Here is a 71,799-nt window from a genome sequence, read left to right as displayed (position 1 = left end):
CGAGCAGCAACAAACTGGACGTAGAGATATTCAGCTCGAACTAGTATAAATCTTGTGTCCTTTAGCGCACCATCTGAGCCTAACGCGCATTACTATAAATTTACTTGCCGGTGCTTCTATGAAACACCGACAGTTGGCGCACCAGGTAGGGGAGCTTGCGCGTTCCAAACCAGGCCTCGGATGGCCACCCACGCAATTAGCTAGGCCCCAGGTGTACATGTGCATTTTGGCGACCTAGATTTCATCGTCACACTAGGAGGAGAACTGGCGCTGATCCACACGGCTGCCCAGTCTCTCCCTTCCATCAACCTCAGCCGTCTAAGGCTTGAGGGCCCACCGGACAACTCCCTTAGACCCTAGTTATCTAGGGAGGCCTCGTGCAACGTCGCCCTGTTTCTAGAAGGCCCCGTATGGAGCGCCCCAATAGCATTTCCGTTCGGTCTTCGCAACGCTGCGGTGACCGTTGGCCACCTTTTAGCACTACGTATGGTTCAGCCGCCCATGGACAGTGAGTTCATGGGGATGATTGAGCATGATACGGAGACTCTCTATGGGCTCCTCAACGAGGAGCTAGGATCGTTCTCCAGCTTAGACTCCAGTAGGGAGAGCCACCACCCTTCCCGGGAATGCTTCATGGCGCAAACCCCTGAGGGGCACGTCGAAAGTGTCTTCGGGGAAGAGGTCACCCCGACAAACAACCCTGACGGCAGATCCAAGGAAGAGACGGCAGCCCCATCTCACCTAAGGATGGAGCAGCTGAGGGCCTGTCAGCTAGAGATCGATGAGGGCGGGCAAGGGCTCATCTGGGAGTACGTGGACATCAATCGCGAGATTGAACGCCACAAAGACGGGGGGGGGGGGGCACGGCCCGCACCATACACCAAAGGATCCTCACCGACGATGGGACCCTTCCTCACTTTGCTCGGGCGAGCCAAAACATCGCCGCAGCAACCGCCTTGCTACATGGCCTACCGGAGGCCGTGACATCCGAGGATCACCGCGCCCGTCGAGAAATCCGCATGTTGCTCGAGCGTGCGGCTGCGCAGCAAGCAGAAAGTTTGTTGTCCCGACGACACGAGCCCGACGCCAGCTAGCGAACGCCCTCGATGTGCCCCACCAAGGATGCATTCATTCACCAAACACCGCCAGGCGACAGGCCACCCTCCGCCATCCCGGTGCATCAACGTCTCAGCCACAACCATGATGTGCGCAGCACCATCGACGCCCGTAGGCGCGTCCACGGCGATGCAGGAGAGGCGGCCCGTCGCGGCTACCATCCCTGGCGTGGTGGACGCTACGATAGCGGTGAGGACCGAAGCCCGAGCCCTGGCCTGCTAGGCCCTCAGGCCTTTGGCCGACATATCCTCAACGTTGCGTTCCCCCTAAGGTATCGACCGCCTACCAACATCCCTAAATATTCTGGCGAAACAAATCCTAGGCTTTGGCTCGAAGACTATCGACTTGCATGTCAGGCCGGTGGTGCGAGTGATGACGATTTCATTATTCACAATCTCCCGCTGTTCTTGGTGAAAGGATCTAACAATGCCTAGAGGGGGGGTGAATAGGCGTATCTAAAAATTTACTGCAAATGCTAAGTTCAAATCTGTCAGCCACTGTCGGAAGTCCCGACGTTTGGGTCAGAACTCCCGACGTTGTCAGAAGTTCCGGCGCAAACGTCAGCAGTTCCGACGCCTACGTGAACTACAAAAGCAGTGCCAAATTTAACTTTGCGGATAAATAAACTTACAACCTCACTTCCTAGTGGTTTGGTGAAGATGTTGGGTCACTCCCTTGACGCCGTAAAGCCTCCAAACCGTAGATCGAGTCCAAACCCTAAAATGGAGATTTTGGAGACAAGGAGACAAACACATACAAGTAATCTCAAGCAATCACAACAACAACAAGCACGCGGGACATAAGGATTTATCCCGAGGTTCGGCAACCCCACAAAGGAGCTCCTACGTCCTCGTTGTCGAGGTGACCACTAAGGTCGGAGTCTTTTCCACCTCCTTGCCTCTCTCAAAGCGACCACAAAGGTCACTTGAGCTTTCCACTAAGAAATCAAAGGGTGATACAAACTTCCCAAGGCTCTTCCACAAGATGGAAGCTCTAGGGCAACGCCTAGCCGGCTAGGGGCAAAGCCCCAAGAGTAATAGACGCAAAATCAACCGGCTTAACGAAGAAATCAAGTGCTCAAGCTTTCCAAAGTGATGCTCTCACTTAATCCACTCTCCTTTCACTCAAAACCCAAAGGAATCGAAGATTAGAGCAAGGGAGGAAGGGGAGGGGTGCTTCAGTTGCTTGGGAGCTGTTCAGCACGAAGTGAGTCAACTGTGAAATGAGTCCGTAACGGTTAGAAGTGAAGAGAGGAGTATTTATACTCCAAGTGAAAATCCAACCATTCAGATCTACGTCGGAAGTCCCGACGCAGATCCCGGGAGTTCCGACTATAACAGAAAACACTGTTCACAACGAGTCAGAAGTCCACGGGTGAAAGTCAGTGTCGGAACTCCCGGCAAACGTCGGGACTTCCGACGATCGGAACTCCCGACGATCGTCGGGACTTCCGACGTGCACAGTTAATCAAACAGCCAGCACTGCTGAGGCCGGGACTCCCGGCTTGGGTCAGGTCAGTGTCGAAACTCCCGGCGAACGTCAGGACTTCCGACGGTTGGAACTCCCGGTGAACATCGGGACTTCCGACGTGCACAGACAGCGAGCAGTCAGAAGCACAGGTGCCGGGACTCCTGGCTTAGGTCGGGACTTCTGACTGTCGGGAGTTCCGACACCGAAAGTCACAGAAAAAATATTCTCTGTGCTCATGAAGTGCTAGAGTGACACACTTTTGATTTTATTTAAATGCTTGAGCACTCTATCTTCCTCAGACCAACTAAACTTGCATCCCTCTTTATAGTGCGACGGATCCTAAACTCAAAAACAAAATTAAAACCTTTGGAGATCGTTTTGAATTTGTCCGCCTTTACAACTTCAAGAATTGAGGGATACCATTTCATTTTTATCAACTCTTTGAATCTTTCATGGGACTAATAGCTGCAACATATCTCATTAAGATCACATTAGTCCCTAATTTGGATGTCATCAATACACCAAAACCCACATAGGGGGCAAATGCACTTTTAATCTCCCCCTTTTTGGTAATTGATGACAACCAACTTAGGCCTTTATAGGAATGAAAGAATTTAAAGCTTTTTGAACCCCAAAATTTATGGAGAGCTCCCCCTTGATGTATGCATGAATTTGAATTTCAATTAGGATCATCTATACATGATTTGCATACACCGAGACGAAAGCTCCCCCTAAATTTTGCAATCCGTGGGGTGCAACAAGTGTGTGTGAACAAATAAGTATCGGTGAAAGGAGATGCAATATGACATGTTATTTCGCACAAGTAAAAAGAAGTATGATGGCCAAGATTTCAAAGTAGAAACTTGAAGTAACATATGGCCATACAAAAAAACATTCATCATGACAAGTAGAGATAAGCACAAGCAAATAAGATAGATTAAAACATAACTTATCCTACAATCATCCATCACACACATATAAATAGATAGTTGTCCATCACACGGTTGCCACCACACGACATAGTTCATACACGCTAAAGGTTTTAAAGTTCCAAAACATAAAGACCAACTAACTTATTACAATAAAAATCAAAGCCTAACACTCCCCCTTTGTCAACAAGTGCCAAAAGGGGTAGGCCGCATGAGAAGGCAACTACTCATCATCGTAGTCATCATCATCGCCTTCGTCACCTTCCTCACCATCGTCGTCGTCTTCATCATCTTCGTCCTCTTGATATTCCTCATCGTCTTCAGTTGCTTTCCCCTTGCCATGTGGGCGAGAAGAAGCATCATCGTCGTACGCCGCACAAGCCTCATCATATAAAGCCAACGGATCACGAGGAGGCACAAATGGCGGCGGAGGAGAAGATACAATTCCTGCTTGCTGTTCCAATCGATATAGCCTCTCTTGCATGTCGTGCTCACGCTGAGCACTAGCACAACACTGTCCAAACATGTAGGTCATTAGAAACTTGAACTTGCTGGGCTTCTTTCCGGAGGAGGACGAAGAGAGGGGCTCGTCACTGGATGACCGAGCAGCAGCAGCAGCAGTGGTGGTGGCAGCACCACGGCGAGAGCGAGAACCCGAAGGACCTTTCCCTAGGGCACGGGCTGCCTCAGCTTTTTCTTTTAGTTCTCTAGCAGCAATGATGGAGGTCTTGTTGGATATCTTGAGGACCTTATGCTCAGAGTCATAGGGAAAACGGATGCCAGACACATGCTCTATGATATGCATGATGTACGGTGCATAGGGCAGGTGCTTCACCGGATCCTCAGAAGCATCATGAATCTTATACCATATATAGCGGCTGATGGAGAACTTCTCAAACTCATCTCCAAATCGCTGAAGCACCTTCTGTGAATCATCACGAAGAAAGGTGGAGTCACCTACCTTCGGATACAATATCTGTCTCAGGATGTTGTTCAGAACATAGTAATATGGCTTCAGAAAAGCAGTCTATCCATCAGCCCTGTGGCCCTCAAGATACATATGTTGATATTCCTCCAAAGCAAGATCCTCATACTCAGTTAACTGATTTGCCGTCCGATCGCTGTCACCCAAACCTAGAAGGCGAGAGAAATTGACAAAGTCCACCTTATAGTGCTTGCCTTCCGTGGTCCAGTGAATAATGTCCACAGCACCGGTCTGGTCTCTCTCATGATGATAAGAGGCATAAAACTGACAAATCAGCTCATTGTTCCAATTCTTCCGAAACGCTAGTAGATAAGACAGCCCCATTGATTGTATATCTCGAACCATCTGCTCCAGCTCGGGTTCCTTGTACTTGCCAAGATAATATGCATCAATGCACTTCATCTGAAGGACCGGTGGCTCCTTCTTCTTCAAAAACTTCCGATAAAGAATGGAATCATAGAAATCATAATGAAAGGGGTGCCAGAAACGATACTCAAGGCGGAGATCTTTCTCATCCTCTGCATATAGGTTCCTTGCCCTGTTGTACCGGATGTCCTTGACTCGGTGACGATAATCCACTGGAAGGGGAGGCGTCCATCCATCAGCCGGATTCGGAGCCATGGAGGGCTCCCTCATGACCGGCGACACATCGGTGAATGGAACAAGCTGAAATGTCCCCGGCGGACCACGAGTCGGGGTGCGAATCGGTGGAACAGCAATGGTGCGTCCGGCACGATCCAGCGCTTCCTCTTCTTCATCAACCATCGGCTCAGCCCCAACAGGAGCAGGAGCAGGAGGAGGGGCAGCAACAGGAGGAGGAGCGGCAGCCGATGACCCCTGGTCACCACGGCCACGGCCACGGCCACGGGAAACACCAGCACCACCACGCGAGTAAGACGCCTTGGTGTGGCCAGGTGGCTTGGGAACAGCGGCACGATCTTGAGTCTTCTTTGAACGCTTTTCCCGATGGCGCGAGGGACTGCTACCGCCTTCCATGACTGCGTAGAACACAAAATGGAACTAAGAAACAATACAAGGAGAGGTGAACGAACATCGAGAAGTGAAGAAACAGGAATGGAGTGGTCACCATAGGGTCGGTAGTCCCGGCCAAAGTCGGGACTTCCGACAGCCGAGAGTTCCGGCGAACGTCGGGACTTCCGACGGTCGGAACTCCCGACGGTCACCGGGACTTCCGGCGCACATGGTGACCATCCCATTCATGGGGCTTCAAATCACGACCCACAACCAAACAAGGGAGATAGAGGAGTAGAGAGGAAGAAAGAATAGAGGCAAAACAAAAGGTACATTGGATTTAGGGTTAGAACACCATGGTAGTACCTTGAAACGAGAACGGAGGAGATGAAAAGAATCGCAGTCGACGACGAACAAATCCACGGGCACAATCTCCTCCACCAAAGGAATCTCCTCCACACCAACGACAAGAACACCCCAATCCGAAGAAAACGAGAGCACGGGCGGTGGAACTGTGGAAGGAAGGGAGGGAGGGCGGTCGGCACTACCGGCAAGACCTCCGGCGGCGGTGGAAGAAAGAAGGAGGCCGGAGGACGAGGAGGGGCGGCGGTGGGAGGGGAGGGCGCTTAGGGGCGGCGTCGGCGTCGGTAGAGGAAGAGAAACCGTAGTGAAACAAATAGGACAGGGCCGGTTAAAAGGGAGTTGGGTAACGGATCGGCGTAGTTAGATTTGCGTCGGAACTCCCGGCGTACGCCGGGACTTCCGGCAGTCGGGACTTCCGGCGCGAGCCGGGACTCCCGGCCGTCGGGACTTCCGACGAATGTCGGGACTTCCGACGTGGGGAAACAGAAAAACACCTTAACCTGCACGCGCTCTGCTATGTGGGGCAAAAATATGATGGACACTAATATTTTCACGGGTGACTAGATTTCATTCATCCAATACAAAACAATAGTCACTCATGAAAATTACAAAGTAGTTTTTGAAAGTGGCACACAATGTTTTCACAATCCTTTTCTCCTAACTAGATCAAACAAAATTTGTGTGCAAGGGATCAAGCCACGTTACGAGAATCAATGATATTTAGTTCACTCCTCAAAGCACAAAATCTTGACTCATCTAGGGGCTTTGTGAAGATATCGGCTAATTGTTTTTCGGTGCTCACATGATGAATGGCGATATCTCCTTTGGCTTCGTGGTCTCTCAAAAAATGATGCCGGATGTCTATGTGCTTTGTTCGAGAGTGGTTTACGGGGTTGTTTGCCAACTTAATGGCACTCTCATTGTCACACAAAAGTGGAATCTTGGTTAACTCACATCCAAAGTCCTTTAGTGTTTGCTTCATCCAAAGTAGTTGGGCACAGCAAGCACCGGCCGCCACATACTCGGCTTCGGCGGTGGACAAAGCAACGGAATTTTGCTTCTTAGAGCTCCAAGACACCAAGGAACGACCAATAAATTGGCAAGTTCCGGTAGTACTCTTTTGGGTTACTTTGCAACCGGCATAATCCAAATCGGAATAGCCAAGTAACTCAAAAGTGGAGCCCTTAGGATACCACAAGCCAAGATTAGGAGTGTGCACTAAATACCGAAAAATTCTCTTAACGGCCATCAAATGACATTCTTTCGGATTAGCTTGAAATCTTGCACACATGCACACGCTAAGCATAATATCGGGCCTAGATGCACAAAGGTAAAGGAGTGATCCAATCATGGAGCGATATACCTTTTGATCGACGTCCTTTCCTCCTAGATCAAGATCAAGATGTCCATTGGTTGGCATGGGTGTCTTGATGGGCTTGGCCTTGTCCAAGTTAAACTTGTTCAACATGTCATTGGTGTACTTGGTTTGACTTATGAACGTGCCATCCTTGAGTTGCTTGATTTGAAATCCAAGAAAGAACTTCAACTCTCCCATCATGGACATCTCGAACCTATTTGTCATAATCCTACTAAATTCCTCACAAAAAGCCACATTAGTACTACCAAATATTATGTCATCGACATATATTTGGCAAACAAAGATATCATTATTGACTTTGCGAGTAAACAAAGTAGCATCGGCCTTTCCTATCTCAAAACCTTGTTTGAGTAGGAAATCCTTTAAACAATCATACCAAGCTCTAGGGGCTTGTTTGAGCCCATAGAGCGCCTTGTCGAGCTTGTAGACGTGGTTTGGATACTTGGGGTCTTCAAAGCCCGGTGGTTGCTCCACATACACCAACTCGGATAGGGGGCCATTGAGAAATGCACTCTTCACGTCCATTTGATATAACTTGAAATCATGATGGGCGGCATAGGCAAGTAGAATACGAATTGATTCTAGCCTAGCCACCGGTGCATAGGTCTCCCCAAAATCCAAGCCTTCAATTTGAGTGAATCCTTGAGCCACCAACCTTGCCTTGTTCCTTGTTACCACGCCATGCTCATCTTGCTTGTTGCGGAAAACCCACTTGGTTCCAATTACATTTTGCTTGGGTCTTTCCACCAAGGACCAGACTTCATTCCGAGTGAAGTTATTTAACTCCTCTTGCATGGCTATCATCCAATCCGGATCATCAAGTGCCTCTTCCACCCTACGAGGTTCCAAAGGAGAAACAAACGAGTAATATTCACAAAAACTTGCTAAACGGGAACGCGTAGTTACCCCTCGTCGAATGCTCCCCAATATGTTATCAACGGGATGATCCCGTTGAATGGATTGATGCACTCTAGGATGTGGCACTTGAGTTGATCTTTGGATAGGGCCATCATCACCATCATCATCACAGTCATGATTGATTGGAAGATCACAATCATGAGCTTGCGGAGGGTTGACTTCACTTCTTTCTTCATTGTTGAGTTGTGGTTGAGCTCGCTCATTGTTGACACCATCTTCATGAGATTGACTTTGTGCTTCATTTGATCTCCCATCTTGATTGTTTCTTGTTGCGGAGGCTTCTCCATGTTCATTTGATGAAACATGATGAATGGTTGGATCAAGATCATTACGCACAACATGGTCTTCATCTTCGTCTTCAACGGGCTTCACTTCACCAATAGCAAGCTTCTTGATTGCTTCATGTGGGGCTTCTTCATTACCTACATTCTCAACATTGACTTGCTCTTTTTGAGAGCCGTCGGTTTCATCAAAAGTCACGTCTACCGCAATTTCAATCAAACCGGTGGTTTTATTGAAAACACGATATCCATGTTCATTAGTACCATAACCAAGCATGAAACCTTCATCAACCTTTGGTGCAAACTTAGAACTTTTGGATTTCTTGTTAAGTATGAAACACTTGGATCCAAAAACTCTAAAGTATTGCACCTTAGGCTTTTTACCGGTTAGAAGTTCGTAGGCGGTCTTCTCTCTTATCTTGTGAAGATATAAGCGGTTGATGGCATGACATGCCGTGTTGACCGCTTCCGCCCAATAATTAGTTGGGGTCTTGTACTCATCCAACATTGCTCTTGCGGCTTCTATGAGCGTTCGGTTCTTCCTCTCCACAACACCATTTTGTTGTGGAGTGTATGGAACCGAAAACTCATGCTTGACTCCTTCATCAAGAAACTCTTCAATGTTGGTGTTCTTGAACTCCGTCCCGTTGTCACTTCTAACTCTCTTGATTTTGACATCAAACTCATTTTGGGCTCTTTTAGCAAACTTCTTGAAGATTCCTTGGACTTCACTCTTTTCACGCAAAAAGAATACCCAAGTGAAACGAGAATAATCATCAACAATTACAAAGCCATATTTGTTACCACCAATGCTTATATAAGCGACGGGTCCAAATATGTCCATGTGAAGCAACTCCAATGGCCTTTCGGTTGTCACAACATTCTTGATGGGATGTTTAGCTCCAACTTGTTTTCCCGCTTGGCATGCGCTACAAATCCTATCTTTCTCAAAAGAAATATTTGTTAGTCCAAGGATGTGTTCGCCTTTTTGAAGTTTGGCCAAGTTCCTCATCCCAACATGGGCAAGTCGGTGATGCCATAACCAACCCATGCTAGATTTTGCCATTAAATAAGTCTCGGGATTTACTCTATTTGATGTGAAATCAACTAGATAGAGTTTCCCCTTCAAATGACCCGTAAATGCAATAGAGGAATCCTCCCTTCTATAGACTTCCACACCCTTATCCGTAAAGAGACAATTGTAACCCATCTCACAAAGTTGTGAAACGGACAACAAATTGTATCTCAACGAATTCACAAGTAAGACATTGGAAATGGAATTATCATTTGATATTGCAATTTTACCCAAACCGAGTACTTCACCTTTTCCATTGTCACCAAACACAATATTTCCACTTTGATCATGACTTGGTTGAAATGATGTGAACATGTCCTTCTCTCCGGTCATATGATTGGTGCAACCACTATCCAACACCCAACTTGTTCCACCGGAGGAATATTCCTACAAAAACAAATTATGCTTTTGTTTTAGGTACCCAAAAAGATTTGGGTCCTAAGGGGTTAGTCATATAAAACTTGGGCACCCAAACACTCCTCATAATTTCCTTTCTCTTTTGGGCACCAACATACTTAACCACAATCTTGCCATCCTTGCCCCAACAACACATATAGTCACTAGCATAGCACCGTGGAAGTGGTGCTTGTGGCTTGAGGACATCGGATTGCTTTGTCTTGGTATTTGTAGGTTGGATCTTTGGAATGTATACCTTGTTGTTGGCCTTGCATATAAGCTCGTCAAGAGCAACGCCCTTGTTGAACTTCACACAAGGCACACCATTTATTATATTCCTTCCATTTGCCTTTCCATCATACCTATTGTAGCCAATGCCTTCCTTGATTGATGGGTGCCTTGATGACTTGTATATAGTCTTGTTAGATTGCTCTTGACACTTACACCCATTCTTCAATATCATCTCCAACCTATGAATCTCCTTGTTTTTCTTCTCTAACTCAACAAGGTTAGTTGCATATGCATTTACATCAATTTTATAGCATCTTTTACAACCATCACTAGTGGAGACATTAGAGACTTCGGTTGCCTTAGGAGAAGTTGAAGTGCTAGCCCAAAGAGTACTATAGTTTAGCTCAAGATTTTGATATTTTTCTTTCAAGCTTGTGAGGCTTTCTTGAGCTATACTCTTTTCATTCTTAAGGCTAGCTATTTGATCATTAACCGTAGAATGTTCCTTAGTCAATTTCCCAATTGAGTCATTGGCTAAAGACAATTCAACGATTAACTTCTCAACCTTCATCTTTTCCTCGGCGATAGATGCTTCAAGTGCAAGGTTTTTCTCTCTCTCTTGAGTAATTATATCTCCTTGCAACTCTAAGCATCTATCCCTCTTCTCTAATTTCTTCATTAGCATTTTTATTTTAGTGAATGCCTTTTTTCCAAATTTCTTTATCATGGTTGCTTCAATTTCTTCTATGTTATCATCACAACTATCATACTCATCACTAGAGGAAGCGGGTGTAGTATGTACCTTCTCCCCTTTTGCCATGAGACAAGTTGGAGTGTAGTAGTCGTTGTCGATGAGGTTGGAGAAGAGCCTCGGTGATGAAGATAGGTTGGCGAAGAGCTTTGGTGGTGAAGTTGAGTAGGGGAGGATCATGGTCGGTGAAGAACAGTGGTGGATGGCGATGTTTGTGGCACCCTTCTTCTTCTTCTCATCATCACTTGAGTTACTATCACTTGACTCCCATTCTTCCCCAATATGAGCTTCACCTCTCTTCTTGCTTTTGTTCTTCTTATCTTCATCCTTGTCATGCTTGTGCTTCTTTTTCTCATTAGGACAATCGGCTATGAAGTGACCAACTTGACCACATCCATAGCAAAATCTCTTTTTGAACCTTCTCTTACCATCACCATAGGTCTTGCGATTGCTTTTCTTCTTCATAAACTTTCTAAGATTTCTAATCACAAATGCAACCTCCGCATCGGAATCTTCTTCTCCACTTGAGGAATCATCCTTCACTTTCTTCTTCTTTTCTTGACTTGAAACTTGACCTTCATGTTGTTGAGTTGCTTTAAGGGCAACACTCTTGTTGAATCCCATTGCATTAGGATTTTGATTATGAGCATTGATTGCATCTTCATCTAGACACTCATGATGCTTGAGCTTTGAAAGAACTTCTTGAGGTGTCATCTCATCATAACCGGGCCTTTCCATGATCACAGACGCTAGCATGTTGTTCTTGGCTCTATAGGTTCTCAACATCTTTCTAGCAACTTTGTTGTCATCCCATTCGTTGCTACCAAGAGCTCTTATGCGGTTGACCAATGCCATGAGCCTATCAAACATGGATTGTGTTGTTTCATTTTGCAAGAATACAAATCTTTCCAATTCACCATGAAGTAACTCTATGTTGCCTTTCCTCACACTTATATCTCCTTCAAATGATACTTTCAAAGTATCCCAAATTTGCTTTGCACTTTCCATTCCATTTACTTTTCTAAACTCATCCGGAGCTAAGCTTGACACAAGCAATGCTACGGCTTGTGCATTTTGATGAAGGTTGTGCACTTCTTCTAGAGTTATCTCTCTATCTTCATCGGTAGGAATCATCACACCAACATCCACAACTTCCCAAAGTCTTGCGGCTATTAGATGCATCTTCATCTTGTAAGACCAATCGGTGTATCTTGTTCCATCAAAGTGAGGTGGCTTGCCAATATTGACGGACGGAGTATGGAGTGTTGAACTTTTCATGATTTGTCCATAGTCAAAACTCATGTGTGAATATATTCCTTTTCCATGAGCATGCTCACCGGCTCCAATATCACTAGCGGCATCTTTGTTTGCTTCATTCTTGTCACTAATATTATTCTTGCCACTTATTGCATCATCAACCTTCTTGCTCAATTCTTCCTTCAACTTGCTCATCTCATCTTGCATCTTTTTCATTTCATCTTGAAAGAGCTTGACTTGAGTACTCATCAACTCTTCAGCTATCTTCTTGGCCATTTCGACGGCAACGGCTTGCATCTTGTCAGTCTCCGACATTGTTTCTTCTCACGTGGTGAAACGCAAAGAGAAGACCTTGCTCTGATACCAATTGAAAGGATCTAACAATGCCTAGAGGGGAGGTGAATAGGCGTATCTAAAAATTTACTGCAAATGCTAAGTTCAAATCTGTCAGCCACTATTAGAAGTCCCAACGTTTGGGTCGGAACTCCCGACGTTGTCAGAAGTTCCGGCGCAAACGTCAGCAGTTCCGACGCCTACGTGAACTACAAAAGTAGTGCCAAATTTAACTTTGCGGATAAATAAACTTACAACCTCACTTCCTAGTGGTTTGGTGAAGATGTTGGGTCACTCCCTTGACGCCGTAAAGCCTCCAAACCGTAGATCGAGTCCAAACCCTAAAATGGAGATTTTGGAGACAAGGAGACAAACACATACAAGTAATCTCAAGCAATCACAACAACAACAAGCATGTGGGACACAAGGATTTATCCCGAGGTTCGGCAACCCCACAAAGGAGCTCCTACGTCCTCGTTGTCGAGGTGACCACTAAGGTCGGAGTCTTTTCCACCTCCTTGCCTCTCTCAAAGCGACCACAAAGGTCACTTGAGCTTTCCACTAAGAAATCAAAGGGTGATACAAACTTCCCAAGGCTCTTCCACAAGATGGAAGCTCTAGGGCAACGCCTAGCCGGCTAGGGGCAAAGCCCCAAGAGTAATAGACGCAAAATCAACCGGCTTGACGAAGAAATCAAGTGCTCAAGCTTTCCAAAGTGATGCTCTCACTTAATCCACTCTCCTTTCACTCAAAACCCAAGGGAATCGAAGATTAGAGCAAGGGAGGAAGGAGAGGGGTGCTTCAGTTGCTTGGGAGCTGTTCAGCACGAAGTGAGTCAACTGTGAAATGAGTCCGTAATGGTTAGAAGTGAAGAGAGGAGTATTTATACTCCAAGTGAAAATCCAACCGTTCAGATCTACGTCGGAAGTCTCGACGCAGATCCCGGGAGTTCCGACTATAACAGAAAACACTGTTCACAACGAGTCAGAAGTCCACGGGTGAAAGTCAGTGTCGGAACTCCCGGCAAACGTCGGGACTTCCGACGTGCACAGTTAATCAAACAGCCAGCACTGCTGAGGCCGGGACTCCCGGCTTGGGTCAGGTCAGTGTCGGAACTCCTGGCGAACGTCGGGACTTCCGACGGTCGGAACTCCCAGCGAACGTCGGGACTTCCGACGTGCACAGACAGCGAGCAGTCAGAAGCACAGGTGTCGGGACTCCTGTCTTAGGTCGGGACTTCCGACTGTCGGGAGTTCCGACTTACGTCGGGACTTCCGACACCGAAAGTCACAGAAAAAATATTCTCTGTGCTCGTGAAGTGCTAGAGTGACACACTTTTGATTTTATTTAAATGCTTGAGCACTCTATCTTCCTCAGACCAACTAAACTTGCATCCCTCTTTATAGTGCGGCGGATCCTAAACTCAAAAACAAAATTAAAACCTTTGGAGATCGTTTTGAATTCGTCCGCCTTTACAACTTCAAGAATTGAGGGATACCATTTCATTTTTATCAACTCTTTGAATCTTTCATGGGACTAATAGCTGCAACATATCTCATTAAGATCACATTAGTCCCTAATTTGGATGTCATCAATACACCAAAACCCACATAGGGGGCAAATGCACTTTCACTTGGCCGATTCGACATGAGCATGGCTGGAGCACCTACCGTCCAACGCCATTCAAAGTTGGGTGGATCTGACGGGGATCTTCGTGGGCAACTTTCAGGGCACGTACAAACGCCCTGGAAACCCGTGGGACCTCAAGAACTGTCGCTAGAAGGCCGATGAAACCCTCCATGGGTACATCTGGTGCTTCTCTCGGCAGTGCAACGAGCTCCCTAACATCGCCGACGTCGACGTAATAGGAGCCTTCCTATTTGGGACAACCTGCGAATCCCTGGTCCACAAGCTAGGACACAAGGGCCCGTAGACTACCAAGGAACTCCTGGACATTACCACCAGTCACGCCTCTAGAGAGGAGGCGGTCGGAGCCATCTTCGACCACTCCGATGGAAAGACGAGGCGGGATAAGGACGCCGGCGAGGGTGCCTCCAACCGTCCTGCCAAAAGGAAAAATAAGAAGCAATGGCGCGACAACTCGCTCATGGCCACTGCCGACCGCAAAGGTGGCCGGAAGCCTGCGGAGGGCACTCCGATCCACTTCGAGAAAATGCTCGAGGGGCCATGCCCAAACCACGCCTTCCCGGCCAAGCATCTATACAAGGATTGCGGCCTCATGCACAAATACTTGTCTAGGGGCCTTAACAAAGGGGAGTAGGGGAAGGAACATGTTCCCGCCACAGACGACGCAGAAGAGAAGGATAACGCCATCCCAATGCCGACCAGCGCCCTCATGATCTTTGGAGGATCAATGGCCTATGACTCCAAGCGTTGCCAGAAGGTCGCACGCCGCGAGGTCTATATAGCTAGACCGGCCATGCCTGCCTTCCTCCGGTGGTCAGAATCCACCATAACCTTCGACCGGACCAACCATCCAGATGCCGTCCCACACCCAGGAAGGTACCCGCTTGTCGTCGATCCAATCGTTGGTCCAAAGCGGCTCATGAAAGTACTGATGGACGGAGGCAGCGGCCTCAACATCATGTACGCAAGACGCTCAACGAGATGGGCGTCGACCGAACGAACCTTCGTCCCATCCGAGCACCTTTCCATGGCGTCGTGCCCGGTAGGCAAGACGTGCCACTGGGGCAGATCGATCTGCCCATCACTTTCGGGGATCGGTGCAATTACCGGACTGAGACCCTCACCTTCGACGTAGTGGGGTTCTCGAGGACTTTCCACGCCATCCTAGGACGACCATGGTACGTGAAGTTCATGGCCGTCCCCAACTATACATACCTTAAGCTGAAGATGCTGGGCCCCCGCGGGGTCATCACCATCGGCACCTCCTTCCAGTGCGCTTACGAGTGCGAAGTCGAATGCTGCGGTCACGCATCCGTAGTCATCACCTCCAAGGAACTCGCCACCCTCAGGGAGGAGGTTGCCGAAAAAATGCCCGACACCAAGAAATCAACCGGGCTGTTCGAATCAGTAGAGGGCTCCAAGGAGGTCCTCGTGGACCCTAGCAGCTCCGAGACTAAAAGGGTACGCATTGGTACTGCGCTCTCCTCTGAATAGGAAAGCGTGCTCATCGACTTCCTCCGCGATAACAAAGACATCTTTGCATGGAAACCCTCGGATATGCCAGGCATCCTGAGGGAGGTCACCAAGCATACCTTAAAAATTCACCTGAGCTCCAAGCCGGTGAAGCAACGCCTGCACCGCTTCGATGAGGAGAAACGCAGGGCCATCGGCGAGGAGATAGCCAAACTATTGGCCACATGATTCATTAAGGAAGTATACCACCCAGAGTGGTTAGCAAATCCTATTCTTGTACGAAAAAAGAGCGGGAAATAGAGAATGTGTGTCGATTACACAGGCCTCAACAAGGTGTGTCCAAAGGATCCATTTCCTTTGCCACAAATAGACAAAATAGTTGATTCCACCTCAGGGTGCGAAACCCTCTGCTTCCTTGATGCATACTCCGGCTACCACCAAATCACGATGAAAGAGTCCGACCAGCTAGCGACATCTTTTATCACCCCCTTCGGATCGTTCTGCTACATTTCAATGTCATTTGGTCTGAAGAACATTGGGGCAACTTACCAGCGTTGTATGCTCAATTGCTTTGGAGACCTCATCGGGTGGACCATTGAGGCCTATGTCGACGACATCATAGTCAAGTCCAAGTGAGCTGACCACCTTGTCGCCAACCTCGAACAAACCTTTGCGAAACTCTGGGCAAATGACATCAAACTCAATCCTAAAAAATGTGTTTTCGGGGTCCCGAGGGGCATGCTGCTCGGCTTTATTATCTCCGAGCGTGGCATCGAAGCCAACCTAGAGAAGATATCAGCCATCACAAAGATGGGCCTGATCCAAAACATAAAGGGGGTTCAGTAGATCACAGGGTGCCTTGCCGCCCTTAGCCGATTCATTTCACGCCTTAGCGAACGAGGACTCCCCCTTTATCGACTCCTGAAGAAATCCGACCGCTTTGAGTGGACAGCCGAGGCTCAGGAAGCGCTTGACATGGTTAAGCAATTTTTAACTAAACCCCCGGTTCTAGTCCCTCCAAGCAACAGAGAATCCCTCCTCCTATATATCGTGGCCACCACGCAAGTGGTTAGCGTAAAGATGGCAGCAGGTAAAATCCACGCGGATACTAGCCCTAGATATCCATACCTGCGAGCAAAAATCCATGCCCACGCCCACACCCGCGCCCGTTAACCGTCACGGGTAGAAAACCATGCCCGTGCCCGCTATCCGTGGATATCACATGCCCGTGGGCACACCCGTATACTCGCAAAAATGAAGCAACAAAGCACCCACCATATCTTAATAGCAAGTAAAAAACAATATATCAAAAAATAAACGTCTATATCTCAACATTAGATAAAGTATGACACATTGACCATACAAGAGCAATCAAAAGTACGTCTACATTAGTGTATCTCAAGTCATCACAAATTAACACGAATAAAGACATACAACCGTATATAGACTTATAGGGTCATTGGCGTGGGTCTAGCGGGTTTGCGGGTGCGGATATCATTTTCCATGCCCACGAGCAAATATCCATCGGGTTTAGAATCACACCCATGCCCGTGCCCGTGGGCACAAACTTAAACCCATATCCATGCCCATCGGGTTTTCTATCCATGGGCACATGGATATTTTGTGCCCGTTGCCATCTTTAGGTTAGCGCCGCCTTAGTAGTAGAGCGGGAAGAAGAGGGGCACGCCTTCAGGGTGTAGTGCCCTGTATATTTCATCAGTGAAGTATTATCCGACTCCAATACCCGCTACTCCCAAATCCAGAAACTCCTATACACCGTCCTCATCACCAAGAGGAAGCTACGCCACTACTTCGAGTCACACCCTGTGACAGTAGTGACATTGTTCCCCTTCGGTGAGGTCATCCATAGCCAAGACGCTACGGGAAGAACCGCAAAGTGGGCACTCGAGCCGATGGATCAGGGCATTTCTTATGCCCTCCGAACAGCGATCAAATCTCAGGTACTGGCTGACTTCATCGCGGAGTGGACCGAGGTCTAGATGCCACCAGCAGTCGTTGATCAAGAGTACTAGACAATGTACTTCGATAGATCGCTGATGAAGAAGGGCATCGGAGTAGGACTAGTTTTTGTATCTCCCCTCGGGGTCTGCATGAGGTACATGGTTTGGCTCCATTTCCCCTCATCAAACAATACTGTGGAATATGAAGCGCTCATCAACGGCCTACAAATCACCATCGAGCAGGGCATCTGATGCCTCGACGTCAGGGGTGACTCCTAGCTGGTCATCAACCAGGTCATGAAGGAGTCATGCTGCCACGACGCAAAGATGGAGGCATACTGTCAAGAAGTCCGACGGTTGGAGGACAGATTTGATGGCCTCAAACTCAATCACATCCCAAGGCACCTCAATGAAGTAGCCGACACACTCGCGAAAGCAGCGTCTAGCCGAGAGCTAGTCCCGGTAGGTGTCTTTTCCAGCGATCAACACAAACCCTCGGTACGCTATGCGGGGTTGGAACAAGCCGACGATGGCCCATCTAGTCCGACCCTAGGGGCCGATCCGCCAACTGCTCCACCTGACCCTGAGGTTATGGAGCTTGAAGAGGACCCAGCAGCAGAGTCTGACCCTCCCGATGACTGGAGAACACTTTACCTCGACTACCTCCTCCGTGACATACTACCAGCAGATAAGACGGAAGCCCGACGGCTCACGCGCCGCACCAAGTCCTTCGTTCTTGTAGAGGGCGAACTCTACAAACAAAGTCATATCAGGATCCTGCAACTCTGTGTCCCTAGCGAATAGGGAAAACTTCTGCTAAGTGATATCCATGGTGGAGTCTATGGTCATCATGCCGCACCAAGGACCTTGGTTGGGAATGCATTCCGACAAGGCTTCTACTGGCCCACCGTAGTAGCCGATGCTGAGCAAATTGTACGCACCTACGAAGGGTGTCAGTACTATGCTCGGCAAACTCACCTCCCAGCCCAGGCACTCCAGATGATCCCCATCACGTGGCCCTTCGTGGTCTAGGGGCTCAACATGGTTGGGCCACTCAAAAAGGCACCCAGGGGCTTCACCCACCTGCTTGCCACTATAGACAAGTTTACAAAATGGATTGAAGCTCGACCAATATCCATAATCAAATCCGAGCAAGCTGTGCTATTCTTCCTCGACATCATCTATCGCTTTGGAGTACCAAACTCCATCATCACAGACAATGGCACATAGTTCATCGGTAGGAAATTCATTCGATTCTACGATGAACAATACATCTAGATCGATTGGGCAGCCGTCGCACACCCCCAGACGAATGGGTAGGTCGAGTGCGCAAATGGCATGCTCCTGCAAGGCCATAAGCCAAGAATTTTCAACCGGTTGAACAAGTTTGGTGCGCGCTGGCTCGCTGAGCTTCTGGGCGTACTCTGGAGCCTGAGGACAACTCCTAATCGAGCCACTGGCTACACACCCCTCTTCATGGTCTACGTTTCCGAGGTCGTTCTCCCAACGGACCTTGACTATGGAGCACCAAGAATCAGAGCATACGATGAACAGGGGGCCGAGGCATCTCACCAAGATGCCATGGACCAGCTAAACGAAGCCCACGACATCGCCCTCCTTTGTTTCGCTAAGTACCAGCAGGCGTTGCGATAGTACCACAGCCGACGAGTGTAGGGTCGAGCCTTCAACATCGGAGACCTCATCCTCCACCTTGTCTAGAGCAACAAGGGCTGCCACTAACTCTCCCCACCTTGGGAAGGGCCCTATGTCATCGCGGAAGTACTTCGCCCGAGCGCCTACAGGTTGAAAACCATCAACGGCGAGGTCTTCACCAACGTTTGGAACATTGAGCAGCAACGTCGTTTTTTCCCTCAAATAAACGCATGTTTCTTCCTTATCAGTTTTTGTCATTACGAAACCTCGATCCTTAGTGACATCCGACCCCTGCAAATTGCGAGGGGTCAGACCTCACTCTGGGGCTACCATGAATAATACAAGTATACTTGCAAAAACTTCCTGTGTTGTATTTGCAAACATTCTCTAAGTTTTTCGTTCTTCTCGTAAAAAAGTCCTAAGGACTAAGATTTCAGGAACAAATTCTGAATATAACTGGTAGGACTACGGGAGATCCACGCCCCAGAGGCTGCGACCTCTTTGCTCACCAACGCGATCAGAATTAATTCGCCCGCACTCCTAGTTTCTTACAACTTAAACCATGGGAAGGGTCGGAGGGCACGAAAACCTTTTTTACAGAAAGAGGAAAGGGCGTTTGCCGTAACAAAAGATGAAAATTTGTTCATTTTTGCACAAATTAATCACTTGCAAAGTGATTTCATTACAAAAAGAACTAATATACTTGTAAATTCAGAGGACTGTTTACTCGGGGGCTCCCCCACAAATTTATTCAATTACAGTCTCTACCTAGCTTTACTACAAGTACTGCTGCGTTCACCGCGCCACGCTCTCCATCGGCAACGCCCGGGGCATGTACACGGGCTAGTGCGTCTACTGCGGCCACCGCACCACGCTCTCCATCGATGACGTCCTACCACTTCGCAGGGTCCTCGAAGGCACCGTCTCCTGCAATATCGAACTCCACGCCGGCAACTGCAGCGCCTCCACTGGGGCATCCAGCGACTACACCATCGTCGTCAGCCACAACCCCAACAGCGACGCCTCCACTAGGGCGTCCAAGGACTACGCCATCATTGTCAGCCACAACCTCGATAGCGATGCCTCCGCTGGGGCATCCAGGGACTACGCCATCATCGTCAGCCACAACCCTGACAATGGCGTCAGGGCAGGAAACGCCTCCCACCAAAGGAGGGACACAATGAACGATGGCAAAGTCAACGACGTGCGGTGCCCTCCAGCGCTCCTTCTCCTTCGGCAGCAGTGACTCCTCAGCAAGGGCAGCTCGCACCATCTCATCTATGTTGGATGACCTCTAGCTCGACATCATGCTCTAGATTCACGAGCGGATCTGTGAGTTTTCTTTCTCTCTAGCATTACCCTCTCTTACTTAGGAACCGATACATTCGGTGGAAAGGAAGGAGAAGAGGTGGTGGTTCAAAGGTTAGCGAGGAGGTGTGGCGAGAACACTTCCCCCCTCCCTATTTAAAGAGGGGGCTTGGCAGCTAAGGAAAGGCGAAAGGTTTGGACGAAAAATTCTCTGCCTTCCCCTATTCAATACAAATGCAAAATCAATGCTGACAGGAATCTGAGGTGACGCACCGGAAACGACGGGACACACTCTGATCGATGGGACGCCGCCTGGTAAGCCAGAACGTCACCCGGGCATGGCCCACCACTAACGCGCCCCAGACGCAAGAGCCAGGGCACACTCACCTACAGGCGACTCTCCACTTCCCCAGGCAGGACCAGGGACAATCCAACAATGGAACCTCCATCCGGGGGGAAGAACAATGGGCCCCCTGGGTCGATTGGTCGGCCTAGGCAGAACAATGAACGAACAACCATAAGATAAGCACCCTTGTTTATTTACTTTGAGTATTGAATTTTTTGCCGAGCTTCTGACCCTAGCAACGGCAGGGACACGGACGTCGCTCGGGGGCTACCGAGGGCGCATGTTTGTTTAAACACCCTCTTAGCCTGATCCCTCCTTACTTTTGGGAAATCAATGAGGCATGGCATGTGGGAATTTAATGGTGAATACAACTGGGCAAACCATCGGGCCCTACGCTCCGTCGGCTGTGGAGTCTTTTTGGTTCACCAGCGTAATCGTGTTCGTAGTTCCTCACACTGCTAGCCTTGGCTCCCACCTTCCCAAAAGGACTCTGGAGGGGTCCACTTGCATAGTCCCTCCCTTTAGGGGGGAGGCTGGCAGGTCGCTTAAAAATCAATCGCAAAAACAGAACTAGCAATACTTATGCAGTTTACGCCGGCCTCGTTAGAAACATTGGACCCAGAAACCTGTCTCGAACACATCTGGTACGAGCTTCCCGTCACTTGTGCTACCAAGGTAACGTTACCGACCCCACCTTTATTTCAATTAAATTATACATTCAAACATTACATATGCAAAACGTTGCATCCCAACGCTTTGTGTCGCGTCACGAAACGGCCGTCGCCTCATTCGATATGGGTGGTAGCAGGCCGAGGTTCGAAGGCTAGCCCACGAAGGGCTCAAGGTCGCCTCGTGCCAAACAGAGCCAGGGAGAAATAACTGAGACGAGCCCAGTGGCCCTACCCGACCCCGCTCAGAAGCGGATAGGGACGTCTCAACCTTTTCTCGTTCGATTCTAACCCCAAGCCAAACCTACAGAATCTCCATCGAGGAGAGGCCATCAGGCCACCTAAGCCTATTGAATGGCTCGGGCATGTGCCGGGAGCGTGGGTTAAGAAGTTGTGGAATGCCACCAGAGGGCTCTGCTGACCCCATCAGCAAATGATGGACACAGATTCCACACGAACATACCCGTTAGCAAGCTCATTGAGCACAACACTCAAGCCACCGAGGCAAGTGTTGTTTACTTAGCCCCTCCGATTACGAAAGTCGAGGACAGGGTAACACGTGAATTACAGCCGACCCCTATCAGACCGTAACAAGGCCCGGGGGCTCGAGCCGCTCGATACAGGGACACTGGTTCTAAGGCCCCCCCTTTGCCGAGCCCATAGAGTCCCCATTTGGGGAATTCTGTTGGAAGGCAGAGCGGGAATAGTGCAATGCCATCCAAGGACTTCACCGACCCTATCACAAAAACCACAGAATGGGATTCCATCTGAACATTCCGGTCTCTAGTAACACCCGACCCTAGCAAATGCAGGGGGTCGGACCTTACTCGGGGGCTGGTTAAGGTACGGCTACCTCCCTTCCTCTTTTCGAAACAATCATTACATCAGATTCCCTCCTTGCGTCAAGACCAGTGGTAAGATTTAGGGGAACAGATTGGTAAGACCGCAAAAACCAAACGACCAGACGGCTACGGGAAGAAGGTGAAATCTAACAAAACGAAATTACGAAGCAAAATCACGAAATTGCTTCCAGACTCAAAAGTACCGACACTTGTTCACATATTACATATAAATCTTGTTCATTCGACTGACTACTTCCGCGAAGGGAGAACCGCTTCTTTCAATCTGTCCACCAGGTTCTCCATCTCGTCTAGCTTAGGATCTTCATAAACAGGCGCGAAGCCTTGACTCATCACCTTCGAATTGATCTCTTGATCATAATGAGAATGGGCGATAGCAAAGGCTTGGGTGATCCCGGCATGAAAGGCATCTTCCTCAAGTTGGCCCACCCGCGCCATGATACTTGCGGCACGAGCCACGAGCGGGCTGGTCTCCACCGGCTCCACCACCTTTAGGCCATCAAGGACCACCTCAACTGCAGCTTGTAGAAGATCGTGCTCGTCGCTCTCAGCCTGAAGGGTCCTTTGCACATGGGCAAGTTCCTTTTCTAGCTTGACAGAGATGTTCTCGGCGCTCAACCTTCGACTCACAGCGTCACCAAGATCCACCCGAAGGGAGCGGACCACCTCGATGTCCTCATCCGCCTTCTACTGAAGGGCCATGGCCCTACTCTTGGCCTTTCGCCTGAGATCCCGCTCCGTCTCTAGCTCCTTTAGGACCTCGATAGCTCGCTTACTGGCCTGGGCATGCTTCTCGAGCAGCTTGTCCCACTCCTTCAGAATCCTGGCAGCCTCTTCCTCTTCCAGCTTCACCCTCGCCGATAGGTCCGTGAACATCCCATGGACCTCCTCCGTGTCTCGACGCATCTCGGCCTCCCGCTCCTAGGCGGTAGCAAGCTACGCGGCCATATCTGCTCGCAGCCGGGCCTCCTTGGAAAGGTGATCCCACTCCGCCTTCTGCTCATGGAGGAATCGGGATTTATTCCGACTACGAGCAATGAGAATCTGAAGAAGAAGAAGATCGGTATCAGAAATACGAAAACACAAAAACATGCGAAGAAAGAAGAAAACCAAGCGAATACCTGGGTAGTAGCAATAACAATCTCACGCAGGGCTCCTCTGGCCTAGTCTAGGGCATCTAGCATGGTCGAGATCCTGATGTCAAGACCCTCCCACTCCATGCTCTCGGCATGATCGTCGAGCGAGAAAAGAGCCGACGTCGAATCCTAGGCGGCCATCCACTAGAGCGGTGGCTCTCCCACATGGGGGAGTGGCTGCCTCCCGACAAAGGGGTTGGGGGCGGCTCCCTCCTGATCCTATGTGGCACCACTGCCATGCTCGACGACCCTCTGGCCATTTCCGCCTCCATCCGACCTGCCTTGTCCGCCACGGCCTAGGCCGCCGATGGCATCGATTGCGCCACCCCCTCAGATGCCATCATGGCAACATCTAGCCCCGCCGGGCTTGGTACGGTCACGACCACTTCCACCTAGGTCTTCGGTGGCACGGACTGCACTGCGCCCTCAGGCACCACCTCCGTCAGCGATACTAGACCCTCGGCCGGCTGTACCACGCCCACCACGGAAGATGCCGCCTGCTCAGCAACCACCGAGGGCACGGGCGCCACCACAGGCGCCATCCGATCAGCCAACATGGCTCCAACATTGGCACCACTCCTACCCAAAATAGGGGCAACGCCGGGCAGCGCCATCCGTCCCACCTGAATGGCGAGGCTCTTCTTGGGCGCCAGCCCCAGGGAGTGGCCCGTCCGTAAGAACCTACACAAAGGTAAAAGCCATTAGATCAAAATAGAAAGGGAAAAAGGATGAAAACAAGGGAACCAGCGGCTTATGCTGACGCCTTCGGTCGGCGGAAGCATTTTGGGGATGGATCCCTAGATCCCTACCTCGACTCGTCTAGGCAGGACCGTTTCGAGCCTACCCCCTGCTCTGCGGCAGGGGGACTCATCTCCCTTACCTCATGGGGCGTGGCACCAGAGCCGCTCCCCTCCACCGTCTCATGGGGCGTGGCACCAGAGCCACTCCCCTCCACCATCACCTCAGGGTCAGCGGCGGTAGGCCCGCCTTCCCCCATCCACCAATCCTTGGCCGGCACACCGTGCGAAGCGGTGGACTCTTTGGCCTCCACCGACTCACTTCCCTCTGCGTGGAACGAGAAGGGTCCCTGCATGGATGGGTGGGCACTTGTCAGCGTGTCCTCATCCTCCAGAATGCCCTAATCCACGTTGATGGCTACCTCATCGTCATCATCACTGCTCACGTCCTCTCCCCGATCCCGTGCTTCCTACTTCAGTCGTCTTTTCTTCTTCATCTGCTCCCTTGCATTCTTGTCCCGCTCGGCCGTGAGGTGATTCGCCGCCGCTAGGGCCTTCTTCTTTGGTAGTGGAACCAGACTATCTTTGAAGACTAGCCCCCCTGGCTGGTCCCAACGTCGCAAAAGCGAGTATCAAAAAAATGGAGATTTAGGAAAAAGAAAGAGCACGGGAGAAGAAGGCTTACGAATCCGAAGAACCCAGGTTCCGATCGCATTGGGGGATGTCTAGGCACCGGATACACAATGTCGAGGACGCTGCCTGCGGAATCCTTTATCGGCTCCGTCGCCTCCTTAATGCGCTGCGCCACTTCTGAGAAAGGGAGCGCCTCGTCAACAAGCACCGTCCCCTGCGCCACGGTAGGAAAGGTACTGCCAGGGAGCGACTAGATGGGTGCTTTAGACCCTTCTAGGTGCCACAGAGCCCAAAAGGTATTGCAGGCACGTGCTCCTCGCCCTATAGAGTTATAGGCGCCGCCTTCAGCTCTAGGACACAGAACTCGATGAAGATATATGACAACTGCTACGCTCTAGAAAAGGATTTGCTATCTCCACGAATGACGGATATTTTGTCACCATGCTATGGACCCAAGGGAGCAGCGCCCGCTTCCTGACCCCTCAGGTCCACCAAATTAGAAGACCTTGCCCACGGCGCTACTCCGAACCCTGACCCCGCGTCCCTCCGATAGAGACTCATAGGAACCAGAAGGCGTGCGGAGCAAGACTGGGGGAGGCTCATAAGTCAAAACCACTGTACTACAGCCCGTACCCTGCACAGGGCAGCATTCTATAACTGACCTGACATTCTACAGAGGCATCGACAGTATTATAGGCGCTTATCATCCTTTCACACCCATCAGAATGGGTAACCGGGCTAGGCAGACGTGAGCCACAAGGCTAGGTAGAGCACGCATCCTAAGCCCTCACTCTTGTAAAGCCGTCCCCTTCATCTATAAAAGAGGGTGCGCTTCCTCCAACAAGGGGGAGATCGAACGACACAAGACACACGCACACAATCAAGCTGCTCCCAAGCTCTTGGCCTCCTTTCGACCCTTCCATCAGAGACTTGGGATCTGTCCCTCTCTCGATCGTTTGTATCCTCTACTACGAACCATTCACGGTGCTAATAATACGAGCAGCAACAAACTGGACGTAGGGATATTCAGCCCGAACCAGTATAAATCTTGTGTCCTTTAGCGCACTATCCGAGCCTAATGCGCATTACTATAAATTTACTTGCCGATGCTTGTACGAAACACCGACACATAGTTTTATAATATTCTTAGAAGTTATATAATTAATTTGAGATACTTGATATTATCAAAATATAAACTTGTAGGAATTGTTGTGATAAATTTATGATAGTGTTGGCTCTAAAATTTTTATAGTAGATTCCTAAGAATATTAGGTGCTCACTGTAATTTTTGTAGCTCCATAGGAATTAGTTTGTTAAGGTAACTAAATGAGAATTAGTACGAAAATATATGTTTAATCAATCAAATGTCAAAATTAATTGGGGGTTTGTAGAACGAAAACATTTTTCGGGAACGAGCCTTACTTGACGATGTGGATACGTAGACTAGCATGTTAGAGCTATCTCGTTAGCTCATGAGGCGTAATCGAATTTCTAAGAGTTTCGGCTGTCGTTGATTATTTACATCTATGCGTTGCATCCACATATATTATAATAGGAACAACGATGAACCGTGAAGACGACCGTAGTAGCAGAAAAGATGGTGCCTTGGTGATCGTATCGCCACGATGGGATGCTAACTTTTGGTTATATCTTACCTAGGCAAACCTCGGTGCATAACCCCTACTTTTCTTCACTTTATATTATGTTTGTGCATTAAGTTTTAAGGAGTTGAATGAAACCCACTTGTGTGTATATATATATATATATATATATATATATATATATATATATATATATATCCTATGAGCTTTACTAGTATGACAGGATCGTGTAGATTGCTATGCTATAGGACTCCAGTAGAAGTCGAGTGATTGCCTGTCACTTGCGAGAGATAGAAAAGATAGTATTATTGCTATTATATTATTATCACCTGAAAAATATATATGAATAATAATTGGAGACCGGCCGGAATGGTACTTTGGATCTAGACTTGGTTTGGCATTCGAGCGAGGCTCGGATTGCATTTGTTCCTCCTGTGTCGGTTAAGGACCGATCGTTGCATTGGGTTCTAGGCAGGCCACAGACTTATTATCCTAAGCACATACTTGTTTATGGGAGCAGGGAAGGCTCGTTGCTCTCTTGTCATGGGTTCTGACTCTTTTCGGACCGACTGATTGGAGGCGGAGATGGTGGAGGTCTAAGCACCACACTGAGTTCAGGACTCAGGTGTGGGGGCTTAGAGTTCAAGTTTGGACGAGGACCTAGAAGACAAGTACTCCTGAGAAGTATTAGATTAGACGGTTCTACCACACATACACCCAGGTGGACTGACCGCACAAAGCGTCGGTTAAAGGTGGGATGATTGAGCCATTGAAGGCAACGCACACCGACGACTGAAGGATGCAGATGGAGCCATCACCGGAGGTAGAAGAAGAAGCTCGAACCAGGATCCTAGGTGGAGGCAGAGCTGTCGAACCAACACCATAGGAGCAGCCTTGCTGAAGAAAGGGGCACTAGGACCGGAGGCTGCTGAATGGAGAGGGATGCGTGCGACGAAGGTTGCGGATCGGGAGAGAACGGATCTCGTCGGTGATGGATGGATGTGGAAGCAAGGGTGGTGGTGAGGAGATCCGCGGGGAAGAAGAAATGATTTATTTTATTAACACTGACCTTGAAGTCGACGACATCGATTGTGAGGAAAAAAACAGGGGAAGACCACGACAGCTGCTACGACGATGACGCGGACGACGGCAAGACATGACTCTCCCATCAGGGCAACTCTAACTACGATCTACTAAGAACTCTAGAGGAGGGGACTGGCCCACCTACCCTCGTCGCCGGCGAGCACGCCGTAGAGGAGAGGCAGGGGCCCGGCGGATGGCCACAGGAGCGCTCGCTCTCGCTGGGAGACCCGGGCCAAGTACAGTACCAGGCTAGACTTTTGGCTCTTGGGCTCTTTATTATTATCTTTGAGTTGTGTTGCATGGGAGACAACCCCTATTTACCGGTACTTCTACGATCCCATACCCTCTTTTGAGTGGGAGTGATGGACACTATTGAGTAACATGGTGGTCGCATGAACCAACCATAAGATGTATCTTTAAACACTTATTGTAATTTTAGACTTCCGTTATGGTTTGTTGTAAGAACTAAATGTGATGATGACCTTATGTTGTAAACTTAAACTAAATTCCATGTGTTAACTTGATCTGAAGTATATGCTCTCTATATATATTGATCATGTGTATTTCTGTGCGTTACGGATAGCATAGATGGTGTGACCCATAGAAAGATATGCTAATTATGTTAAATTGAGTATGATCTATGATTGACAGTTTAGTTTAATGTAGTTAACTGGAGGGTCCTCGGAACTACCATTTTCTTTTCTTCTTCGTCACCTTTGGTGTACCTCTACATGACACCCTTACCCTTTTCCCCCCTCAACTCGTCTTCCTTATCACTAGACTACAATGCTCGGGGCACCTACAATGGGTGACTGATAAGCTAGCTCTAAGCATTTTTTTCATATATTAATAAAGAGAGAGAAAAGTTAGCTCTTGATCGAGAGTTAGGCTCATACACACATTTCAAGATCATATGAGAGTGTCAGTGTTTGGATCCAGGGGCTAAAGTTTATTCCGTATCACATCAGATGTTCGGATGCTAACTAGGAGGATTAAATATAAACTAATTATAAAACTAATTGCACAGGGGTAGACTAATTAGCGAGAGGAATCTATTAAGCCTAATTAATCCATGGTTAGCACATGTTTACTGTAGCACCATATTGTCAAATCATGGACTAATTAGGTTTAATAGATTTGTCTCGTAAATTAGTCTCAATCTTGCAGTTAGTTTTGTAATTAGTCTATTTTAATACTGCAAATTAATTCGATGTGACACGAACTAAACTTTAGGAGGGGGAACCAAACATAGTTAGCACTATTAAAGTTGATTTAGAGCTAGTAACTAACTTATACCACTACGGGTGCTCTAAACAAAGTTAATCACTAAATTGTTTTGTCATTAATACACCAAAATCTACGTAGAGGGCCAAGTGCACTTAGAAACACTCAGGTAAATAGCATTTCCGTTGAAAGAGGCTTCACAATATACTTGGATCGGTGTTGGTGATGCTATGTATCATGTATGCTCACTTACTGTCGGCAGATGTTATACACACTCCTCTTCATGAAACATGTGTCAAAGGACATGTTCTCGAAAAAAGCAGATGCTATACACCATGAATCTTACATTGCAAATTACAATGGTGCATTAGTAATGACATGTTTGCACGACATGTGAATAACAACACCATTATATTAAGGCACTGATCGCTCATTCATCCGGGGTCTCATCATCGTCACCGCTATCACAATCCAAAGGACTGAAAAACTTGCCGTCCAGCAGGTATGTGCCCCGACGGCGCGCCTCACGGCCCAGACGTCCTTGGGCTTCCGCTCCGATCCATGACCAAAATCAAAGCCAATCAGTACCAAGCCATCGTGCACGGTTGAATTTCAAATGCTATGATGGAGCACTAGTACCTTCCGACGTCGCCGGACTTGACCTGGCCGTTGTTGTGGATGGCGATCGGTGAGCCTACCTTTGAGCTGCGATTTCGTGTCGCCTGCTGGCACGCCACCGCCGTTCGGCGCGCACCGGGCGGCGACGCCGCCAGGACGTCGTCGCGACGGAGAACCTGGGACTTGCTGCGGCGGTAAGATGACGGACGAAGAGACGGCAGGAGTTGCTGCCGCGAGCAATGGGTGCAGTGCAGGTAGAGGCAGGTCATCGGTTCTGCATGCGCAGCTAGGGCTACCGCTGCCCCTCTAGTTGACGACTTGACGTGTTGATTCTCTCCATTGTTAGGCCCGTTCGGAACAAAGGAATGTAAAACAGAGGTATGGTAGGAAACACAGGAATAAAGAAAAGTAAAAAGTGGAAAACTACAGGATTGGAAACCATAGGAATGAAACATTTGGACTGTTTGGATTGCAGGAAATGAATTTGAATCTTCACATTTTTCAATGAACAAAGTAGTCGTTGGCATACACCAGTAGTCATTGGTTTCTTTCCTGATCTGATGCTGTTCGTGCATTGTAGCCAGTAGCCGTTGGCTTGCCAGGTCAGAAATTGCTCATGTATTCTAGTCGTTGCTTGGTCAGAAATTGCTCATGTATTCTAGCCGTTGCTTGCTGCTCGGCGCTATATAAGCATGCTGCTGCATACCGTGGAGAGTTGCACCTCCCATCCAGACTAGCAAGACAAGTAGTAGACACAAGCACACGTAGTGTTCATTCTTTACACTTGCATAGCTGTACATCTCATCCCTTGTAGCGATAGGATGTGCTTTTCTTTCTATGGATCTAAATTATCACCGACGATCACAAAATGAAGATGAATTCATTTTCCTCATCCACCCAACACTAGCAGAAGGAACCTCATCCCAATCATCTGAGAAGAAAGCAATACACACATCTATCCGAAATGGAGCCACGTTTATTCATGAAACTCTAACAGGGCATGAGGCCCTATGCAGAAGGCGGTTCCATATGGAAAGAGAGATTTTTCAAGCTCTTGTTCAAAGATTGCGTGAAAATAACATTCTTGTTGATTCAAGGTATGTATCTGTGGAAGAGCAGTTAGGCATATTCCTTTATGTCATATCAAAAAATGCAGCCAATCGAACATTGCAAGATATTTTTCAACATAGTGGAGAAACAATTAGCCGGCACTTCACATCAGTGCTCAACGCACTTACATCACTCACATGCAACTACATATGGCTACCTTCTCTGCACCCGCATCGGATCTTAAGGCAACCTAAATTTGCTCCATACTTCCAGGTAATGTATTTTTTATTAGTATATCAAGGCAAAATAAATTTTATTTGTGGTTTTAGTACTAATAAGCATACAAATACATGCAGAATTGTATTGGTGCTATTGATGGCACTCACATTCCTATCACTATTCCTCTCGAACAACAAGAGCCATATAGAAATAGAAAACAAGGTCTTTCACAAAACATGATGGTCGCATGTGACTTTGATCTAAAGTTTGTGCATGTGCATGCTGGTTGGGAGGGGTCTGCTTCTGATGCAAGAGTTCTCCAAGATGCACTTAACCATGGATTTAGTGTCCCTCCCGGTAAATTCTATCTAGTAGATGCAGGCTATGCTAACACACCAGAATTTCTTGCTCCATATCGTGGAACTAGATACCATCTACAAGAACAGGGAAGGGCTGGATAAAAACCACAAAATCACAAGGAATTATTCAATCTACGACATGCTCAACTCCGAAATCATATAGAGAGAATCATTGGTATATTGAAGATGAGGTACCCCATACTGAAGGCTGCATCATTATATGATATTGACACAGAAGTTGATATCTCTGTAGCTTGTTGTGTAACTCATAATTTTATACAGCTATACAATGGAGATATGTCATTGGCGCATGGTGCCAACGAAGATATCAATCAAAGTAACATGCAAGATGTACCAGAAGGCGACGACGAATATAGTAATGATGCGCCAAGCTGGAAATGATATGAGAGATGAAATAGCAATGAGGATGTGGAACGATTACATTTCAAGAAGAACAAGTCAACGATAGAGAAGTTCAAATATTTAATGTAACTTAGTTTGTACTACCTTACAAAAGGCACGTTAGTATCAATTCTACACTATACAAAAGACGTGCTAGTTATGCTAGCCATTTCTACTTACAAAAGAATCATGTAGCTTACCTGCGCACATGTGAATTTGATTTTTGGAAGCTAAATTTGTTTGCGCAACCATCCCAGCCTTGTTTCAACACGAGAAAATGAAAGAAAAGTTTCCCTGTTTGTTGGGTTCCTTCTGGGGAGGCACTAAAAGTAGAGTCATTAACTATATTTGAGAAATGACTAAATTCATCAGTGCCAAACCAATTAGTATCATCTCTTTGCCCCTCAATATCAAAATGCAAGGGCAATGTGGTAACAGGAACATGTCGTGGAGGTGAAAGTGTTGCAGGAACTTCTGAACATTGTTTTCTCTTATTCGCAGAGTGATCCATTCCATGACAACTCCTTCCTTCAGCATAACGACCTGTACAAATATGTACAGAAAATTTTTAAGGATAGGTGCAACAATGTTTAATGAAAATATAGGTAGTTAGATCCATGAACTGAAACTCACCATCATATAAAGCAAACAGATCATCAAAGTATGGAAATGATTTATCTCGCCATCGAAGAAGAGTGTCTTTGTTTCGACGTTCCTCTAACCCCCTCCATACACTTTCAGGTGCAGTCACCATCATTCTACTAGAATCCCAGCCAAAACCACTTTCTTCTTGCAATTCCTTTACAACTCGAAACTCCTTCAAATCCTGCTCCTTTTGTTTTACTTGAGCCACGGTGAATGCTAAAGAAAATCTTGAATTGAACTGACCAACCATACTAGTCCATGCTTCCTTGCTCCATGCATTGTTTGTCCAAAATCTTGGTACATCGTGTTGTTTTAAAAGTCCAATAAGATAAAGAATCCTCTTATGGTTCCAGTTTGCTCTACTAACAGTTCTTGCGGTGCCTAACATAATTTCATATACACAAATTTTCAGTTTCAAATAATATTGGAAAAGATGAATGCCACGGACTAAAAAATGCAAAGGAGGAAAGGCAATTTGTTTTATGATAAACAAACTTCATGAGTTTAACCATGCATTGGAATTACCAAACTAGCAGATGCAATCTCGAATTGGGGGAAAATAAAATAAATTAGTATTTTCGGATCTAATCTAGGACTCTACCTATGAACGAGATCCCAACCAATCTGTAACAAAGCACGGAAGAAATTCCAGCAAGGGCTACTTAGTTATCAAATTGATTACCTTTTTTCTTGTGAGATCTCGCCATCCCCTCTAGATTGGGGAACGCCAAGACCGTGTTCTGGTGCTGCAGACGGAAGGGGTGGAGTTGGTTTTTGTCCCCCAGATGCACTTTGAAGTCGCGGATTCGTCATCTATCCGAGGTGGAGGGCGACGAGCGCGTCCGCGTGCTCTCGTGTGGCTAGGGATTAGGTCATGGCGGGAGGGAGAAAGGCAGTGGCGGGAGGAAGAAAGCCCGTGGCGGGAGAGTCGAGAGAGCGAGCGCAGCGTTCCCTCCGTTCCCTTGGGTCGGAGTGGATTTTCTCGTTCCTGCGTTTTGTGTGCAAGCAGTTTCCTTTCCTCTGGAACAGTAGGGAAGCTTCCTTTGTTCCAAACGGCATCTCTCGTTTCCTTTCCTCCGGAATTACTTCCTCCAAAATTCCAGTGACTTTCCTTCAATCCAAACGGCCCCACTGAATTCTGTTTCCTGAATTTTTGTAGGTGGCTGGGGAGAACTGAGGAAGGATGCGCTTGCGAAAGACTGGCAAGTGAACGGTTGTCGTGTGCCTCGTTGTTCACTTCTTATTATCCATTCCTTCACTCTGTTCGTTTGTTGGTTTCAGCCAGGCTTATTCAACCAGCCAACAGTGTTCGTTGTTCGCTTATTCAACCAGCCAACTGTGTTTTTCTCTTACAACAAACCAGCAGCAGCCAGCCCAAACCAGCCTAGAAACCCACCAGCGAACACGCCTTTGTTGCGGACTGTCGAGGCGCTGAGGTCTTCCAAGGCTTTCCAAATTTGACACCGATGGTTTTGAAATAACCATTTGTGTCAACTCGAACTTGAACTTAGGTAGCCTGCTACTAAACATTGATGTCTCTACTGACGCTGACAGTGGCACTACAGTACCTAGACCCTGTTTGGTTTTTACATGTGCTCCTAAAATTTCAGTCACATCGAATATTTAGACATATGCATGAAGTATTAAATATAGACTAATTATAAAACTAATTACATAACTTACGACTAATTTACGAGACGAATCTTTTAAACCTAATTAGTCCATAATTTGACAACGGTATGCTACAGTAAACATGTGCGAATGATAGATTAATTAGGTTTAAAAAATCGTCTCATAATCTATATTTAATGCTCTTTATTAGTATCTAAATATTCGATGTGACATGAATTTTAGAAGTGACTATGGAACCAAACACTCGTAGTTTCTTTTCCATGGCCAGGGGCATCCCTCGATCAGATGATGATTCGGATGAGGTGCAATGCTGCCTCAGAGGATTCGTCATTCAGTGCTTAAACAAGTGGACGTCTTCATGTGTCGGCATTCGCTTTGTGAACGGGGAGTGTGTGTGTTTTTACAGGAGTTGTAACACTGTCTCCAATAGGTAATTTATATGGATATTCAAACCTAAAATTGATAGTAGAAGATTTTAAATTAGCCTCCAACAGAGTATTTATACGGGAGACATATTTTGGGTTGTCTCATAGGCACAACCTAAATATGAGTATCATCTTTCCTGAAAACTCATTTGCAGAAAGAATTCTCTTTTAGATTCATTTGTTGAAGAGGATGTCGAATGTGTATTAAACCTTTTCACTGTAACGCTACACAAACGTTAAATGGGTCTTCTATTTCAGGTGTTACGGTTAGAGATAGCCTAGGTAAAAAGGAAACCAGCACGGTCACTGTCGCAAAAGAGGAACAGATTAAAAGGCAGTTTTTGTACCTTTTTTGGAGTAGTATTTTCCGCTCCTCTTTTCAACACCTATGCAAAGTCTCCGAAGCACAAAGCACATGAGTACAATACCAGGTCGCGGGGCAAATAAAGGGCAGTGAGTGGAGCGCGAATTTCGGTGTTCGTTGAACCTGTATGGTGCAGTGAAGTATAACCTCTTCGAAAGTTTTCAGAATTATCACACCCATGAAAAAGTTTTGGCTCGTGAGTCGTGACGTGTCGTTCATGGTTACATTGTGGCTGATATAGGTGTAATAATGTGGAAAAAAGCTTTGATGGCTGGATGATTTTGATGTGCAGCATGGTAATTGGTAAAGCCACAAATAGACGGTTTATCCTCCAAAAATATTCAGTAACCAAAGCCAATTATGGGTGGTGGTGCAGCTGAAAAGTTTCTGGTCATTACCAACGAGACCTTTTTTTACACAAGAAGCGGGAAGCTCACTACCTGTTCGTTTGGCTAATAAGACATAACTAAAAGTACTGTTAACTGATTTATTGTGAAAGAAAAATATTGTTCGTTGGTCGAAAAGTTACGGCTTAAGCCGAACGTCTGCAGGTGCGGATGCAACTGCAGGTACTGCAATCGAAATACAGGCGTGACTGCCTGTCCCTGGGGTTCTCTGATTAACACAACTCTGCTATTCCATCCCTAGACCACTCAAAGGTCACCCCAACTGTAAATATGTGATGTAAAGCTTCTCCGCGACCATGGAGAAGAAGAGATCAAATCATCAGCTGATCTAATCAACCATGCTAGATGCAGCATGCTAATGCTGCACACGCACGTACAAGGTCGCTGGAACGGACGGGGATCAACCAGGACGTTTTCATGGGCTAGCAGTGAGAGCCGAGACCACCTCGTTCTTCTTCCCGTACATGACGTTCCACGAGTCCAGCGTCGGGAACAGCGGCTGCTGCTCCGCCGCCGCCGCCGCGGCGGGCGTGGCCGTCGCGTACGGTGCAGCAGCAGCAGCGACGTGCGGCGCGTGTCCCGCCGCCAGGAGGAACTGCTCGACCCCGAGGTGCGGCAGGAGGAGGCCGATGCCGAGGCCGCCGTCCTGCTGCTGCGGCGGCGGCTGCAGCAGGTCGGCCTCGTCGGCGCCGGTGACGCGCTGCACCATGGCGCGGAAGGTGGCGGCGTCGGTGCTGATGTACGTGGTGGGCGCGCGCTTGGACGGCCGCGGCCGGCGCCGCTTCCCCCCGTGCCCGCCCGCCGGGCCCAGCCGGCACCGCGCGGACGACGACGGCGACGGCGCTGCGGCCATCGCGGGACCGGGACAGTCCGTCCCTGCCACGGCGCCGTGCATCAGCATCGTCGTGGCCGCGGGCGGCTCGGCCGGGGCGTGATCGGAGAGGGAGAAGTGGAGCGCGCGCGCGATGGCCGCGTCGGCGAAGGAGTGGGACAGGAGCGCGCTCCGCGGCGCCACGCCCGCGCAGGAGAGTGAGACGGCGTCCATGGCGTCGCTGACTCGGCGCTGGCTGGCTGCGTGTCAAGCTCAGGCTCTCGGCTCTGCTAGCTGCAACTGCATGCAAGCGGTGGCGACGACCTTGGGGGAGGGAGTGGGAACGGGCTGACTGAGTGGGCGAGCGAGCTGCGAGCGGCGGGCGGAGGTTATAAAGGACGACGGAGGCGGGTGGGCTGGGACAGAGAAGGGCAGCTGGTGCGGGCGGCGCGGGCGATGGCGATGTGGACGCGTCCTGCGACGTGCGTGATGGTGATGGCAGCGTCATCGCATCGCATCGCATCGCAGGTCGCAGCGCATGGGTTTGGCCGTTTGGGTCATTGGGTGGAGCAGCGTGGTTCTGATTTCTGGATGAATGGACTAGGACCCAACTCTTGTGAGGTCTCGCCGATCCGGTAGGTAGGTGCCCTGCGTACGTACGTCCTTGCGACCAGAGCCCGATCACGTCAAACGTCTAGAGAGCTGAGACCGGCATGTCCCTGTCGAGAAAATTGCAATTACATGACGCGAAATAATATGCATCATTATTACATGACTCTAAACATCGACTTTACTAAAACGATTCTTAAAACACTGACACTTTGTTATATATAACATTTAATTTTTTTAATCAATTTTCTTAACTAAAATACATATATTTTGTTGCGACGTGACCGTAGTGTCCTCAGCCGCGGCTGCTGGCCGCAGTCGTCCCCAGTCCGGATGCTGGTCCGGGTGACCGTGACATGGGACGAGGCCTGCATATGGATCCCGTCCGTGTTGGGGTTGCTTCCCGGCGCGACGATCTGTACGTCCTGCACCGTGACGCCCTCGCAGCCGTCGATCACGACGTGGTACAGCTCGCTGTCGACCGAGGCCAGGCCGCTGATCACCACGTCCCTCGAGTTCAGCACCTTCAGCGACGGGCGACGCACCAAGTCGATCAAGAGGAACACTTTTATGGTGTCATGCATGTTTGCACTTCAGCATGCACTTGCAAGAATAAGATGCATGTGATGTGATATGGCAACTCACTGTTGCTCCACTGGGGCACCCGCAGTGCCCGGCAGCCTTGCACGCCCACAGCGCCTCGCCGCGGCCGTCGACGGTGCCGTCTGACACGGTGAGGCCGTCGACGTGGTCGAACACGATCCAGCCGTCGTCCCCGCCGCTGGTGTAGCCTGATGGCGCAACAAGCGTACCATCGACCTGAAGCGTCACCCTGCTGGAGCATGGGCCATTGAAGGCTGCACGGCTGAGCAGGAAGTGCCCGTTCGGCACGTGCACGGTCGCCGGCTCCCGTGATCGGCAAGCGGCGGACCAGGCACTGGCGAATGCGCCGGACGAGTCCGTCCGGCCGTCGGGCTTCGCTCCGAAACCAGCGACATTTTACGCTGCTTCAGCTGCACCTGACAAAACGTAGCAAAAGAGCAGCAGCGCTAGGGAATAAGCGTTGATGCGAGCCATGATGCATCAAACACGTCGACGTTCTTGTTGCAGTCCTACCCGGGGCCAGCAGCCCCATCCCACGTCAATTGAAGCCCTGAGAGCAATACGGTCACATCATGGCAAAATATATATATTTTAGTTGAGAAAAGTGATTAAAAAGATCAAATGTCATGTATAACAAAATGTCAACGTTTCAAGAATCGTTTTAGCGAAGTCGATATTTGAAGTCCTATAATTGTAATTTTCTCATCCCTGTCCATGTCCCTTCGCCACCTTCGCTCGCGACGTGCTACACGCCTTCAATTGATCACTTCACCCCTGAGCCCTGACTACTCGTTCTTCTCTACGGGTACGGGCTACGGCGAAGCTGCAAAGCTTTTCCAATTCCACTTCGACGATTTGGTGTTCTTTCGCCAATCGTCGAAGAAATTCACCGTAATGTGCATACAGGTTAAATGGTTCATAGTCCGTACTAGTTCTAGTTTATTTATTTTATATGCAAGAGCACGCGGGAAAGAGGTCAAAGTTCAAAGATCTTGAAGCGATCTGTCCTGTATGTCCTTTTTGGAAAACTTGTCGTGCATTTTCAGTCGCCTTTTAGAGATGCCCCATCACCTACACTGCACGTTGAAAATGACGAACGAACCTTCTGCGGCATCGAGTTAGCTTCAAGTTTTTTCAAAGCTTCCCCTTTCTATCACCCCTTTTTATCAGAAATAAAGAGCGGAATGAATAAATGATATGTGCTTTGTCATGAATCTGATCTTATGCATCCTCCACGAAGTAAAGCATATATCCACTGGAGATCTAGAATTCATCCGGAAAATGTAAAGTGCATCACCCAAGGGTCTGTAGACTAGTACAGCATCATAGTATGTGTTTGTTCAGGACATGGCAAGTGAAACTCTGCCCCTCACCATGCTAATAAGTCAAACAGAGTGTTCAGCTTCAGCTCAATCTTGTGCGTCTCACCGTGCTGTTTCAGTGTGCTGAGCGCTGACTCACAGAATTGCACACGCCAGCACCGAGTCTACATTCGGGCTATCCTGGCGCAAACTGTTTTAGCAACTGGAATGGGTCTGAAGATTCCTGATGCCTGTCAGCGTTGACGTTTGAAGACCCAACTGCTCCATGATAGACTGTAAGATAGGGCCAACTCTCACTAGGCCATGCCGGAACTATTGCGGCCGGCCATCATTCTTCCTTCCTGGATTCCTTTTGTGCTAGGTAGGGCAATGATATACGTATAGCGGTAGCATCACAGCTCACACGCTCCTAGCCTCACGCCACTGAAACATTCCACTGTGCAAGTACAACATGGGAGTAGTTTGGCGGGCAGATATCGCTGAAATCAAATGGGATGGGATGATAGCGCCAGAGATCACAGGAAACAAAAGTGAGTTTTAGCATCCTAGTTGTAGTTGGTTATTGGTACAAAGGGCTGGAAGGTATACTTCCTTTTCATCTAAAAGAAATACTAGTGTTCTACTATGAGCAATTCATCAAGCAGTTTTTTTTGGGGGGAATCAAGAGCTTTGCCTATGCAAATGAGTATGTAGTTTTCTATTTCAAGGATGAGTTTGATTTTCGGATATCACCATGATGTACTTTGATGAGGACATGGTGATATCAGGATGTGGTAACCAAGCACTGCCACACCATTTCTGTTTGCTTAGACTTGCCGGCACGTCTAGGCGCCACAATAGAATAGTCCTCGTGTGATACTCTCCGCTTTGACTTGCTGCGTCTGCGTCTCCTTCACTTGGTCATTTCTGTTGAATTAGTGACCGGGGCCTTGGGGTATTCTAATCTAAAGCGCCCAATAGCCACAGGCTGATCTTTTTTTAATAGCGTGTAGGAGTATATAATATACTATGTGCTAAAGCCACCAAACACGACGATGACAAGGAAACTCTGATTAAAAAAATCTTTTTTTATGAAATTATTTAAAAGGTCCTTGTATGACCATAAGTAAAGGGTAAGTTTAGATGATATCTCATTTTATCTTTTGATATTTATGGGCTTCTTTTTTTTTACAACAACAACATATATTATATAATTAAAGCAGTCAGTTTACAAAGAGGTCCTCCATGGAAGACCAAATTACAACAAAGTCCTGCAACTAGATAAGAAGGCAGCAGCGTCGGTGGCGCTGCGGAGGACGAATCCGCTGGCGAGGGGCCCAGGGGCGTCGAAGACGCTTGCACCCAGATGGACCGACCGCGCATAGCGTCGGTTAAGGGTGGGTCTGTAGAGCCGTCGAAGGAGATTCACGCCGGCGACCGAAGGATGTTGTTGAAGTCGTCGCCGAAGATAGAAAAGGCTCAAGCCAGGATCCCAGGCGAAGGCGGAGCTGTCAAACCAACGCTAGAGGAGGAGCTGCGGCTGAAGCAGGGAGTGGCAGGACTGGTGGCTGCAAGAAAGAGGTGGAGGCGTGCGGCGAAGGTTGCGTAGCGGAGAAGAACGGATCTCGGTGATGGTGAGTGGAGGTGGGAGCGGAGGTAGAGGAGGGGAGATCCGCATAGCCGGAGAACGAATTTATTTTATTTATACTGACCATGGCGGATACGTCGTCGACGGCGAGGAAGATGCCGAGGAAGGCCGCAGCAGCAACGACGACGGCGATGGCAATGGCCAGGCAGACACCCATCTCGGGGACCTCTACTGCTCTACAACTACTAGCTACTAAGTACTAGGAAGGGGGGGGGTCCACTCTCTCCCTACCTCTGCGGCGAGCTCGCCGGAGACGGGAGGGAGAGGGCCCACGGGATCTAGATCTAGGTCGCGAGCGCTCAAGGAGAGAAAGAGAAGTTGCGTTTTGCTCCGCCACAAAGCCTATTTATGGGCTTCTTTAAGGTCTTGTTTGGATACGCATGCATTCGTCTCAATCTACATGTGTTGAAGTTGAATTAAACTAAATTTTATTTTATTTCCAATCTAACACATGTGGATTGAGGTGATACACATGCATACAAACAAGGCCTAAGAGCATCGTACCCTCATTCCCTACCTAGGGGCTAGGGTCTAGGTCAACGGCAGATACGACACAGTAGTACTACTAGTACCTAACATTAACGACAGGAAGCTGTTTCATTCTTCTTGGTAGCAACAATCTGCTAACGAGGAACTATACAGATGCATGCATATTCTTTTCTATAAAAAAAATATTGCACGACTGGTGTTTGATGTCGCTCATAGTATATTTCAACCATCTAATCACTGATGATGCTTAGTGCTTCAGATACATATTATATCTATCCTCGATTACTCTAATGTATAGAAAATCTTCTAAGCTACCAGGGGTGTTTTCCATCCGATCATGATCGGATTGCTCTCCTTTCTTGTTCAACCTTTGTGCAAGTGAATCTACTTCGTCCACCCTCTCAAGTGCATAAAGATCACATCCAAGACTCGGATAGATCTCTTGTTCATCTTTATGAGGATTAGTCCTTAGTGCTCGATCGATAGCTTGAGTGATTGGGTTGTTATGCCCTTCTAACCTTGGTGAGTGAGAGCACTTGATGTCTTAGTGATCTCCGACGAGCCACGAGGGCCTAGGTAGCCTTCCGGTGACATCAATCCTCCAAGCTCTGTGTAGACGGGTAGCAAGGGTACTCAGTGTGCGGAAGACGAGGAGACCACTTCCTTGGTGGAGAAACTCTTTATTGGATGGCGCATTTGTGAACGAGAGTCGAGGGACAAGTGATAAGCTTTAGTAACTTATGTCACTTGTCTAATTTGTTCATGGTGATGTTTGTGGTTTGCGTAACACTGTGACCTAGTGCATATTTTTTGTGGAGCTAGCTCTACTCCAACATGGACTTAGGAGTTGTTTGGTTCCTTCGCTCGGCAATATGACGCCTTGCTGAGCGAGGATAGAGAGCCAAGACATATGTTTGGTTCCCTTATCTGAGTACTTCGAAGACTGTATGGGCTAGATTCCTCTCCCTCGTGCGGGAGAGTCAAATCAGCTCGCTCCTCTAGGCGAGCTCCTCATTGACATGGCAACACTGCAGCCAAGGAGAGGCAATGCCTCATTGAGAACCAAGCAACCCCTTGCTCTCTCCATCCCGAAAAGAATGTCATCCTAGATTTAATGTTAAACTTTCTTATGTTTGACCGCATTTATATTTTATTTTCTATCTAATGATGTTTATTATGCGTCATAAATATTTATACAATAATTGGTTAAAATTGAGAAGGATTGACTCCTTGTAAAATAAGAGCGACATTCTTTTTAGGATAATCGTAGATATTAATATTCTTTATATATTGAGTCAAATTTAAGATTTTTTTATTCCTTGTCTACTCTTATTTGTGTCCACATGTATCGTTGCTTTCACGCCGCAAAGCACGCAGAGCATTATGCCTCTAACCGCATGTGAGGTGTAGTGATAACCAGCAGTTAGCTAAAGCCAGAAGGTTAAATACCTATATTGGCTGTAGCCCTCTGCAGCCTGTGGTGGCGTGGCGCTATCATTTGTCTGGTTTACTAGCTAATCACTAGGTCAACCAATTAGGCACGCAACGGCCAACTATGCCCGCGCTGCCCCCTATTCTGCTCGAGCCTTGTTGAAGTGCTTGTGAACAACGGCGAAGTCCTCACTGTGTTACTCCCTCTATCCAGAAAAAAAAAAAACGCAATTCTAACACGATGTGTGTTCAGATTGAGAGCTAGACTTGTTTTTTTTAGACGGAGGGAGCATGTGTGTGCTTATGCTGCCAGTAGTGTCACGTTAAGGTGCTCCAAACCAGAAGCAAGGTTGGCAACATGACGCAAAGGCATAAAAAAAGCATTGTTAACCACACAAGTACAATCACATAGGTGCTACTGAAAGGTGAACGCTAATCTTTCTTTACGGAATTCTCGAGAATTCTTTAAAAAAATGAAAATCTCGAGAAGGAATGATTTGTTTGTTTCTTCATGCAGCAAACGTCCGGACGCCTCGTGTATCCGGCAAGGGGAAAGGCCAGATCAAATGCTCTTATCTGGGCCGAAATGCTCTTATCTGGGCCTGCCCCTATAATGCTATCCGTTCTGAAACTATCGGGTTGGGCCGGGAAGGCTGCTTGCTCTTCTCGCCTGGACAGTGTCGGAAATCGCTGCCTACGTCCAAACCACAGGCCTCAAGTTTTTTTTTTCCGTTACATCACTGTTTTCAACAACATTAACAGTGCTCGTGTTCGTGTCCTCATCTCCTGCGGTCCTCGTTGTCTATATACTGTGGCAGTTACACAGACAGAGGTGCTGGTACGTTTGATCGACGCTGAGGCTCCGTTTGGCCGGGCTCCGGCGGCTCCGGCTCCTGTATGTCGGCGGTCGACACCTGATTATTGTTTATCGGAGCCATTTTTCTCTTTCCTCATTTTCTTTCTCACTGACACAACCAGAGCCGGAGAAGTTTGTTTTTCTGGCTCCGCGGCTCCGGCTCCTATCTGCTCCTGGGCGGCCGACACCCGGCTACAGTGCAGGAGCCGGAGCCCGGCCAAACGGAGCCTGAGTACTGCATCGAGAAAAAGGCAGTCGCTTCACCACCGTACCGTCCCCTGTTCGCTTCTCTTAGTCTTTTTCAGTTTGTTTCTTTAGTCGTAGTGTTTTTCTCTCACGATAAATCGGTTGGAACATAAACGGAGCCAATGGTAGAACAAAAGTGCCCGTTGTGTCACAGCTGCACTATGCTGTTTTATAATCCTACTCTCAAGAAAATGACTTGGTTGTACATGCAAGTAGGTACGTTTTTTGTTTCAACTTGCGAGCGAGTGGGCGACGACAGGGGCACAGGGACATCGCCGCCCGATCCGGCTGAAATGTCCGGCGCTGAGCCTGTAGCGATATATCGAAGACGTAGTACCACAGTGTACTAGCCATGTGCGGCTGGCTGTGGCTGGTTGGCTCAGCGGCTGAGGCATATGATTCCAGCCGTTTGTGTCCTCCCCATCGCCGACGCAGACGACGGATGGAGGAGCACGGGGCAGAGAACGCTAGCTAGCTACTACCTTGCGTCACCTGCACTGTAGCCACTAGCCAGCCCTGTCCGGCCGTGCCCATGCGGCAGCTGGTCCATCGTCCATGCATGGCCACGGCACGGCCGCCGGTGGGCATCTCTGCAGCGCCCGGCAGGCACGCAGCGCATGTGCCATAAAGGTCACCCACGCCCGCGCCCTCACTTGTACCGTCACCACGTTTAGGGCGCCGTTTGCCTGTTCCGGCGCTACGGCAGTAAGCATGGGTTCCGCCGTTCTGGTTCCGGCCCTTAAATTGTCGTCGTCCTTTTTTTTTACCTGCCCGTCGGCTTTTCGCCTGCGTGGTGGTGCGCCTGCCTAGGGCCAGGTATTCAACAAATATACTACTCTACCAGGAGATGGGATCACTGATACTAGCTGCCGGTGTACAGCCTGTTCGCTTGGTCGTATTTGAATTATAAGTCAGGATTTATTAGCCAACAAATAGTATTTTTTTCTCACATCAAACCAACCGACAGTACTTTCAGCTATGACTTATAAGTCAAATCAGCCCAAACGAACATGGCGATGGTATGGTACCACGCTTGTATGCCATTGTTTTCTTTTTACTGTATTTATGATGAAGTGGCATGGAATTTACGAAGAGGCGTACGGGTGCTGCTGTGTCAGCGCGGGACACGGTTCCAGCTTCGGTGCTTCAATGTCCACGGTTCCAGCTTCGGTGCTTCAATGTCCACATTGATCAGGGGAGGTCCTTCGATTCCCTCTCGACCGCGATCGAATAACGCTGCGTTATTACGGGGAATAAATACTACCATTGGTCGGTCCCCAGAGGAGGAAGACTAGTTTAACGGTGGACGCGGTCCAAACCCCCACCCCAATTTCGTCCTACGATCATCATGAATTCCGATCGTGAAGTGGACAATCATTCCGTGCTCGTCTGCGTCTGCGTCTGCGTCTGCCCGACCTTGAGCGCGGAATGAGTGAGCGATCGGCAAATCCAGTAGCAATCAGCCGGCCCTCGCCTCTCCTAGAAGTAAGCGCGAGCTAAGATTAGCTGTCACCTGGGACCTGGCCCTGCGTTGCATGCATCATTGAGCGTGTGCAAAAGGCGATCGTCCCGCCACCCAGATCTCCAGGCACAAGCACGCCACCAAATAATAGACTACCCTACCCGCCCTACCCACACCGTGGACGCGCGAGGGCCTGGGCCCTGGGGGGCAGGCGGGCACGAAGAAAGAAAAGCGCGCATGCGGAGTTGCGGACGCGGTCCCTGGAACGACAGGCAGCAGCAGCAAAGAATGAGATGATGGCCGCCCCCGCGACTGGCGCGCAGTTTGCCGCCCGCGGGCGCCGCTCTTCATTCCATCTGCAGGAGGGGAGGTGGCGTGCGCGATCGGCGACCAGCCAGGACAGCAGCCCAGGATGAGCTTTTGCCGTGCCGTGGGCTGCTGCTCCTTCGGTCCTCTCCCGGATCGCACCGCAAGTCCGCAACGGCGCGGGGCGGCGCGGCGACCGAGTTAATTCAGCAATTATACTCGCGCGCGTTGGCGCAGGTGGCCGAGCGAGGCGAGCGCGGAACACACTCCTGTTGTTTAATGGGGAGGGGAGCGCTGTCAAATGCTCTACTCACTGTTGCTGTCAAGTGCTGCTGCCTGCTGCATAGTGCATACAGATACAGCTGTGATTACTATAGCAGTGGTGGGGTGTGGCAGAGTAGCTAGAAGAAGGCGGGGTAGGTGATGTGTATTGATTGCGGCGAAGATTACTTTAATGATGACGGGGGAGGCTGCTGCGGGCGGCTGTGCACTCGATCGAGCTCACGCTCCCGTCCCGTGCGGTGCGATCGATGCCTAAGGGCGCGTTTAGATGCAATTTTTTTTTGGGTCCAGCTACTGTTGCACTTTCATTTGTATTTGGTAATCAGTGTCTGATTATGGACTAATTAGGTTCGAAAGTTTCGTCTCGTGATTTCTCATCCAACTGTGCAATTAGTTTTTTTTCGTCTATAGTTAGTACTCCATACATGTGCCGCAAGATTCGATATGACGGGTACTGCCTAAAAACTTTTGGATCTAAAGAGGCCCTAATTGCCTAGTAGTACTCCTACTAGCCTGGAAATAAACTACTCCTGCTACAGGAATAGTGTATTTCGTTCGTCTCAAAAAAAACAGTAGTATATTTCGTTCAGTGATTTGTCCTGATTGCGCCCATTACCCTGTGCTCTTGCCGTAATCATTTGTGCGCTCAGGGTCAGGGCAGCGGCTGTCCCGGGACGACTGCGTCCACTGGGGCCTGGTTTAGATTACAAGTTTTTTCGCTCTTTTTTCATCACATTAAATCTTTAGACACATGCATGGAGTATTAAATATAGATAAAAAATAATTAATTACATAGTTTGATTGTAAATTACGAGACGAATCTTTTAAGCCTAGTTAGACCATAATTAGACAATAATTATCAAATACAAACGAAAGTGCTACAGTGTCAAATACTGATTTCTAACCCTAATCTAAACAAGGCCTGGCTCGCGGCGCCATGATGATTTGTACCAGTCCACCACTGATCCCAGCACTACCAGCGGCTTGTTCGTTTGCACGAGGTTCTCTCATAAGCAGTAGTACTAGCACAAGAAAGAGCTACGGCCACAGTTGTTCTGAAATCCTAACGATCCTGTTCGTTTTTTTTATAATTCATATTTTTAGTATATTTTTTTAACTGAAACAGTCACACCAAATCAGTTTAAATAATATTTTATTTTATTTTTTCAGCGAAGCGAACAAGACCATTAATGTTGTCATCACGGAAAAAAGGGCCGGCAGACGGCTACGGCCAACATCCTGAGCCCTGACGATCACCCATGCCCCTCCGGGCTCCGGAGCTCACCACGGCCACGGATCCGGCCGCGGCGACACAGTCGCAGGCAGAGGTACGGAGGCAGGCAGGCAGCCCCGCGCCCGGCCCTGTGCGCGTCGGCGTCGGTACAGCGCAAGGGGACAAGGCCGTAGATCAGCGCCATCGCGGTGGCCAGAAAGCAAACAAAAGCGGCAGGAAACACAGACGTCCGGACGAGCGCTACGGCGCACGGAGAAGCGAACAAGTTGGCTTTCCACGGCGTCGTCTTGTAGCCTCCGGAAGGGGAGAAGGGGCCTCCGTGGCTCCGTCCCGACCCGCTCTGCTCGTTGCTCCTGTCGCCGAGCGATTTGCGAACCAAAACAAAACGACCCCGGTTCTCGCTTCATAATGCAGGAACAAGGAAGGCCAGCCCAGCCCAGGTGTTTGTTTCGCCTACTCTTCTTTTACTTGAAGGAGAAGCTTTTGCTCTGTCCCGTGCGTGCGCGTGTGACCACCATGCATGTGTTTCGCTAGGGAGCTAAAGAAATGAAGGGAGATCTAAGCACAGCACCAGAAATAATAATTCTAGTCCACTTGTCCGCTTCGTCGAGCTTTAGATTTAATTAATCAGTGCACCACAGTTGGTTTGGTTGGTTTGGTACAGAAGCGACCAAAAACCAAATAAAACCCCGCGTCCGTCTGGACTCTAGAGCCACCGCAAACCAGCATTTTTTTTCCTTCTTCTCGCAAGCAGTCACGGCTGCTGCATGTACAGTACATGAATTATCAGCAGTCGGAGGACACCGGCGATTAACAGCATGTTCGGCTACGATCGTGGATTATTACTGCTGGCTATTTTGGTATGAGAGAAAAATATTGTTCAGGCTAAAAATTTACGACCCAGCGATAAGGCTCTAAGAACCGGGCCGGGGTGCCACGTCACCAAGGACATCGGCACAGCGCAGGACTGAGGATACGACGGCTGTATACTGTACCATGCTTCCCCTATGCGCCGGCAACCGTCGCCTGCCTCCCAGAGTCCCAGTCCCAGAGGCCGCCACGGTCCTCCCCTCCGCCCCGCGTCTCAGTCTCAGCCCAGCGCATGTTCGGTGGCATTGTCACCGCAGCTGGACGTCTGGGCCTGCAAATGCAACGGGGGAGGAAAAGGGGATTAAAAGCACTCGATGGCCGCCTCCCTCGTCGTCTCGCCTCAAATCATGGCGATATGAGTACGACGCTTCACACGCTCAACAGTTCATCACCAGCAACATCAAATCATAGCACCCAGACCAGCACGACGAAAGTTGAAAGTAGCACTGGACTACTCCTACAGTCCTGCTAACGGGAAAGAGGAGAATGAATATTTCTTTTTAGTGGTAGTGCCTACACAAACTACTGTTGTCTCGGGTGAGAGTAGTACGATCGTGTGCAAAAGGTACCTTTGCGAAGTAAAGCCACGCGCGCGCACACTGCTATCTCGTTTTTAATTTCTGTTTTCTGATGATCTCCCAAAAATAATCCGCAAACCTTTTCTGCACGGTCACGCTTTTTGGTTGACAGTGCCAGGGGAGGGGGGGGGGGGGGGGGGGGGGGCGGCCTCGAATCATGTGTAAAAGAAATGCGGTCACTGGATCCTTTCCAGCTGCTCCTTCTCCATACCGACACCTCACTCCCTTCTCTTCTCCTCCTCCTACCTCTACCTCCCTCTCCCTGGATTCCACTCGGACAGTAGCAGCAGCGCGGTGGCCTCGCAGGCTCGCACCGGTGCGGTGTTAGTCCCACACTCCCACTACTCCACCCACTCTCAGTCTCACCCACTCTCTCCAGTCTCCACGCACGCCATTGCCGCCGCTCCTCATCGTACCCTCAGATGGAGCGGCCTGCATTCCCCTCTTGCTCCGTGGAGCGCATTCGCTCCAGCACTGACACGGGGAAGCTCTAACGCATCGCCGCTGCCGAATCCTTCCACCCGACGGCCACAGCTCCTCTCTCGGTCTAGTCGCGGTGGAGTGGAGATCCGTCAAGGCCATCTCGTCGTGTCGTTGGTCAGTAATCCTAGCTTAGCTTGCTTGGACGAAGCCACCAGCCATTTCTTTTCTTGGATGACAAAATTCGAGCTTGGCCTGCTCACATCTTCAGCGGTGTCCGTTTCTTCATGTCTCGGTTCTTGGCTCCGTCCTTGCTGATTTCGCTGCTTTCACACTGAAAATCCTCAAACCTTATATCCTCAATCCCCTTTCTCGGTTCCAAGGGGCTTAAACCCTACCCTTCCTCCTTTTTCATCTCGAGCTCCGTATTCCGAAAAATTCATCTCATTTGCATGAGCATTGCTTCAGTAACCTGGCTGCAAAGAAGCGTCTTGCAATGCGGCTCGTCATATTGTGGCTCTCGATCTGGGCCGTGTGTTCCGCTGCCTCGGCGGGGGCTGGTTCAGACATGGAGGCACTGCTGGAGTTCGGCCGAGGCATCCGGCAAGACCCATCCCGCCGCCGGGCCGTTCCCTGGAACCCCACCAGCGCGCTGGACTCCGACGGCTGCCCCGTCGACTGGCACGGCGTGCAGTGCAGCGGCGGCCAGATTCTTTCCATTGCGTTCGACGGCATTGGTCTCGTGGGGAATGCTAGCTTGTCGGTGCTCGCGAGGATGCCCATGCTCAGGAACTTGTCCCTGTCAGACAACAAGCTAGAAGGGTTCTTGCCGGGTGAGCTGGGGTCGATGGCGTCGTTGCAGTTGCTGGATCTGTCTGGCAACAGGTTCTCCGGTCCAATTCCGTCTGAGTTGACTAAGCTGACAGGTCTGGGCTATCTCATTCTCTCTTCCAATGGTTTCCGTGGCGCATTGCCGTTGGGTTTCCGGAATTTGAGGAAATTGAAGTACTTGGACCTTCATGGCAATGGCTTTACTGGTAAACTGGACGATGTATTCACGCAGCTGCAGAGCCCAGTCCATGTTGATTTAAGCTGTAACCAGTTCTCGGGGTCCTTGGCATCGATCTCTGACAACTCATCTGTGGTTAGCACGCTTCAGTACTTGAATGTTAGCCACAATGTGCTGTCAGGGACATTGTTTGACAGTGTTCCGATGCCTTTGTTCGACAGCCTTGAGGTTTTTGATGCGAGTTTCAATATGCTCAGTGGCAGTATCCCGCAGTTCAGTTTTGTGATCTCCCTCAAGGTGCTGCGCCTGCAGAACAATAATTTTTCTGGCTCTATTCCAGAATCATTCTTTAGGGAGACCTCTATGGTGCTGACTGAACTTGACCTTAGTTGCAACCAACTTACAGGTCAGATAATTTTCCTACTCTTAGTCATGCTTATCTTAAACATTGCATTCAGTTCGCTCTTATGCATGTTTCTTTCCCCATAACATTTTCCTAATGCTTAAACCAGCATATTATAATGAGACACATGTAAAGGATTGATGTTAAATCATTGACCTGCCACCATCTTCTTTTTTCCATAGGCAGTATACTTTTGTTTTGCGACTAAACAATATACAATTTTAAAGCATACAAGAAGTGTGCACGCTGGAAGTCTCAAAATGGATCAGCTGAAGCACCTATTACACATGAAGGGAAATTGCTCATTTTCTTCTTCTGAAGTCACCATGAAAGTTTCTAACTCTAGTTTACTGACTACTGGTATACTAATTGCCATTATACTCCAAAGATACATTTGCTATTAGTGATTGTTCAATTTTGAGACTTCCAGTGTGCACAGCTAAAGCTATGTTTTTCAGCTAGTTGTCTCACATTTTATACTCCTCCTCCTCCTCCTCTTTAGATCAATGACATCGAAAGAGAGTATATTTGCTGATCAAGTTTGGTCATTCCCAGCTATATCATAATAAATTAGTTAGGAAAATGGCAGTAGAAATTTAAGTTCTTGACAACATTTTCCCTGTGGTACCTTGTTGTTTGCATTTTTTTGGAGGTGTTGATTGCAAGTTTCAATAAAATAGTTTGTGAGATTCGTAAATCTTTTTCGTTTAAATGATAATTTTTTATTTAAATTCCTAAAACATTTCTTGTCTAACTTTGGCACTGGCATGCATGCTATGTTTTCAATCATTTATAAAATGTATAGCATTTAACAATCATAATGCTGGTTGCCTTTATTTACTGTGTCCCCTTTTTTTTCTTACACAGGTCCAATTAGACGTGTGACATCAACAAACTTGAAGTACTTAAACTTGTCACACAATAGTCTTCAGGGAACTTTACCGATCACTTTTGGAAGCTGTTCAGTAGTTGATCTGAGTGGAAACATGTTGTATGGGAACTTATCAGTTGCCCGAACATGGGGAAATTATCTCCAGATGGTTGATCTGAGCTCAAACAGATTAACAGGAAGTTGGCCAAATGAGACAACCCAGTTTTTGAGGCTGACATCTTTGAGGATTTCCAACAACTTGCTATCAGGACAACTGCCAATTGTTCTTGGAACCTATCCAGAGCTGATTTCCATTGACCTCAGTCTTAATGAGCTGCATGGACCTTTGCCTGGAAGTCTGTTTACAGCGGTTAAGCTGACTTTTCTAAATCTTTCAAGCAACAGTTTTGCAGGGACTCTCCCCCTTCGAAATTCTGATACCAAGAACTCGACTTCTATAGACTTGTCTATTCTTCCTGTGCAAACTTCAAACCTCTCATATGTTGATCTTTCAAGCAATTTTTTGAATGGCTGGCTGCCAGTGGGCATTGGTGATTTGAGTGCATTGACATTGCTGAACCTTCGTCAGAACAACTTTACTGGCCAAATCCCAAGAGCAATCACCAAACTGAAGAATTTGTTATTCATTGACTTATCAAGCAACAATTTCAATGGTAGCATACCTGATGGTCTCCCTGATGATCTGGTCGAATTTAATGTTTCCTACAACAACCTGTCTGGCTCTGTTCCAAGTAATTTGTTGAAATTCCCAGATTCATCTTTCCATCCAGGGAATGAATTACTTGTTCTTCCTCGCTCCGAATCACCAAATGGCTCTGACAAATCAGATGAGGGCAGACACGGCTTGAAGCGTGGGATTCTATATGCATTGATTATCTCTGTCGTTGTATTTGTTACTGGGATTATTGTGCTTTTGCTTGTTCATTGGAAGATCAATAGCTGGAAGAGTAGCGATAAAGGTACTGGCCAAGGTAAACAACATGTGACTCAAGGCCAGAGTGCTCAGAGTCAGAGAAGTGCAGAAACTTCAACAAGTGGAGTGCAAGATGTAACATTAGGATCGTCACCTTCTGCAGAGTATGGAGCTGTTCCATTGCCTGGTAAGGAAAGACAGCATGAAACCCAAGATGTGCCAATTGATGCTGCTTATTTCAATGAACCAGCAGGTAGTAGCTCAGCCATTAAAGACAGCACAAAGTCTTCGATGCCTTCTTTGTCATCGTCACCTCCTGATGCGCACTCCCAGCATCATCACTCTATCCTTAGAGTGCACTCTCCTGATAAACTGGTTGGGGATTTACATCTTTTCGACAATTCAGTTGTGTTCACGGCTGAAGAGCTCTCTCGTGCCCCTGCCGAGATAATTGGCAGGAGCTGCCATGGGACATCCTACAGGGCTACTCTTGACAATGGGTACATGCTGACAGTGAAGTGGCTGAAGGAGGGCTTTGCTAAGAGTAAGAAAGAATTTTCCCGTGAAATAAAGAAGCTTGGTAGTGTACAACATCCCAATCTTGTCCCGTTGCGTGGTTACTACTGGGGCCCCAAAGAGCATGAGAGGATCATGATATCAGACTATGTAGATGCGACATCTCTGTCTACCTACTTGTCTGGTAAGATGGTTCCTTCCTTTACTCAACACTTTCTGTTTCGTGCTCAATATGGCGTTTTCTGATGCATATTTCTTCTTTCTAGAATTTGATGAGCGGAATCTCCCACCCCTATCAGTTGGACAGCGGCTGAATATTGCGATCGTAATTGCCCGCTGTCTAGATTACCTGCACAATGAGCGGGTGATTCCACATGGCAACATCAAGTCGTCTAACGTCCTGATTCAGAACTCCACTCCATCTGCTCTGGTAACTGACTACAGCCTTCACAGGCTGATGACTCCGATCGGCATGGCCGAGCAGGTCCTAAACGCTGGTGCCCTAGGATATTCCCCACCTGAGTTTTCAAGCACCAGCAAGCCATGCCCATCTCTGAAGAGCGATGTGTACGCTTTTGGTGTCATTCTGCTGGAGTTGCTGACAGGGAAGATTGCTGGTGAGATCATCTGCATGAACGACGGCGTGGTCGACCTGACCGACTGGGTGAGGATGCTGGCTCTGGAGGAGCGTGTCTCAGAGTGCTATGACCGGCACATCACGGATGTTGAGAGCTCGGAAGGCACCCCGAATGCGCTGGATGGCATGCTGCGCATAGCGATCCGGTGTATCCGGTCTGCATCCGAGAGGCCGGAGATCCGAACGGTGTTTGAGGATCTCTTGTCCCTATCGTCGTGACCGTAGTTCTTGATAGTGTACATCTCGTACTTACATCAGCTTGTGGAAACTTGGAGGGTATACTAACACTTGCTAGGATTTTGGGGTGATGTGTGTGTAGTCTCCTTGAGAATTCATTGTTTGGGTCGCTCTTTCTGGGAATAGTTGATTCGTTTTTAGTTAGTTCACAATTTTAGCAGTAGATGATTGCGAGAATAAGTTTGTGCATTGTGATTTCAGACATCAAAAAGGAAAATAAAGAAAGTCTTATTGATTTGTTGCTCTCCCGTGGTATGTATTCGTATGTAACAGTAATCAAATCCCCAAATATTTACAGTTAGATATTCCAAGATTCTCTTTCAGAGCATGAACTTGTAATTCAGAAGCCAAAGCCTTTTGTGAATATAAATATATTTCTGACCTGGAGCCTTCAGCAGAGGGCATGTCATCTTAATAATGTTGCTTGATGCTTCCATGTATCTGATTCTTACAGGAATGGGCGATTCTTGCTTCACACATAATCAAGGCCGGAGAGGAATGCAGCAAGAACATATGCTTTTTCAACAGAGAGAGGGAGGTCGGTAAAAGCACTGCCCATTTTCGAATTTGCTGAGAGAGGATCGCATCGTGTCTGTCTAGGAGGCTTGTTCTTAGATGTTGTTAAAGGGCTCTAGAACACATCTAACAATGTACATTGAATTGATAGTGCCAAGATGAAGCTCTACATCATCCATGAGTAGCCTACATGGTTGATGAGATTGGAGATGATTTCTAGGCTTAGCTTTCTATGGAGCCCGAGCTTAGGGCTTTAGGTTGGACTAGAGGGCTTGTCGGCGAAGCTTGTTACCCTTTCTTCATCTTCTCCATCAAGCTAGAGGGCGGGAGCCCCTCTAAGCTCAAACCATATCCATGGGGAATACCTTGGGGCTCCTTCCATCAGCTTGGTGGTCTTCTCCTTGATCTTCTTGGCGAAGGGTAAGACTGTCAGACACTCCTCGGATGTCCAAGGCATTTCACATATCATTGAAAAAAAAAATTAGCCAAAAATAGAAACGATTGTGTTATTACTTCGTGCTACGAATCTCATACTGTACATTTTAACCAATTGAGCTCAGTCTGTGGTCAAACGGTTTCCAAATATAACGAATTCATATTCATAGGATTATATAAAAAAAATTAAAAACAATTGAAATATGCAGAAAAGAAAAATGCCTTGGATAGTTTATAGTTAGACACCTTTAGAAATTGCTGCCTAGACAAGTAGACATACGATTCGTATCTGTCGCATGCTAATATTCGCCCTTGTTCTTGAGAACACGCAAAGGCGCAAAGCCATATTCAAATTCGTTAAAAAAAATACAAAAACGAATGTTCACGTTCAGCTCGTTTTTATCCCTGGAAGGCTGGAATACGCCAATTTAGCGGCAGACGCCCTCAAAAACCCACAAACCCCCTTCGGCCTTCGCCACCGGCCATCCTTTCCTTTCTCCTACTCCAATCCCCACACCCTCCGGGAGTCCGGCCTCCGCCCGCCCCTCCACCCCTCCTCCCTCTTGTCCCGGAACCTTCTCGATGCTTCTCTCGCGAAGGTTCTCCTGCGCCCTCGCCCGCGCCCCCTCGCTCGTACGGGGCCGGCCCCTTCCTCCTTGCGCCGCCCGCACCACCACTCCGGCCCCCCGCCCCACGCCCCGCCGCCTCATGTCTTCCTCCGCCGGGTGGCAGCACTCCTCGCACCGTCCCCCGCCGCCGCCGCCTCCTCCTCCTCATCCCGGCGCTGACAAGGTATTTGGGTCACATGCTTAGATTCTTAACAGTTTTGCCCCTTGGACCGCCTAAGCGGAGCGCCTTGCGTCCTGTGCCACTGCACTGCAGGACCAGCTGTTCAGGGGCCTGGAGGCGGCGCTGGGCACCACGTTCAGCTCTGAGCCGCTGGCGCCGCCTCCGCAGCCAATGATCCTCGTCATCAGCGGGCCCAGCGGTGTCGGCAAGGACGCCGTCATCAAGGTGACACCTCATTGCGATCCCTAACCCCACCCACCTTTGCTGCGGGCCATTGGTTTCTGATTGGCTTTACAATGTCGGGTGTGGGTTGTTCTGCAGAGGCTGCAGGAGGAGAGGGAAGGGATCCATTTCGTTGTCACCGCGACGAGCAGGGCGATGAGGCCAGGTGAAGTTGACGGGAAAGACTATTACTTCGTCAGTAAGAAGGAATTCCTGACGATGATTGAGAGGGAGGAGTTGCTTGAGTATGCGCTTGTTTATGGGGAGTACAAGGGGATTCCCAAACAGCAGGTATTTGATCGTGGTTATATCATTACCTGTTTGCATCAGAACGGTTTCTTGCCTGCAGATTGGTGTGCATACACATGCTGGATAAGTTAAGATTTAGGAAAACGGTTTACGATTACCATATGCACTAACAATGGTTTACTTATGCACTTATGATGTTATGACTATTCAGTATGAACAACTCAATCTTCTGTATCATCGTGGAAAAATGTGTTATGGCCTTGTGCGAATGAGTGGTGTGGCTGGAATTTTGCCAATGACACTGCAGACCTAAGTGATGTAAATAACCATAGGAGTTAGAAATTCAGTGGAGAAACCATCATATCACTATGGATTTTTTTTTTACCCCAAAAATTAAATGCACACGGATTTGTACAGCTGACCTAATGCCTAGTAAAAATGCAACTAATAAGTAAAGATCATAAATATTGCATGGTAAAAACTTCAATTATCTGCTTGATGCGTCGCTAGGTTTGTTTAGTGCTTTATACACAGGGACAGTTACAGTATATTTCAGAGCTGTCTAGATCAAAATCTTCCTATGGCTTACCCAAGCTCATCTCATAAAAAGCCAAGAAAATGGCACACTCCACTTATATGTGAAGCAGGGCAGGGCAGTTCAAAGTTCAAACCATGTAGGTCACAAATATCACTTCAGTAGCATAAAAGGGCGTACCCAGTGCAGAGAGCTCCTGCTCTGTGCGGGGTCTGGGGAAGGGTGTCAGTGGCAAGCCTTACCCTCGCATGTGCAAATGCGAGGAGACCGCGACTCGAACCCGGGACTTTCCGGTCACAGGCGGTAAGACTCTACCGCTTGCACCAGGCCCGCCCTTCAAATATCACTTCAGTAGCATATGTTTGCAAATGTCAGCTGCCATATTTGCTACATATGTCAAATCGAGTTATGGGGTACAGCAGGGAACACCATACCATGATTACAGGCGCATTGTATTTTAATCTGTTGTTTGATTTTTGCCTATTATCAACTGATCACTTGAACCTGCTCTATGATGCTTGATTGAAGGTTGAAAATCTCAATGTCTTATAGAGTATTGCTTTAGTTCTATGGATTTCTGCAAAAATGTTGTTTACTGGCTTTCTAGTTGCACTGTCTAGCATTTTGTAGTGCTGTATGTCGTTTACTCAGTTTCAGTGCATCGACTTGATTGAAAGAATCTGCTAACATGTATTGACATTAATTTCATAGGGCTCCCTAGAAATGAAATGAAAAATGTGTATTTTGGGTTAAAAACCACAATGGACTGAATGCAGTCCACCTATCATAGTAGAGCTTAAGAAATTATGTCTGTATTTTGGGTAAAATTCTAGACATGTCTGAAGAAGTGGTCCTTTTTTTGTGCGAAAACTGAAGACGTGGTCTACCTACATAAAGTTTTCATACATGTTCCTTTTTTCATCTAGATTCGTGACTACATGGCTAAAGGCTGTGACATTGTTCTGAGAGTCGACATTCAAGGAGCAGCAACTTTAAGACAGATACTTGGTGAATCTGCAGTTTTCATATTTTTAGTTGCTGAGAGTGAAGAGGCACTTGTTAAAAGGCTAATCCATCGTAAAACAGAAACATCAGATATGCTTCTTGTCAGAGTTGCAACAGCCAGGGAGGAGGTGAAACGCATGAAGAATTTCGATTATGTGGTTGTAAACGCTGAAGGGAAACTTGAGGAGGCTGTTAAACAAGTGGAGTCTATCATTGATGCTGAGAAGGCTAAAATTCACAAGCGGCATGTCAATATCTAAGCTAAAGACCATGTGATTTATGCCTAGTGTCTTCTTCTGTTTAAAGGAAAATTATCTGTCCAAGTTTGCTGAAGTGTGATGAAATGACTTTCAGGTTTCAGTAGCCAGAAAGTTATCTGTCCAATTTCCCTGACCACAACCAGGGCAGTGCACACTCTCTGGGATACATACACGATTCTCTTGTTGTTATTTCTCTCTTTTTCTTCTTTGATTTTTAGTTCTGACGGGAGGATCTGAAGGGCTGTACCAAACTAGTTCTGGGTGAATTTTATGTGATGTACTATCTTTCTCAATTTCGTACTGACTAGTGTTGCTGGGCATGCACAAGAAATCGGTGCCCCAAATAGCAAAATTGCTAGTTTGGCTGCAAAATATAAATTGCTTTGTTTTTTTTTTCCCAGTGCCAGAATAGATGTTGCTGGAATTCTTCCTCTTGTCCAATGTTCTCTTCATGAAGTCCTTCATATCTGTTGGGAGCTTTTGTTTTTGTGTGCGGATGCGTGTGGAATACTGTAAACCATGTTTGCACGGTTTAAGCATCTGGTGCTGAGTTGCAGTTGATTTTCACATCATCGCTTGTGATTTGCATCATTAGTTTAAATAATGTACTTTCCTGTAGAAACATCGGTCTCCCTTTTGCAATCATTCTTAAGGCCACCCACAACCACAAGAGGCAGGACTGCTGCGTGCACGGCAACAATTTCAGGCCTCTCAGAGATGCTTTTGCATGACCGTTAATTCGATCCATGAGTTTGCTAAGTTTTGTTGTATTTGAGTAATGGGTATTTGTGTTTGAAAAGCATCTAGACCCTAGTTGGGTTTTGATGATTAATAACAATACGAGATTACTATGACTAACGTGTATTTTGCAGAGGCAATTAAGTTAGGTCATGGTAATGACAATTGATTGGGCAATCATGGTTGTCATGCCTCTACGATGTAAATCGTTTCGGTTTTCAAAAGATGGACGACAAGGTTAAGGATGAACTAGTTATAAGTGTCGTTTAGCGTTGAAGAGACACTTAAAGTAGTTTAGGACTTTGTTTTTTCTTTGGCCGTACTATTAAAGGGGTATGGACCAGTAGCTTGACCTAGGTGAGTCTAGTGAGTTAGGTGTGGTGCACACTTATCAAATCTAGCACTAGGTAGCTCTGGAGTAGCCCTAAGATTAATTGGAGCAAACTTCATTCATATATGATTTCGAGTTGGAAGTGAATGGAGGGTCAAATGACTGACCGAACACGGGTCTAGTTGTGACCGGACGCTGAAGGGTGAGTCCGGTTAGTTCATTTGATTAACTGGGGCCGTCTGGTTGCGATCAAACGCTGAGTGAAAAATGACCGGACGCTAAGTGCCTGCATTCGGTCAACTCCAGAGAGGTTCCAGAGAGGGAGATTCTTGATCGGACGTGTTCGGTCAGTGCTGACCGGATGATGGTCGGGTTCCGGTAACTGACCGGACGTTGAACTGCGAAGTGACCGGACTCTGGGTGCTAGCGTCCGGTTAACATCAGTAAGGTTCTAGAGAGCAGTTTTTGTGACCGGACGCAGGTCAGAGTCCGGTCAGAACTTAACGGCTCTTTCTGACACAGTGGCGGGGATAACTAACCGGAGCGTCCGGTCACCCCACAGAGTGATGATTCAGCCTCCAAACGTTATGTTTTGAACAAGGGGGTGTAAATACTTACTTCACTCATCCAAAGGAGGGCTCTTGCCCATTTGTTCAGCTGAGAAACATCCTTGAGAGTGTAAAGGAGAGCAAGAGCCTAGTGAGGTGATTGAGGTTTGAGAATCCAATATTAAGGCCTCATTAGTGTAAGGAGAGTAGCAAGTGTGCATTCACCCTTCTCATTAGGCTTGTCGTGGTCAAGTGAGAGTTTGTGCTTGTTACTCTTGGTAATCGCCATCACCTAGACGGCTTGATGGTGATTGAGAGTTTGGTGATCATTCGACGGAGCTTGTTGATGACCCAACTCAAGTTGTGAGCGGTTGTGGATGATTCACCGCGATAGAGTGTCGAAGAATCAGCCTGTAGAAAGCATTTGATCCTTACATGGATCAAGGGGGAGCTACACCCTTGCGCGGGTGCTCCAACGAGGACTAGTGGGGAGTGACGACTCTCCGATACCCCGACAAAATATCGTCATGTTTCTTCTCCTCTCTTTACTTTAAGCATTTGCATTTGAGCAATTCATTTCTTGTCTTTACATTCTTAGAATTGTCATGCTAGAATAGGATTAGAACCTAGGGTGCAAAACTTTTGTGCGGTAGAATAATAGGAACACATTCTAGGCACAAGGGGTGGAGTGGGCTAAGTGTAGGGTTTAATTATTGCAAAGAATTTTAGAATTAACTCAATTCACCCCCTCTTGGACATCTTGATCCTTTCAATTGGTATCGGAGCCTCGTGCTCACTAAATTAGGCTTAACCGCCTAGAGAAAGATGTCCCACGGGGATGAACCTCCTCCTATCTTTGAGGAATATGATTTTTCTTATTGGAAAATCTGTATGGAGGCTTATTTAGAAGCTCTAGATGTTGGAATTCGTAGAGCCGCCTCTCAAGATTTTCCAAAGCCTAAGGATCCCACACACCTTCAAGGCGATGAAGTCAATTATGAGAAATGGAATGCAAAGGCTAGAAACACCATCTTTAGAGGCCTTTGCAAAGATGTGTTTAACCGTGCGCGGAACCACAAGGACGCCCATGCACTATGGTTGGACATTTGTGCGCTCCATGAGGGAACAAAGAGTGAGCGTGAGAAACGCTATCGGCTTGTTATGAAAAAGCTTAATTCTTTTGAGATGCTTCCGAAAGAAAGTGCTAATGAAATATACTCACGTTTGAATGTTTTTGTAGATGAAGTCAATAGGCTTAGACTCAGACAAAGGCAACCATCCGATGTTGTAAGAAACATCTTGAGTGTCCTCCCCATTGATAAATATGAGCGTATTATGACTGTGCTTCATCAAGATGATCTTTCCACCGCTACACCAACTAAATATTGGGAAAGATCAATGCACATGAGATGTATATGCACATCACACCATAAGATGGCTCTTCTTCCACCAAGAGGAAAGACTTAGCATTCAAGGCTAGCCAAGAGAACAAGGGTAAAGCAAGAGTTGAATATGAGAGCTCAAGTGATGATAAAATTGATGATGCAAGTCTTGCTCTCATGGTGAGAAGAACCGCCAAGATGCTTAAGAAGCTCAACGAGAATGGTGTCAAGTTTGACGGCAAAAAGAAGTTCTTCACTAGCAATAGAAGGAAGCCAATCTCTGAGATGAATTGCTATAGTTGTAGAGAACTTGGTCATCTAGCTCATCAATGCCCCAAGCCCAAGAAAGACAAGTACAAGAAGAAGTACAAGGGCAAGAAAGATGACTTAAGTGATGATGATAATGATGAGAAGAAGAAAAACAAGCCATACAAGAAGAAGGATGGCAAGAAGAAGGATTTCCACAAGAAGAAGAAGAATGGCAAAGCATACATCGTCGGTAATTGGCTCACAGATATTGATTCATCAAGTTGCTCATCCATTGATGATAGTGAGAACGAGAAGGTAACCGCTATTGTGATTGACTCTTCACTATCTTCACCGACACCACCGCCATCATCCTCTACACACCTATGCCTTATGGCCAAGGGTGAACGAAAGGTACAAAGTGATGATGAAAGTAGTGGTGATGATCATGCTAGCAATGATGATAATGATAGTGATGATGAATTTGAATCACCTTCTTATGATAATCTTGTCAAGTTACTAAACCAATATACTAAAATCATTAGAAAGACAAGAGCTAAAAATGAAATGCTAGAACTTAAGAATAACTCACTTTTAGCTAAATGTGACATAGCGGAAAAATCTAGTGTTGAGCTTAGAGAAGAAAATGAAGCTATGTCATCCAAATTCAAGAAGCTCAAATCTTCTAAAAAGGAGCTTAAAGAAAAACATGATAAACTTGAGAGGATACATAATGAGCTCATCACTAGCTACAATATGCTAAAAGAAGAATATACCAACCTCACGATTAATCATGATAATCTTGTTATCTCTCATGAATTTTTATCCAATGAGCCACATGATGCTACTAACCATGTTGGTAAGATTGATATAACTACATCATGTGATAATTTGATTATTGAGAGCATTGAGCAAGGTTCTAGTAGCAAAGGCAAGCAAGTGGTTGAGTCCGACAACTATGATGAGTATGTCAAGATCAAGAATGAGAATGAGAAGCTCAAGAAAGATCTTGAAAAGGTATCAACCACCAACAACATTGTGTTAGAGAACCTTGACCATAATAGTGATCTATCTCTTGAGAATGAGAAGCTTAAAGAAGAGAACAAGAAACTCAAGATGGAGAAAAATCATGATGAACTCAAAGAAGGGAACAAGAAGCTCAAGTTGGAAAAAGAACATCTCAAGACTAGCTTGAGCAAGTTCACAAGAGGTCAACATCTTCAAAGTGAGCTACTCATGAATACCGTAATGAAGATGGATAGAAGTGGCATTGGGTACTTGGCACATCAAGAGAAGAAGGCTCAACCTCAACACCAACAACAACACAAGTCAAAGCCAAAGCTAAAGAGGTGTTTTGAGTGTGGACAAGAAGGCCACTTTGCTCATGAGTGTCAAACTCCACCACCACAACCCTTGCACAAGCATACTAGACCCTTTGCATTCAATGCTCATTACATGCTTAGAAAGGATTCTAATGAAAAAATGAAAGTCATGTTCTTAGGACCTCCCAACAAGAATAGGCCTAAGAAAATTTGGGTTGCAAAGTCACTTGTTGAGAAAGTCAAGGGCCCTCAACAAGTTTGGGTCCCTAAACAAGCTTGATCTCTTATGTGTAGATGAACTACAAGACCGGTGGAAGTCATTGGGTAATTGATAGTGGTTGCACTCAACATATTATCGGTGATCCTTGTATGTTCACCTCACTAGATGAAGAAGTTGATGGTTAAGAAAGAATTACATTTGGTGATAATTCAAAGGGCAAAGTTAAAGGATTGGGCAAAGTGGCAATATCAAATGATTATTCAATCTCAAATATGTTATATGTTGCTTCCTTGAGCTTCAACTTACTATCCGTTGGTCAATTGTGTGATCTTGGGTTTCAATGCTTGTTTACCGAGAAGGAAATGGTTATATCTAAGAAAGATGATGATCAAGTTATATTCAAGGGATTTACATACAACAACCTATATCTAGTGGATTTCACCTCCAAAGATGCTAACTTGAAGACATGCCTATTCACCAAAACATCACTTGGGTGGCTATGGCATAGAAGACTTGCTCATGTTGGGATAAGCTCACTCAAGAAGCTTATGAAGAATAAATTGGTGAGAGGGTTGAAGGATGTGAAATTTGAGAAGGACAAGCTTTGTAGTGCATGCCAAGACAACAAGCAAGTTGTAAACACTTATCCTACAAAAGCTTTCATGTCAACAACAAGAGTGCTAGAGCTCCTTCATATGGACCTATTTGTACCAACAACATATAAGAGCTTAGGAGGAAATCTTTATTATCTTGTGATTGTTGATGACTACTCTAGATATACATGGGTATTCTTCCTTCATGACAAGACCGAAGTTGCATCATGTTTCAAGAAATTTGCCAAGAGGGCACAAAATGAGTTTGAAGTGAAGCTCAAGAAGATAAGGAATGATAATGGAAAAGAGTTTGACAACATAAACATTGAAGCTTATTGTGATGAAGTTAGAATCAAGCATGAGGTCTCTGTAACATACACTCCTCAACAAAATAGTGTAGTAGAGAGAAAGAATCAGACACTTATCACACTTGCAAGAACAATGCTTGATGAGTACAATACACCCAAAGTTCTATGGGTGGAAGCTATCAATACCGCATATTATGCATCCAACCGCCTATTTCTTCAAAAGTTTCTTGGCAAGACATCTTATGAGTTGCTCAATGGAAAGAAGCCAGATGTCTCATTCTTTCGGGTGTTTGGTTACAAATGCTACATCTACAAGAAGCGGCAACACCTAGGGAAGTTTCAAAGACGTTGTGATATTGACTTTCTTGTTGGTTACTCATCAAAGTCCAAAGCATATCGAGTATTTTATTATGCCACCGGCTTGGTTGAAGAAACATATGATGTGGAATTTGATGAATCTAATGGCTCCCAAGGAGCACATGAGAATCTTGATGATGAACCATTGAGGGAGGCTATGAAGAACATTCCAGTTGGAGACATCAAGCTTAAAGATGATGTATAAGTGATTGATCCACCTTCTTCATCAAATATGCTATAAGATGGTGACAAAGATGGGAGAGTAGAAAATAAAGATACTCATGTCTCTCATGATCAAATGGTGGCACAAGCTCAAGATGTTGATGCTCCACAACCTCCCCCTCAAGTGGTTGATAGAAGAAACTCACCCCTACTACAAGCTCATCTACAAGATCTCATCATAGGGAGTCCTTTAAAGGGTGTAATGACTCGATTTAAAAAACTTGCTTCATTTATTGAACATCACGCTTTTGTCTCTTGTGTTGAACCTAAGAATGTAGAAGAAGCTCTTCAAGATTCAGATTGGATAAATGCCATTGAAAGGTCCTTATTTGGTTTTGGTAATTGTGTGACAACCTAGGTGGACTAATTATGTTTATGTGAGATACATAGGTGATTAGTCCATAGGTACATGTGTGTGAACAACATATGCCATAAAGGCAAAAATGGTTTGGAGATGTTGCAAAGCTCACACATGTGATGATGAAGGAGCTTAAATGCACATGAGACATGACATTGAGTTATGTGATCAAGGTGGAGAAGATCAAGACAAGACTTGGCTTGATGGATCGGTTGCAAGCGTGAAGGGCAAGTCAAAGGCTTTGGAGTGATGGACCGCGTGGCGGTGAAGCTTGAGCAAGACTTGGCGCCGATGGACGATGGCAACGGTGAAGAGTAAGTAAAGTCAAGATCGATGAACCAATATGATCATGTGATGATATGAAGTGGATCATATCATTGTTGATCGTGTTGGTGCATGTGTTGCATCGACATTGGAAGAGATGGAATGGAATGCGCAAGGCAAAGGTATAACCTAGGGCATTTCATTTCACCGGTCATAGGTGTGTAGAGAAGTTTATGATCGGGTTTAGGATAGATGGCCATACTATCAAGAGGGGCAAACTTGTTTGCATATCGGTCATCTAGTGCCACTCGAGTGATCTAACTTTGCATTATCACTAGGATCGAGTGGCGTGGCAAGTTGAGTGGCTAACATCCTTTGGGAAATGATTGTGAAAATGCTAACACACATACACATGGTGGTGTACACTTGGTGGTGTTGGCACATTTACAAAGGAGGTGGTGTTTGAAGGGGTGAGATGGGTTTGGGTCCCTCTCTCCCTCCCACCGAGCTTGTGAGGCAGGATTCGGCGCTTTTGGGAAAATGGAATGCCTACTTTCTATTGCGTCGGATGCAAATTCTTGTGGTTAGCACACTTGAGCAAGGGTGAAGAAGTTAGAAGTGAAAACGAGTTGATCGCGAAGATGCTGGCGTCGGTCAACTGACCGGACGCTGGATCTGAATGCACCGGACGCTAGCAGGTTGCGTCCGGTCAGGCTGACGTACGGTGACACAGAAGCTGGAGTGTGACCGAACGCTGGCTGCGTCTGATCAAGTATGACCGGACGCGTCCGGTCGAGGTCGGTACCTTACTGGAAATGACCGGACGCTGGGGGTTTAGCGTCCGGTCAGTTGAAGCTACTGCGTCTAGTCAGGTCAAGTGACCGTTGGAATTAGGACACGTGGTCGTCTGTAGGCGACCGGACGCTGAGGTCCAGCGTCCGGTCAACTCGACCGGAGCGTCTGGTCGGCCCGACCGTTGCCCAGTGAAGGGGTAACGGCTAGTTTAGCCCTTGGGGCTATAAATAGAAGTGGCCTTCGACCATGGCTAGTGTGGAGCACCTCAAGGGACTTAGTGTCCATGCTTGTGAGTGCTTGGGAGCCCTCCATCACACATATACTTGATAGTGATCATTCGATTGTGTGAGTGAGCGATTCTAGTGCGATTGCATCATGAGGTTGCATCGAGTGGCACTAGGTGATCGAGTTGCAAGCCGGTGGTGCTTGTTACTCTTGGAGGTTGCCACCTCCTAGATGGCTTGGTGGTGGTCTCCATCGAAGCGCGCAAGAAGCTTGTGCAGCGCTCCGGAGAAGTGCTTATGAGGGGCATTGTGCTCGCCCCGCGAGAGCCACGAAGAGCAACTCTAGTAAAGCGTGTCATTGAGCTACCCTCACTCAAGGGGTAGGTTCTTGCGGCGCCCGACGTGCGGGCTTAGCGGGTGATGCTAATTAGCCGCCGAACCACCAAGTGAGCGGTCGACGCAACGAGGACTAGCGTGTTGGCAAACACGTGAACCTCGGGAGAAAAATCATCGTGTCAACCTTGTTCTTCCCGTTGGTTTGCATCCCCATTACACAAGCTTGCAATTACTTTTATACATATTAAGCTTGTGTAGTTGCTCTTGTAATTAGATAGCTTGTGTAGCTTGCTAATTACCTTCTTGCTTGTGTAGCATAGAAGTAGCTCCTTTGCGTGGCTAATTTAGTTTTAGTAACCTTGTTAGTCACATTGCTTAGTTTGTGTAGCTAAGTATTTGCGCTCTCTAATTAGGCATTGGTTGCCTTGTTATTGAGCATTGCTAGTGAGCTTTGTTAGCTTTGTGCTTTTGCTTACTAGCATGTGTAGGAGCTCTCATGTTGCTTAAAATACTAGTGGCATAGGTTTGTGTAACCTTGCTCCTAGAATTGTTTAGGAGAGCTCTAACTAGCCTGGCACCTTTGTTGCATAATTGTTATCTTTGCAAGGTGCTAGTGAACATATATAGAGGGGTGTAGTCTTGGCTAGACCGATTGTTTTAATTTCGCACTTATATTGGTTAGCCGATGTGATTAATTTTAGAAAAAACTATTCACCCCCCTCTAGTCGCCATCTCGACCCTTCAGCCATGCATGAAGAGTTGAACAACTTTACTCGCAATGAAGTTTAGACTCTTGAAGAGCGACCACAAGGTGCAAGAGTCATTGGAACAATGTGAGTGTTCCACAACAAGCAAGATAATCAAGGCGTTGTAGTAAGGAACAAGGCAAGACTAGTTGCAAAGGGGTTCTCTCAAGTTGAAGGGTTGGATTTTGGAGAGACCTTTGCACCGGTTGCAAGACTTGAAGCCATTCGTATCCTCCTTGCATATGCATCGCATCATGAAATGAAATTATATCAAATGAATGTTAAAAGTGCATTTTAAATGGCTTCATAAATAAACTAGTCTATGTTGATCAACTTCTCAGGTTTGAAGACCCTAGATATCCTAATCATGTTTATAGGTTCTCCAAGGTGCTATATGGGCTTAAGCAAGCCCCAAGAGCTTCGCCTTTGGGATTTCCTCATTGAGAAGGGCTTCACCATTGGGAAGGTCGACACCATACTATTCACCAAGAAGCTTGATGGATAAATCTTTATTTGTCAAGTATATGTTTATGATATCATCTTTGGATCATCAAATGAAGATTATTGCAAAGAGTTTGGTGAATTGATGTCGAAGGAGTTTGAGATGTCAATGATTGGAGAGCTTACATTCTTTCTTGGTTTTCAAGTCAAGCAAATGAGAGAAGAGATTTTTATCTCAAGAGAAATATACCAATGATCTTCTCAAGAGGTTTAATATGGATGAATGTAAGCCAATCAAGACACCAATGCCATCTAATGGACATCTCGACCTATATGAGGGAGGTAAAACGGTTGATCATACTCTCTACCGCTCTATGATTGATAGCTTGTTATATTTGACTGCATCTAGGCCTGACATCATGTTTAGTTTGTGTATGTGTGCTAGATTTCAAGCTAATCCTAAGGAAGCTCATTTGGTTGCCGTTAAAAGAATCCTCAGGTACTTTAAGCACATGCCAAGCATTGATCTTTGGTATCCCAAAGGAGCTAGATTTCAACTAGTTGACTATTCCAATTCGGATTATGCCGGTTGCAAAATTGATAGAAAAAGTACATCCAGAGGGTGTCATTTGCTTGATAGATCACTAGTGTCTTAGTCTTCCAAGAAGTAAAATAGTGTGGCTTTATCCACCGCCGAAGCGGAATATATTGTCGCGGGTGCTTGTTGTGCACAAATACTTTATATGAAGCAAACTTTGCTAGACTATGGTGTAGTTCTAGAAAAGGTACCTCTTTTGTGTGACAATGAGAGTGTGGTAAAGCTTGCTAATAATCTGGCTCAACACTCTTGCACCAAGCACATAGATATCCGCCATCACTTTCTTAGAGATCATGTTGCTAAAAATGATATATCACTAGAAGGTGTAAGGACCGAGGATCAATTAGCGGATATCTTCACTAAACCACTAGATGAGGCTACATTTTGTTGGTTGAGAAATGAGCTCAATGTGCTTGATTTTAGTAACTTCACTAGAAAATGAGCTTGTGTTGTCCCTTGCATTGTATTGTAACATACAACATATTTAATTCTTCGTAATGCATTTAGGGCTTGTCTAACATGGTTAAGATAACCGCCGAAAAGAATGTGAAGAAGCTTAACCTTGGATCAAACTTGACAAGCAACTAGAATTACTTTCAAGTATTGCATTGCATATGCATGTGTGTTGCTTTGTCGTTTCCTTTCAATTAACCTTTTATTACCTATTTTCTTAAAAAGAAGTATAGCCTAAGGCAAAATATTTTGAAAATTTTGAGGGTTTGAGAGAGGTCACTTACATTAGTCTCAATTGGTGTTTATTTAGGTCTTATTGAAGTTGGGACTTGATTGGGAACAGGCAGCGTAAAGGAACATTGAAGATTTGCTGAAAAAGGGCAACCGAACATTGGGTCAGACTCTGCTTCCAGCGTTCGGTCAGTTCATAGGAGATGAACTGTTGCTGCATAAGAGTGACCGGATGCTAAAATAGAGCTCATCCTATGTCCGGTCAGATGGTGTCCCTGCGTTCGGTCAAGCGAAGAAGGCATTATCAGGACCAACTGGACTCTGGCCATGTCTGGTCAAGGGTAACCGGACCCATCCGGTCATGACATGAGAGGTTTTGGACCTCTCTATTGTCGACCAGACTCTAGGTGGTAGCGTCTGGTCGTTGCCACCGGAGCGTCCGGTCAGTAGAAATCGGTTGGATCTAGGACTTAATTCTGTTTCCTTTCTTAATCCATCCCGGGGGGCCACCATATAACTCTGTACATCATGCCATGGTTTGACCTAATCCCACAGCCACTGATCCACCACACCCACACCAACTTTGTCGTCGCTCACCCACGCCACTGCGCTCCCATGCCCACGGTCATGTTGACCTCGCCCACGCCATCGCTGCCGCCTCCATAGCTAGCTGTCGTGCAACCACCTCTCCCATGCCACGCTGCTCTACCGTGGCCACGCACCCATGCCCTAGTGCCGCCGCGCCCGTGCCGCATTGCTCCGTCGTGCCCACTGTATCCACACCCGTGTGTTGTGCCATCGATTGCCCTAGCCACCATGTCTTCTCAGCCTCCGCACTGCCTCGCCAACCCTAATCCTTTCCTCTGCCGATTCATCATCAGGTCGTCTGATTTCTTCAGGTAGCAAGCCATCACTTTCAATTTCGTATCTACTGCTTGCGTCTTAGGGTTTCGCATATCTAGATTTATATTGTGATTATTTATATATCCTATATATTCTATCGTGCAGCGAGTTGGTGCTTTTATGGTTCTCTTTGCAGTTGTTAGTGAACTTGGGGCTAAGCCCGTGAGTACAGATCGAGGCCAAGCCTCGCGAGTGTCAGTTGGCATTTGATTCTCATCCATGGTAGTAGTTTTCTTTAGCTCCAGCAATGGCACATGTCAAGAATGCCGGAGGTGGTCCAGGTGATGAGGATCTAAGGCCTCCACCTTGCTTGACGGCTTAGGAGAAAGGCAACGCGAAGAAGACTATGACAAAGAAGTAGAAGCTCATTGATGTGGAGGCTAAGCGAGCAACAGCAGCGGTAGCCACCGCTGAGCGAGCAGAGAGAGGTGGAGCTCAGAGTGGTGTCCATATTGCATATCAACTATCACCAGCTCAGAGGGCTACCATTGAGAGGGTTGAGAGTCTTCATGGTAGTCTAGCTGGGACTCTCATGCTTGGAGGATGGCGTATCGCTATAGAGGAGAGTCAGCCTCAGGGGGAGACACAACCACCTATGTAGTCAGAGGATACTTAGTAGGCTAAGTAGACTGAGGAGATAGAGTAGGCACCTCAGCCACAACTACGACGCTCTGGTCATACTCGTACTCAGGTGTTGTCGAGGCCTAAGACACAGAGGAGGGGTTGTCGTCCACCTCTTAGAACACAGGGTCCGTCTCTAGTTACTCACCTTGACCTAAGTGCAGCCATAACCAAATAGGTGTAGCAGCTTCGCTTCATGCAATTTGAGGACTGGTTTTCGCCAAGGTAGGATGAGTGTGCTTTAGAGCACTTCTATACACCACTGCAGGAAGATTTCTATAATGCTTATTTGAATAGTGGAGTTACATTCAGATCTCAGAGAGTTTGCTCCATTGAGGCACTTGTTGCAGCTATAGGCGTCCCCATCTATCACATCTACCAGGGTTGATAGACCTTGGACGGATAGGCCGCTATGTTCCATCATGGGTCCATGAGTTCTACTCTTCACTTTGGATTGACCCGAGACACAGATTCATTCACTTTGCATTCAGAGGTTGTGACTACAGGCTGTAGACCTTGAGGGTCAGAGAGATTCTTAGGATTCTAGAGTCACCCATTCGCCTTCATGAGGTTTGCTATGGTTCGACAGAGCCTCCTAGACGCCCATACAGTGGGCTTGTGCCATCCACATATATGATCCGACCATGCTTCACATAGCCATTCGGCGAGGGGTCAAGCAGGACACCATGAGACCTTACTCCTACCGCTTGACTTCTTGATCCTATCATGAGGTGGACTCTGCTCCCAAGGATGGGCTACCACGAGGGCTTATGGTTAGTGAACTCCTTGGTGCAGCAGACCATATTTGATATTTGGGATGCCATTCTTTTAGAGGTGGAGGACACTCTTGTAGAGGGGTTCAGAGGTCATAGACAGCTGCCTTATGCTCACTAGATTACCTTCTTGATTAGAAATGTAGTTACACAGAAGTCCCTAGAGACAATGGCTGAGTACATAGGTGCTATTATAGATTCCCTCCTTATAACATGACTCAGATGCTCCACCATAGTAGTGCGAGGACACCTCACTAGCCGAGTCATCGCTTAGAGGTCCTAGAGATAGCAGCCCAGCAGGATGAGATCATCAGGGGCATTACATCGATAGAGGAGGAGCAGCTAGATGCTCAGCAGGAGGGTGTGGTCAAGAGCGACCCTAGTGATAGTTTTGATGATGATTATCAGGCTATTCCTCATATGCCTCCTCGACCACATGACAGAGAAGCTAGTGGCTCTAGCTTAGCACCACCACAGCCACCGTAGACAGACCCCGCTCTTCTAGCAGTTCTTGAGCGGATGAGGTAGGATCAGGCACGCCAGGCCTAGGAGACCACAACTACACTAGCATAGGTTCAGGCTAGACAAGACGAGTTCTAGAGGCAGCAGCAGGCCATGCAGCAGCAAGAGCTCATGATGCAGTATCAGTTACTTGGGTTCATGCAACACGTTTTCTCTGCTATTGGGACCGCTCCTCCATAGACTACACCTCAGATAGGCTAGTCTGCCACCACTTTAGTGACTCTAGCTGTATATCGCAGTGGGCTTCAGAGTCAGAGATAGCCAGCTATTTAGTTTGCTTCACCTACAGAGCAGGTGTCCTAGTGGTTTGCTTCGCTAGTGACAGTCCAGGGCTCTCACTTCACTCCCATTGTTACGGGCTTCACTCTACCTTAGAGCTCCTCCATGCTAGTGATTGACACCCTAGTATCCAGGAGTCTTGTTGCGACATTCAGTGAGCTTACACGATAGCCTACACTGCCAGAGTTGAGTCCCTATACCTATCATAGTTGCTCTAGTTACTGGGACTACAGAGACGCTCCCATCATCTATTGCATCATCAGAGCCACCACCTATAGTGATATCTCTAGAGTCATAGGCCATGCCAATCCCAAAGTAGACCTAGTCCACTTTAGCTTCACTTCCAGTGATAGAGGGTCAGACCGCTCAGAGCTCAGGGTCAGAGGATCCTGCTGCACAGTTCTAGATTTCTCACCGCACCTCAGCGCCCGACTCATCTGCTCCTACCCTACTGTTCGACCCTTAGGTTTTGGTGCTTAACGCCAAAGGGGGAGAGGGATCAAGTATGTTAGATCTAGGGGGAGCGTTACATCTAGGGGGAGCATATGATTTGTTTCTTTTGGCTCTTTATGTGTGATACAGTATGCATTCATGTTTACTTTCATGCATTGAACTACAAACGTGTGATTGTGATACTTATGTGACATGTGTGCTCTCTACTTTGATTTATATATATATGTCATGTCACTTGGTTATGCTCATTTGCCTTGCTTCCGCGTTTTACTCTGATTCAAATGGGTCTTATTTCTTGTACTCATGCTTATTTCATATCTATTGAGTACACAATGTTGGCTTGGGTCATATAAGCATGTCTAACTCCTTTGCTCTTATTATCAAAAGCTTATATGAACCAAGCATGTTGAAAACCTCATATCTTTTACATACTCGAGTTGTATTGTCACCAATCACCAAAAAGTGGGAGATTGAAAGCATCTAGGCCCTTAGTTGGATTTCGGTGATTAATGACAATACGAGATTACTATGACTAATGTGTGTTTTGTAGAGGCGATTAAGTTAGGTCATGGTAATGGCAATTGATTGGGCAATCATGGTTGTCATGCCCCTACGATGGAAATCATTTCGATTTTCAAAGGATGCACGACAAGGTTAAGGATGGACTAGTTCTAAGTGTCGTTTGGTATTGAAGAAACACTTAGAGTAGTTTAGGACATTGTTTTTCCTTTGGCCATACTATTAAGGGGGGTATGGACTAGTAGCTTGACCTATGTGAGTCTAGTGAGTTAGGTGTGGTGCACACTTGTCAAATCTAGCACTAGGTAGCTTCGGAGTAGCCCAAAGATTAATTGGAGCAAACTTC

General features: G+C 47.2%; 3 protein-coding genes and 2 pseudogenes across 3 annotated transcripts; 3 read left to right on the top strand and 2 right to left on the bottom strand.

Moving 5' to 3' along the window:
• Positions 1 to 30,240: 30,240 nt before the first annotated feature.
• Positions 30,241 to 31,500, top strand: LOC136466352 (uncharacterized; annotated as a pseudogene).
• Positions 31,501 to 34,985: 3,485 nt separating this feature from the next.
• Positions 34,986 to 36,060, bottom strand: LOC136499910 (calmodulin-binding protein 25-like). The gene has a single exon (XM_066495403.1). The coding sequence runs from the start codon at positions 35,949 to 35,951 to the stop codon at positions 35,322 to 35,324; it is 630 nt and encodes a 209-aa protein (XP_066351500.1). The 5' UTR covers positions 35,952 to 36,060; the 3' UTR covers positions 34,986 to 35,321.
• Positions 36,061 to 36,580: 520 nt separating this feature from the next.
• Positions 36,581 to 37,403, bottom strand: LOC136466341 (polygalacturonase-like; annotated as a pseudogene).
• Positions 37,404 to 47,849: 10,446 nt separating this feature from the next.
• On the top strand, positions 47,850 to 52,973 carry LOC136499900 (probable inactive receptor kinase At5g10020). Its single transcript, XM_066495396.1, has 3 exons — positions 47,850 to 49,467; positions 50,332 to 51,969; positions 52,052 to 52,973. The coding sequence occupies exons 1-3, from the start codon at positions 48,549 to 48,551 to the stop codon at positions 52,639 to 52,641; spliced, it is 3,147 nt and encodes a 1,048-aa protein (XP_066351493.1). The 5' UTR covers positions 47,850 to 48,548; the 3' UTR covers positions 52,642 to 52,973.
• A 1,139-nt stretch (positions 52,974 to 54,112) lies between these two features.
• Positions 54,113 to 57,051, top strand: LOC136499891 (guanylate kinase 2, chloroplastic/mitochondrial-like). The gene is made up of 4 exons (XM_066495390.1): positions 54,113 to 54,402; positions 54,493 to 54,624; positions 54,721 to 54,912; positions 56,332 to 57,051. The coding sequence occupies exons 1-4, from the start codon at positions 54,193 to 54,195 to the stop codon at positions 56,668 to 56,670; spliced, it is 873 nt and encodes a 290-aa protein (XP_066351487.1). The 5' UTR covers positions 54,113 to 54,192; the 3' UTR covers positions 56,671 to 57,051.
• Positions 57,052 to 71,799: the final 14,748 nt, after the last annotated feature.

Source organism: Miscanthus floridulus, chromosome 1, assembly GCF_019320115.1.
Source record: "Miscanthus floridulus cultivar M001 chromosome 1, ASM1932011v1, whole genome shotgun sequence".
In the NCBI taxonomy this organism is placed as follows: domain Eukaryota; kingdom Viridiplantae; phylum Streptophyta; class Magnoliopsida; order Poales; family Poaceae; genus Miscanthus; species Miscanthus floridulus.
This window is presented reverse-complemented; position numbering and strand designations above follow the sequence as displayed.

Coding starts and splice junctions, on each gene's coding strand:
- LOC136499910 (XM_066495403.1), bottom strand. CDS start 35,951: ATGGACGCCGTCTCACTCTCCTGCGCGGGCGTGGCGCCGCGGAGCGCG.
- LOC136499900 (XM_066495396.1), top strand. CDS start 48,549: ATGCGGCTCGTCATATTGTGGCTCTCGATCTGGGCCGTGTGTTCCGCT. Junction 49,468..50,331: donor TAGTTGCAACCAACTTACAG/GTCAGATAATTT, acceptor TTTCTTACACAG/GTCCAATTAGACGTGTGACA. Junction 51,970..52,051: donor TCTGTCTACCTACTTGTCTG/GTAAGATGGTTC, acceptor TCTTCTTTCTAG/AATTTGATGAGCGGAATCTC.
- LOC136499891 (XM_066495390.1), top strand. CDS start 54,193: ATGCTTCTCTCGCGAAGGTTCTCCTGCGCCCTCGCCCGCGCCCCCTCG. Junction 54,403..54,492: donor CTCATCCCGGCGCTGACAAG/GTATTTGGGTCA, acceptor ACTGCACTGCAG/GACCAGCTGTTCAGGGGCCT. Junction 54,913..56,331: donor AGGGGATTCCCAAACAGCAG/GTATTTGATCGT, acceptor TTTTTCATCTAG/ATTCGTGACTACATGGCTAA.